A 71188-nucleotide genomic window follows, 5' to 3' on the forward strand; every position below is an offset into this window, starting at 1 on the left:
TTGGAATTCCTATTAAATCCTTGCTTGTAATATGGAAACTTAGGGATATGTACTTGTCCCTTTTCAACAGAGTATTGAATTTATCCACGCATAAAATTATATTTTTGGCTTTTAATGTCATGATTTGAGCCAAATAATATTCAAATTAATGTTAAGAAGTAGACAGAGTCATGTCATTTTGGTTAAGGGGCAAAAGGTGAAGAAAAAAGATTCAACAAACACATGAAACACTGGTCCAGTCTTAAAAGAAATATAGGGATTCCTTTGTAAAATGTAATATTGTGACGCAAACTACAGTCTATGGACGCAAATGAAAATAACAGGTGGACTGTCCCTTTAAGGCGGGGGATGATGACGTAGAGACGTTAGCTAAGCTAACCGCTGCTGTTACCGAGGCAGCGGCGGAGCTCGTGGGTGGCGGGTTGTCGTGCAGATGCTACAGAAACATCAATAAAGTCTCTTTTAAGCAGGTTTTTCGCAGCGAGGTGAAGATGTCCTGGTTCAAAGCCGTGTCCTACAGCGGGGACGATGTCTTCGACGAGACGGGAGACGACCTCGACCTCCAGTCGAAAGAGTGGACCTCCAACATGAAGAAACGCGTCAGGGTAACGTTACAGCTGCTCCTCCAGATGTTCCCACTTTACCTCACATACTCAGTCTGTTTAGTATAAACAGCTACAGTCAGTGTCAGTGTGTCCTCTCATGCATCTCCTCTAACTGTTCCGGGCAGGACGGGTTTGTGGACGGAGCTGACGCCGCAGAGGACGCCTTTCTTCAGGTCGGATTCAACGAGGGCTTCAGGGAAGGAGCCGCTCAGACTGTGGCTGTGGGCCGCCTCAAGGGTATAGTGAGGTAAACAATCACGTAGTTGTCTCACTTATCAGTTGTCATACAACCAGGACCGAGGCCAGAGATATTATAACCTTTGAGCTTTACCAATCAGACAATTGAAAAACCTGGAAGAAATTCAGTGTGCTGCCAGTGGGGAAATATTAAAAGCTGGGAGGAGCATATGATAGGTTGAGTAACGATGACTATGATAACTTGATTTATGCCAAAGGGAAATTGCAGCATCCAGAATGAGAATAAAGCAGGAAAATGATAAATATAACAGTTACAGTCTACATTCAATATGATTATTCAATAAACTAAAGATGGACTCATACCTTTACTCTGCCATAATACACTACATGTGTATTGTGTGAGTCAGACAGATACATGCTCAACTGCACAAACCTTAACAGATCACATTAATCTGATGGTGTGATAAATGTCTAAACGTCTATATTAATACGGAGTAGACTGGTTTGAGTCTGAGTCCTAAGATGTTCTTCAGAAAGGGAATAAGAGATAACACACAATTCACTGAAATAATGAGGTAATATTTATACCTGATTGGACATCATATTGCTATGATTTAACACTTTTTTTAACCAGAAGAACTTATTCTACCAAACTTGGATATAAACCAAAAAAAACACTGAAACTATGGGTCTATTGACTCTTTTCAGTTGAAAAAAATGACACTAGTCTTGTGGATATCAAACCTGAGTTTCTTCACTGACATTAAACTTTAGCTTTTTTCATTCAATATCTTACTTTACAAAACGCATATTCAATGTTCAGTCCTGTTTTTGGAACTTGTTCCAAAAACATACCCAGCCATCAAAAGAACAGGCTGACATTTAGCTTTAATCTGCTCTTTTCCAAGCAGAAACACAACACATATTAAACCAGTTTAGATTTTTTACTGTTTCAAGCCTGTTGACAAAGTAGAGACTGACGTTTTACTCTTTTTTTGTGTGTGATATTTTCCCACTATGATTTCAGCCTTGTTCTTGCACAGAAACATCATGAGCCTCTTTTGTACCGACCATTATTGAAGTATCTTTTCTGTCCAGCAGTTGCCAGTCCCAGTCACTTCTCTGTGCCATTGTGACTGACACTGTTGCCTCTTTGTGTGTCTCATCACAGTGCTGTGTGGTGCTGGTGCCAGATCGAGCATCCGGAAACCCCTGTCCCAGCCAGTGTCACTGAGCTTTTGCAGCAGGTGACACGGCATGAGGACAAAATCACAGAAGGCATCAAGATGACTTTAGAAAATCCTCCTCCCAGCGTGAGCAGCGTTTCCGAGAGCATGGAGGACCTGGATGTGAAGCAGGCAGATCAGGGCTGTGGTGGAGGGGGATGTGATGGAGGGGGATGTGGTGGAGGGGGATGTGGTGGAGAGGGATGTGATGGAGGGGGATGTGAAGAGAAAGGCTGCTGCAGGAAAGGAGAAAAAATGGACCTGGATGTTTCTCACATGCCACAAAAACCCCGTTCAGTGTCCACTGACTGCTCCTCCAGCTCTGATGAAGGTCTAGAGCTCCTCCTGCAGCGCTGCATGGCCTTAGTGTTAGAGCTCGGACTGCCACAGGAGCTGATCAATCACATACAGGAGCTGAAGAATGTGTAGTGATTGAAGGTCAGGGACCAAAATCACAGTAAAAGGTGGACAATACTTGAATGGGCACATAAACAATGAAACAAACAGATTTCATGAGTACATTTCACAGTGTATATAATGTAAAATATGATTTTTACATCTGTATATTTTGAAAATAAAAAGATTTGATATATTTTACTGCACTCCCTTTCACTCCTGTCCCTTATTTTTTCATCACTGAAAAAAACAAAACATTTATTGATGACCATACATATGTTTCAGACAATGAAGAATTTCAATGAATTAGTCCTAACAATCAAGTACCGGTAAATGTTACAGTGTCTTGTTACTTAGGCTTGTGTCTTTTCTCATTATGAACATTTTTTATCATCAGAATTTAACAAGAAACCCCACAGATTCGTTTACCTAATATGTCCTCCCTTAAAATATATTACATTTACAATCATAAGAAGCTTGAAATAGTATCTGTTTTTTTTTTATCATTATTATTATTGCTTGATAAAAGAGTTAAAGCAGAAGTAAGCGATCCGGTCGTTTTGGCTAATGCTGCGTTCCAGGTAGGCTTTTGAAACCGTAAATTACAGCTTCAAGTCACAACTTACGACTTTGTAGCGTTTCAGGCAACCCACTTGTGTTTTTCCGACCTGTTTTACCTGTGAAAGTGCACTATAACGGCCACTCGTAACTTCCGACCCGTGAACTCGTACCAGATCGAACTGGTACGACTTCACAGGTCGGAAAAACACGAGTTACGAGTTTCCTTGAACGCACCATAACAGTCCTCGTCCCTCCGTCACCACATTCACGGCGTCCCTTGGCTGCACACACAGCCCTGCATGCCGTTCTCTCTCCTCATTGGATAAAAACTGTAGGATACGATAAATGTTTTCTCCTCGGCTCAGAGCAGAGCAGAGTGACTGAGAGACCCGTGTTTCGGTCCAAACACTCTATGTAAGTGATTGCTGTCGGAAGATATAACTATTTAAGACTTATATTAACACAAATATATCACTTACTTCTGCTTTAAATCACTGGTTTGTCTATGAACGCCAGAAACAAACCGACCTCAAACAATCTACAGTATGTTTCCCAGTTTCCGAGCAGCACTTGAACGCAGCAAAACTAGCGGCGCACATGAGTATGACGTCATGCGCTCGGACCAAACCGTGACCCCGCTGCTGTGGCTGCGCTGCTAAGGGTTCGTACCAGCAGATGTTTCGTAGAAAACACAGTAAAATTCACGCTTTAAAAATAAATAAATAAATAAAACGTGTCGCGTTAAACGACAGCGGTCTAGTCATAACAAAAGGTGAACCACTGTGACAGCTGTGTTTCTCATGAGCGGCGGTCAACCTGAAGCAGCAGCGCATGTTTGTGTTTTAAGTTTACCGCAGCTAGCTGGCTAGCAGCTAACTTCAGCTTGTCTTTCCAGCTAACCAAAAGTGAAACAGGAAGAGGAGCTACATGAGGGAAAGCTCGGGGAGGCCGTCAACATTAAAACTCAACCGAGGTATGTTTTTCGACAAAACCAGAGGTTAATATGACAGTGACACGTGAATGCGGTGTGTGAAATGTGCTCTTACCTCCTGGTGTTGACACTGACAATGGGGTGTAGCCATGATTTGTAATAGAAACAGACTCATCACGAAGTGCGCGACTCAAATGGCTTTAGCCACGGTTCCACTTCAAAATATTTAAGTCGTCACATGTTGAATTTCTACAGATGTTGTTAAAGTCTGTTTTCACATTGATGGTGGTCGTCATATTTTATGTCTCTACCTAATATTGTGTTAACATGATGGTTACACACAGAGAATGAGTCACAAAAAAAACTGTGATAGCAAATGTTGTGAATATACTGTATCTCTCATATCATGTGTTAGAATATTTGTTTGTGTAGAGGTGTCATGTTTGGTCACACTTACCAAAATACAATGTGTCATTTGATATTGAATAATTGTAATGGCGACTAAAGTAGAAATGATTTGTTGATAAACTGGTTAATGAGTCGGTCATTAGAAAATGTATTAATTTACTACTTTGATAAGTGATTGTGATTTATTTTGGTGACATCAATGTCAAATCTTGTAAAAAAAAATCTGTCTTTCAGTTTCAGACAGTGTGGTGTCAAAATAAATACAGTTGAAGTCACTTTGACCATTTTATTTCTTATTATCTCAGATATTGCAGACAAATTCTCTAATTAGTTGAAAAATAATCATCAGGTTAATAAGTAGTTTTAAAAAAAACTTGACCAGGTCACACAATATGCTGTCACACCACTGTCATCACACCAGTATTTGAATCATTAATTTAATAGTGATGCATGTTTTTGCTTTTAGGTATCAACCTTATTTCCACATGTGAACATGGTTGCTTCCTGGCTTTAGCAGCAGCTTGACCCTCCTCATCATGGCCTCCTGAAATCCTCAGGCTTCGGCGACTCGTCAGGTCGCTCGCAGTTGTTCTGGATCAAAGCCGCCGTTCAGCCTACAACCTGTCTGACTCCCCGTGCGGGAGGGAGCGAGCAGATGGGGAACTGCTGCTGTCACACTGAGAGTCCCTGTGGCAGTGCGGAGGAAAGAAGTGGCTTACTTGATGATGATGTTAAAACCACGGTGCCCACAGGGGGCAACAGTGGTCCTGATGGAGACGATGCTGTGAGGTGAGACAACTCTTCCCTTTTCTTTCTTTTTTTAAATTTGAAGACACACTGTTGTTTGGTTACATAATGTTTACATACACAAACATCAGGGGAAAATCCAGCATGGTGTTTAAAAGTGGGTAGGAATTCACTATGTTGAACTCAACTTCCTGTGTGATTCAGAGTTGATGTGCACTGACTGTCATGGTTCACAATCTCGATCTCGATCAGTGTGGCTTTTTTTTTTTTTAATTATCAGACTGACATATTTAGAGCAGCAGATAACAACAAGTGTTGCATCTGACTCGGTAAAGAAAGTGAAGAACAGGTTCAACAACATTCAAATGTTTCTCAAGGAAGTGAAGCGTTTTGACTTCTGTTTTTGGAGATAATGGATTTTAAACAAACATTTTGACTCGAGCAAATGTTTCATCGTCGTGGGCAGAAGGTAAACAAATGAGATGACAGAAATACCCTTGAAACTCTTAACTGGTGCTGTAATAACTTTTAGGTTTCCCCCTTAGGACTTGCGTAGGTTTTGTATTATGAGACCAAATTACAGAGTGACATACACTATAGCGCACTGGGGACTTCCAGAGATGTGAGAGGGTTTCAGAGTGGGACAGTTGTTTTGGCAGTTCATGCTCTAGCGGTTGGTGTAAAGAGCTACAGATGACTGTTTTAATTATGGGTCTTTCACTTCCCTCCACCCACAATACAAAAGAACATCTTGAAACATTTTGCTGGAAAATCTTATCTATAGTCACAAATCTAATCAGGGTATGTGGGTTCCTCGATTTTACTCATTACTTTCATTTGATTTATGCTTTAAAGGGTGTTTTGTTGTGTTATCTCACATTGCTCAGGAAAACACCTGATGCAGACAATATGAAGGAGGAAGAGAAGGCTGAGGCTGTGTTTAAGAAGCAGAGTCCTGAGAATGGAGAGTCAGAGCCCAATAACACTCAGGAGAATGGACCCTTGAAGAAGGAGAGCATTCACGCAACAGAGCCTTCTGCCCGCAAAGAGACGGAGCTCAGAGAACAAAATGAAGATATGAAGCCGCCTCAAGACGACAGTGGACAAGCTGAAGATCTGCAGTGCACTTTACAACCCCAGCAGAAAACTTGCACTGGCGATGAATGGGAGGTTTTTCCAGAAACAAACGAGCCACCGAAAGAAGAAGCTCCAGCGCCTGAGCCGGAGGAAATCCCAGATGGCATCTCGAAAAAAGTCGAGTCAGTCTGCCCTGAAGAAGAGCCTTCCCCGACTGAGACGACCACAACGACAGAGCTCGCTGACGACGATGAGGAAGAGGCGGTCTCCAAGGTTACGTCTGACGAAGCTGAAACTGAGCCGTCGGGGGAGATCTCTCCAAATAATCCAGTGCTGTCAGTGCCAAACTCTCAGGTGGAAGAAGCAGCTTGTCAGGTGTTTCCCGGCCCAGTGGACGGTCAGGAGATCAACAAAGAGGCTCCAACAAGCTGGTAAGGCACATGACAAGACACCTTCAATATGAAACTGAATGAGAAATATTTAACAAAGACACTGGAACATTGAATTAAGATATTAAGAAACAATCTTTTCACATGTCATCTCCCTTTATTGTTGTATATATAATTTCTTTTAAATGTCAACAAAATGCCAGAAAATAATGATGAAAATGGCAGTTAAAATGTCCTATATACCACAGTGATCTGTACAAGACTATAAATGTCTTATATTTTATGACCAAATCCAAAAATGTTCAGTAAATTGTCATTTGAAACAAAGAAAATAATCAAATTGTCATATTTGAGAAGATAGACACAGCAAATATTTCACATTTTTATCAAAAAATGTTGAAAAGGATCATGTGATTATCAATTTATCATGAAAAAAGCTGCTTTTGTCGATCAGCAGAAACAAAATAGAGTAACCGTTGATGCCTGAGTCAAGATAATTAAAAGTCGAGAAAAGCCGATGGTGAATTACAAAACAACAAAATTAGGTTTATTTTCCTCCAGCATTTACAGTAAATCTTCTGTAAACAACTCAAATACAACAGTAGTGGAAGTAGTTTCTCTGAGCTGGTGGCCGTGACCTGTTGACAGTTGCAAACTCTGATGAGGTACGTTCTTGTTGCCTCATTTTGAAAAACTCACAGGCCAAAAAACATCAGGAACCACTCAACCAGAAAACAATTATCAAGTTCAGTTATTTATGTGGTGGTGGAGTAATGTCTTGGCTATTATTGTATTTTCACTATTTCTACCAGATGTGTGAGTCAGACTGGCCAACATACAATAATAACAAATGCTGAGATCTTTTCTTCTTCTTCCTCCTCCTCTTTTCGAGGAGCTTTTCTCTACGAGGGTCACCATCTCTATCATCATTACCAAGGACACTGCTGCAAAATCAGGTTATAAAGAAATATGTCTTCATGGCAGCACGGCAGGATTTACAGGATTGCAAGTTGATTTGTCAAATATTTGATACTATGGGGTAAAAAAACAAACAGATAATCTCATCTGATCACTTCTATAAAATGTTTATTAGGCAAACAGTGAGCAAGTAGCTGCACTTTGCAGACTTTTTTCCCTTTTTTTCTCATGTCCAAAAAGGAGTGGGCTGAAGTTAAAAACCTATGTGGTCCCACCCCCTCTCCATTACTCAACCAAAATCAATTAATCTTCTGGCTTCCTTTACATGCTCTGCCAATTAATAATATAACTAATGCAATATATCAATAGATGTTCCATCCATTCATTAAAATTCTTTAAGAAGTAAGTTTTGGCAATAATATTCCCAGTATGTAGTAAGCCAAGGAGGACAAAACAAAAACAGTAAACTGACTACATGAATATACACTAAGCAAGCAGGTATATAAATGTAACAAAAAATAAAAATAAATGTAACAATACATGGTAATATAAAAACAAACCACACCCTGTGAATCTCTGTCACAGCAGTAGCCATTGTTAAAAACCAAGTGGAGGAGATGGCTCAATACATGTGATCGTTTACTTGCACTTTCCGATTAATCATTTATTGTAACTATATTGTAGTTACCCCGTTGTGAAGCACATTTAGTCTGCCTTGTGCATATAATGCGCTGTATAAATAAAGGTTGAATTTGAATTTGAATTTGAGTTTTATCCCGTGTCCAGTGCAGGGACAGAGGAGTCAGACAATGGGAGTTCTTCAGTGTCCGAGCAGGCTTCTCCTGAAGACAGAAACAGCCATGATGTCTCCGCGTCTTCTCCTGGACCCGAGCCCACAGGACTGAGCCACAGTGGTGAGGACAGAGACGCCGCCAACTCTGTCACGGAGCCAGAAGCCACTCCTCTGGCAGACGCCAGTGCGAGGTCAGCGAGTTCAGAGTTTGTGATATCAAAAACAAGGCACTTGTTTACATAGACTGTTTGTACTTGTGTGTGTTCGATTTTGTCATTGTGACCACGAGGGGGCGCAGCGACACCACAGCTCACTGTCTTGTTCAAGTCACTGTCAGACTTGTTTTGGATTACATACCTTCTTCACCTTCTTATTTAGTTTACTTACAATATTTGTACAATCTGACATTATCCACAAAGTATGAAATATAGGTTATACATGTATTAATGTGAGTTTAAGAGTAGATGGAAAAATATTGATTGTGTGTTGGAAGCTGGAAAAAGTAACAGAAATGTGTCCCTGTCCACATCAAACAGATCAAAGATCGATCAGAATACAACACCGGATGCCAAGAGTTCAGCTTCAAGCCAGGAAGAGGAAAACATCAAACAGGATCATGAAGAGGAACCGGTGCCCAAAGTGCAGGATGAAGACGGAGACGTTCCCAAAGTTGAGGAGGAGGATGTGACGAAGGAGGAGGCCGAGGCCGAGGCCCAGGCCGCGAACCACGATGCTGAGATCCAGGAGGTCAGTGAGGAAGAGGAGCAGCTGGGAGGCAGCGTCGCCACGGAGACAGTCCCTGTGACGGAAAGGGAACTGGGCAACAGGTCAGTAGAGAGGACTCTTGGCTTTTTTAATCTCAGCATCACACATGATGTAATACCCACTGTATCAGTGGAAACACAGAGTCAGAAAATGTGACTGTGATTCGGGCTGTAAAAGAGGATGTAGAAGTGGGACACAACACAGGAAGTGTTTGTTTAAAACTGCGTGACAGCGTAGACTCTATTCATCTTCAGCCATGACAGATTTTACATTACATTCCCAGAGACCCTGCTGAAAACAAGTGGCCACAGTCGTCACTAAGACCACACAGTTCTACAGAGAGGAGAAAATGAAACATAAGATAATAATAATAATAATAATACTGGAGATCAAAGAAATAAGGATTGTGCTACATTATTTAACATGGGACAGATCTATGCAGTACATAAAAGGCTTAAGGAGGGGTAAAGCACTTAGAATGATGGGAAATAAAATCTAAATAAACTACCAAGTGTATGTTTTGATGACACTTTGAGTTGTGTGTGTGCACTGCAAAACCCTTTTTAGATAAATATACAATAGCTTTAATAGAAGTTTTGTTTTGTGTTTCTTTTTCTTCTTCAGTGAAGAAGACCTGTACAGAGGAGCTGAGGAGCTGTCCGTGACCCCAGGTAATAACCCAGGACCACCGCCTGCGTCTGTGTCAAACTACACATTAGTGCATCCAGTTCGCACAGCTACATAATTTAACTGCATTGAGGATTGCAAACAACACTACAGTTGTGTCTTCGTGCAGAACCTTGACAGTCGTCCTTTTGTTTTCGTCCTCTGTCTCCTGCTCAGTTTTAAAGGTGGAGGACAGATGCAGCTTGGCCCCAGCGGTGGACATTCTGTCCTACAGCGAGAGAGAGTGGAAAGGAAACACTGCCAAAAGTGCTCTCATTAGAAAGGTTGTTGCCTGTAGCTCTTGGGAAAGACGTGTTTCAGATTAAAGCCAGTTGTTGTTTTTGACTTTTTTATCTTTTTTTTTCACATTAATGGCTGAGAGACTTCCTGTGGTGTCTCCGTGTGCTGCTGCAGGGTTATAAAGAGATGTCCCAGAGGTTCGGCGGCGTGAGGAGGGTGAGGGGAGACAACTACTGTGCACTGAGAGCCACGCTGTTCCAGGTGCTGTCCCACAGCACTCGGCTGCCTGCGTGGCTGCAGCAGGACGACGACATAACTGTGGTAAACGCTCACTTTGAAGCCATTATATCAGTCGAGCCGTGGTTAATGCCTGCATTCCCGCGATTGTTGCCGGAATGAGGAGAACAACAAAAACACTCCTCGCTCCAGCTCGGGAGGGTTTATGGATTACTCCAAGGTGCTAACCTCGTAAACAGATGAACAGCCAAAATTAGCTTTTTTCTTCTTTATTTGTTTTTTAACAAGTGAAACAGGATATAAACAGACACTGTAGAGTAACTAAAAATGAGGCGAATCAAATGGGTGTTATTTTCATTTTGGTTTCATTAAAGGTATAGTTAAACATTTTGCCAAATTGGCCCATTGCCATAATCCCTGTATAGTCATAGCAGTAGGTTCGTTACCTTTAATTGTCAGTGCAAGCTATTTTTAGAACGGCGGAGCAGCTCTGTCTCGTAACGTTCCGTTATTATCTCATAGCGTGGTGAATGTGCAGGTCACAACTTCTCCACCAGAGCGTTTTGGAGTTGTTGGATTCTGTATTTGATGAGTTTGATGAAGGAAACCAAGAAATCCCATTAGCCTCCGTAGCGTAGCTCTGAGCAGCTCGCGGCTCTGCTCCGCTGTTCTAAAAATAGCTTGCACCGACAATTAAAGGTAACGAACCTACTGCTATGAATATAGGGATTATGGCAATGGGCCAATTTGCCAAAATGTTGAACTATCCCTTTAAGTTCGAGATTTGTCCGAAATTTTCATCTTGTAATTATCAGGTATTAATACACTTACCGTATTTTACTTTTACTTATGTACAAATGAAGAAAATAAACCTTAAAGTGAAAGTCAAAATTTCCAACAGATGTCATCAATAATGCATCAATAATATTAACCATACTGTATCTAACCCTAACCCTATGGCTGTCAGCTGATAGGGAGCTGGAAGTTGACACTTAATCACCTTTGACTGTTAAAACACGGAGAAGAAGATGTGAAAGAAGTTTGTATTCCTGAGACTAACTCAACTAAAATCTGTTTTAATAACAACACCGATTCATCCGCTGTTAATTCAGCTGATTTGTACACGTCACCGTGGTGAATCCTCTGTGTTTACAGCTGCTGAAGCAACTGGAGACCCAGGAAGGCCTGATAAGCCAGTGGACATTTCCTGGAGAGCGCCTGCAGGGAGACGGGACAGGAGATGTTGCCCAGCGGCTCAAAGGCTACATGGAGCTCCTACGCAACAAGGTAGTGGCTGCAGATCCGCTCGCACACACACGTAAACGATGAGAAAGTATTTTAAAGACACAGCACGAGTAAACCACAGCCCTATTTTTATGCCATCCGTGGACACTGAGGGTATTGATATTCATCCACAGGGCTTTTGGATGTGATTGCTACCATATGTAAAAGGAGGTAATTTTCTCAATGCTGAGCGGCTCCTTCCCTCAAGGCTTTTTTTTTTCCCTGCGTGTCATTAACACAGCCTTGTTATGCTCTAAAGGATTTGGGGGGGATAGACGGACCCTCAACCTCAAAGAGACACTTAAACTGTTAAAACCACAGTGCCTCTTTACTGCGACTGTATGTAGCCCCCGGCAGAATTTATAGTCGGCCTCCACCGCTCAGAGCTCGTGGTGTTTACTGCGCACACTTTAAAAAAAAAAAAAAGAGTTGGACCTCGGTCTGTTTATGAGAGCGAGCTGTGTGCTGGTTCTGTGCCGGCGGACACTATGGATCACATATAGTCGCACTTGGAACAGACACAGTGTCAGGTTATTCTGGTCTGTGGTTTGTTTTCTGTGCATATGTCGGGAGAGAGTGAAAAAAAAACAGGCTCACAATACAGTAAAGTAAACATTAGCTCATGTTTGAGGCAGTTTATGTCACTGAAGGAACTAAAGTCAGAAAATGAAACTTTTACATTCACTTTCGTGACCACGGCAAATGAAAGACACTGAAGATTCACAGTCAGATACACCAGTGTATGTTTCAAATGGGGCTCAATCCAATGATCAAGTTTTTGCTCTTGATTATTTTGTCATATTCTCAGTTGATGAATTAATACTTTAGTCCTAGTCCCAGACCCCAAAGTTGCAGCCTTTTCCTTTTTTCACCAAACCACATTCAGTTTACCATGACAGGAATGCATGCAACGTTTATGAAGCTTGAACTAAGCAAATGTTTTGCTTTTTTTTTGCATAAAACAAATTGTAGCAGCTCTGGTTAATGACGGGGACTGGAGAGGTTGACTCAGGCATCAGTCAGATCTTAAATTTGCTGTAACATCAAACAAGGAGGAGATGAGATATAAATGAGAAACTTTAACTACATCGTGTGAAGCATTTTTCTTCAATATTGCCCCCCAAAAATGAATAAATAACCGAAATAGTTGAAGAATTATCTGTTTTAGCTTCACATTCATGCTTCAAAGACCATTTGTGATTGAAATGAGGCCACGGCCTCCTGTTGTGCCACACACTGTGCAGACACCACCAGGCCTGCAGTTTCTAAATATCCTTCATTACTGAGCAAAACAGCAGATTTCTATTTATCTACTCATTTAATTCAATCAAAATGTAACAGTTTAGGAAGAAATTGAAGTAGCAAACTGCAAATCCTCCCACTCTAAAGCTGTAACCAGTGATTGTTTGGTCTTTGTACTTCATAAATGACTTTACTGAATAAATGTTCATCAAAATAAGTGATTGGTTTGATTGATTATCCCCAGTGGCAGGTAGCCGTGGACTGTCCCTGTGCCGAGGAGCGGCAGCAGCTGTGTGAGCGGGTGTTCCAGGGCGGCGAGGAGGAGCTGGGGCTGCTGGAGGCGCTGAAGCTGCTGATGCTGAACCGAGCGGTGGAGCTGCACGGCTGCATGCAGGGCGGAGGAGACGTCCCGCTCTTCTGCTGGCTGCTGTTCGCGCGGGACTCGTCCGTCTGCCCGCGCTCCTTCCTCTCCAACCACCTCAGCCACGTGGGCCTCAGCGCCGGGCTGGAGCAGGTGAGAGACGCCAGGCCAGGGCGGTCTTTTTATGTGTTTACCACACAAAAGTTACTGTTCCTTACTGACAGTAAAATGCACCGTTACTTAGTCCCATCACAAAATAAAATACACCCATTTAAGTGTACGTTGTATACACATTTTTTTCAGTCCATCAACTAGTCGGAAAAAATCTGTTCATCTGGAACTAACCAACTCCTTGTGCGGAGGGATACTGAGTGAGTTGGTTAGTTCCAGATAAATGCGAGGTTAGGGGTTAGAGAGGGAAGTCCAAGTAAATTGACATTATTTGAGCATTTCATAAAAAGGGAACGCAATATTTACTTTGCCTGGTAATGAGTTACTTTTATAATGTACTAATTCAGTTACCAACTTAGTTACTTTTTGAGGAATGCGACTAGTAACTGTAACTAATAACTTTTTCAAAGACTGCTCAAACACAGACCCAGGGATTTTAAAAAGCTGTATTTTAACAATTTGGAGCATGGTGCAAGTGCATTTCCAATGTGTCCATGTCTTTTTTTTTTTACTTTTAACAGTGGAAAAAACAGTCGCTGCACCAGGCACATGGTGCAGAGGCTGGTCTGAGTCTTTTAATTAGTCATAGGAGTGTTTTGGCCGTATTATCCAATAACCCAATCACAGTGCCATCTCCTGTTCCCTGTTAAAGCCAGGCACACTCGCTCGCTCTCTGGCGTATCGCTGTTATAATGGTGAGTTAGATTCTATTTGTGGTCAGTTGATCACAGGTTGTCACTGACCAGCGAGCTCAGTCCTGACACACACACCAGCAGCAGCAGCAGCAGCAGCAGCAGCAGCAGCAGCAGCAGCAGCTCTGTGCTCACTCAGGGGCAAAGCACTGAAGTGTGACTGGCACAAGTCACAGTTAGAAATATTTTCTGTTATATGATTGTTAGTTATAAAGTGTGGTGGATATATTTAGGCGATGAATGGAAACACTGAAGCCTTTCTGCAGAGTCTCGTGCAGGAGACAAACATTCAATATGATTTTAATAATGACACGTCACAAAGAAAAAACATCTTGGTGCACTTTGAGCTCACTCTGTGCACGACAGGCAAGTCTGTGCACTTATTTTCATATTTCTCTCCTGACAATGTGACAGAGAAATACTGCACCACTGACTTGAGAGCAGGTTTTTGCAACAATGCACTCAACCACACATCATTTTATTTCAACATTTTGGCAAATTGGCCCATTGCCATAATCTCTACAGTCATAGCAGTAGGTTTGTTACCTTTAATTTTCGGTGCAAGCTATTTTTAGAACGGCGGAGCAGAGCCGTGAGCTGCGCTACAGAGGCTCATGGGATTTCTTGGTTTCCCTCATCGAACTCATCAAATACACAATCCAACAACTCCAAAACGCTCTTGTGGACAAGTTGTGACCTGCACACTCATCACGCTGTGAGATAATAACAGAACGTTACGAGACAGAGTTGTTTTCGAGGTAAATGCAGACACTGCTTGCCAAAAATCTGCCCCCGACGGCATCAGCTGTTTTCCATGAATTTACCTACAGTAGTAAACAACTCTGTCTCCTAACGTTCCGTTATTATCTCATAGCGTGGTGAATGTGCAGGTCACAACTTGCCCACCAGAGTGTTTTGGAGTTGTTGGATTATGTAATTGATGAGTTTGATGAGGGAAACCAAGAAATTCCATTAGCCAATTTGCCAAAATGTTGAACTATCCCTTTAACTTTCTGTGAGACAGGAAACATTTTGTGGTTAAACTAGCTGCTGGGATTTTCTCACCCTTTTGATTTCAGCAATTATACAACAGACCGTTGTCACGCCTCGTAACAAACAAACACAACTTCTTAAAATTTGATCTGTCGAGATCTGACACGCAGCATTCTCCTGAATGGTGAAACATGCCGCCACTTGAGCTGTTTTTTTGTTTTTGCCAGGCGATCTCTCTACATGGTGAGCCCTCGGGGTGAGGAGGCTCCCGGAGGTGACAAGCTACTGAGTGATTTAATTGTTATTTTCATTCTTTTCATTCAGGCTTTTGCAGGCTTTCGCAGGTTTCCTTAACAAACATCCATCCGCGAGTATCATATGTTTGCGCATTGTGCCGTTGGAGGAAGTCCGGCTTTCCTTGTAACCGTGCAATTATCTCGCTGCTTTGCGCAGGTGGAGATGTTCCTGCTGGGCTACGCCTTGCAGTGCACCATTGAAGTTTACAGACTGTACAAAGCTGACACGGAGGAGTTTGTCACCTACTACCCGGACGACCACAAAGGCGACTGGCCGTCCGTGTGCCTCGTCACGGAGGACGACCGCCACTACAACGTACCAGTCGTACAAGCTGCAGAACTACACAAGGAGCTCGACTCAAGCTGATCGTCGCTGCAGAGAAATCTCCTGCCATACAAACAAAACACGCCTCAGGTTCATCAAGATGAATAGATCTACACCAATTAAAGGAACAGTTTGACATTTTGGGAGAAACACTAATTATTTTTCTTGCATTTAGAGTTGGATGAGAGGATGGTTGGTGGGAGACTTGTCCTCACTGGGACGTCCAACACATGAGATTTAATGTGTTAATAATTCAGCTTTTGACAAGGTTAGCTGTTTCCCTCTGTTTGCAGACTTTAAGCTGATGAGCTGCAGGTTGTTGTCCCCTTTATATTTCGGATATCAGTCCTCTCAGCTGACTCTCTGCAAGAGAGCCAATGAGTGCATTTCCCAAAATGCCACATTGTTTCTTAAAAAATATGCTGATTTTGAGACCCTGTACAAGTTGTGGTTTACACACTTTTGTACACACTGTACTGTAAACACAGTTTTCTATGAGTATATGTACATATAGGGACATCTAATATCTCCATTACCTATGAATTAGTTTCCAGGGTGTCATTTTGATTTGAGCCCAAATTTTCAGCGCTACCTTGTTTATGTTTCACTTTTTTCTCAACAACTAAAATTCTAAACACAACAGAGCTGCAACAGCTTAAAAAATCATTAGATGGTTTATACACTGGAAATTTGGGCACTTTGATTAATTTATTATGTTTCATTATGTCAGAAAAAAGAGCATTTTAAATGACGTCTGATAAGTAGAACGACTGAATTATGATGAATTAGTCTAGGAAGAGTTTGATGATTTATCAAAGTTATTTGGAAGATTAATCGCTGCCTCTGTGTTAGAGGTGCGATTTGTGATGATCTGTGTGTTTGCCTTGCAGGTGTGTGTGTGTGTGTCCAACTCATGTGTAACATGTTGCCTTTAACCAAGCTGTTCTGAAGGGAGGGAAAAAAAAAATGTGCCAATGTTGCTGCAAAAAAAAAAAATTCTGGCAACAGTCCAAAACCACCAGCCACAGGATTCAGTAGAAAAGGCTTGGTCCTCCATGTTGCCTTAGAAAAAAATGCACAATAAGAATGAATGTTGGTTATTAGTGATCAGAGGCATTTTGCCCTTATTTCAGAGCAGGTGGGGAGTTAATAGTAAAACACTGATTATGCCAATTTGCAGGAATGTTCTTGCACTGTCAGATTTTCAGATGGCATTTAAATAAAATCGAAATACAATTTTCGTAAAAGCAATTTTGTCTCTACGACTGAGATCTTACGACAACCTGATCAGTTCATGAATTATGATCTGATACAACTTCTGATGTATCGGACAAAATGACTTTACTTCCCTTTGGCATTCCACCATTTGTTTAAACTATACAATTGATTACCAGTAATTGATTTTATAACGATTTCTTAGTGCATCGCTTACAAGGAGCAAAACGACAGTGGCGCGAGAGACCATAAACATAAGTACTTTCTCACTGAAGTAACACATACTGCAGATACAGCTGATGGTTTATCATGCACATGTAGCTACAGTAAATGCAGCCGAACACCACGTTTTGACAATAATGTTCACTTTCAGAGGAGTTGGCGTTGTGGAGATAACTTCACAATCCACCAGTTCCCCAAGCTTCATCTTTCAGAGTGAGCACACTTCAATCAACACCTCTATGACACAGCCTGTACTAAACTGATTCACTGTGGGACTGTCGTGTTAGACTGCATTAGTTTCAACTTCAGCTCCTTTCTACAATATGTGTTTTAATTAGGATCACAAGTAAAGGAAAAGAATATACCAGTACACTGAGGCCAGTGCCAGCAAAGCAAGAGTTAATAATAAAGCAATTTATTTGCCAAATAAGAATGCCTATACAGTATATACAGTACATACGACAGTCTGAATACTACCAGGAAAATGCTTGGCAAAACAAAAGTAGATCGACTCCCAGACTGCATGGAAAGTGAACAATCATAACTGTATTTTGTAACACACGCAATGATATAACGAGGGATTCCTGACCCCTCTGGGCAATTAAATATACACATTGCATTACCTATATAAAACAACAATAATCTGTACACCATTGTATGTAAAATACGATTGCACAACCCAACAAGTCCCACAACATGTCTATATTTGAATTCAAGCAAGGCCTTGCTGCTTAATCTTGATAAAATAACATAAAATAATGGAACTCTGTATTTTGGCAACTCCACTACCACTCGACAGACGTTTCATTCTCGCTGCTGAGGAGGAAGAGTTCTCCCGTGTCGATTTTTCCCTTGTTTACCAGTAAACACATGAAAGTGGTTAATACACCCGCTAATGTGATGATGCAAAACTATGAGAACTGTTGAAAAGGTCGGAAGACGAAGGTATTTACGCTGATGGATGAACACTTGGGAGGTGCATGGCTTTCTTTACAGTGTGCATTTTTAATGAAGTGTAGGTCGACGTGGAGAAGACCCCGTCACGCTGACTGAAAAGTTCAAGTTCTGTGGGGAGAACCTCTGAAACCAAACCATAACCAGGTCCTCTCTGCTCTCCAGCACTGTAACACTCAGCGGTCTCCTCTTCAGCAAAGGTCCACGTGGAGGTCGGCTTTACCTTCCCCTGCCGTCAAAGAGTTCACTCCTGCTCCTCCTCCTCCTCCTGGAGCTCCTCGATGGAGTCCATCTGAGTCCTGGTGCACACCTCGCTCATCGGGGCCGAGTCCTCGCCCTCCACCACCAGCTCGTTGGACATCTCGTTGTTTTTCTGAGGGGACGGCAGATAAAGGAATGAAAAACACATTCTCTTAGGCTCTCTGAGGTAACGGGGGAAGTGGAACTGCCAAAAAAATAAACAATAGTACCGTTTAGAGCGGTTTAAACCATTGTTGTGCTAATCTTACTCTTGGTAAGCTGCAAAATAGAAGAACATAACAACTGGGTGAGTAACCCTATCCTCACGTGCAGATCTGAGTATTTAGGAGCACATAGATCCTCCTGAACCTGTTGACCTCATTACGGTCATGAAGGGACACAGGAAAGGACTCAAACCTCAATATATAGAAATTAGGGGAAAAATCAAATTGGAAAGTTAATAATATATATTCAGAGAGAGGATTCAGACAGTTTTGCAGTAGTCAGTCAAATACTGGACTTTCTAAAGCCCTAAATAGAACATATCATGTAGCACTGTATCTTTCCTTACTTTATGGGTATTATAAATCAGGCACAATGAATAAGTAAAAGGTTTGATGAGAATATCAATGAGATATCGGCCTGGTAAATATACAGCTTAAAGCAGAAAGAGTGGGAAAAGGGAAACAGCTAGCCTGGGGCTCTGAACCTCTAAAGCTTGCTAATCTGCTTGTTGAGTCTTGTTTGTTTAATCTGTACAAAAAACTGTGTCAAACCGCACTTTGTGGTTTTACGTGAGGACGACAGATAACCAACCGAAACCGCGTCGGGCCAAGAAAGAGTCAGTCACATAATCCCCTATAGTAGAAGCACAGCTTGTCATTTTTCCAGTTCAGTTACAAGATATCACATGTTAATCAGCCCTGGTATCGTGCAACGTTCGTGTGCGGCGGTTGCATGCATGTCTGTCAACTCAAAACTAGTTCCCTGTCATTATAATTAACGTACGTCGTTAATACTAAAAACTGAAAAACAAATGATAGAGCTCCATATTGAATGGACATGAATGAAACCCATATTGACCTTAATTCTCAGGAAGAACCTTATTTGCTAAACTATATATTACTTATTTAAATAATGAATCATCATTGGACACAGTTAAACAAGCTGGAGGCTGTTGACACACATGTCAGGAAACTGCATCAACCTGGTTAACTGGAATCTAGGCTCTACTGAGAAAACTTAATAAAAGAGTGACAGCTGCTTGGACTGCATAGACCTCTTCTTCATCGTAACTGTGTGATAATCTGGATGAATAGGATGTAGCAAGGCCATCTGTTTGATTATTGGCCCACGACTAGAAAAGCCTTTCACATGAAATGAATTGAGAAACAGTTTCCTGAGACACAATCAGCAAGACACAAACTGACAGTACAGGAAGTAGAAGAAAGTGACAACTCTGCTCTGAGTGCCGCGTGAGGCCACATTCTCTTTTAAACCACTACAATACAAACTTCATTGATAAGGACGAACTTGTATTCACACACAAAGATATTGACAAGCTGTGTAGATAAAACGCTGCACGAATTGAGAGGCTTCAGAGATCTTTTCCTTTGTTTGTGTTCATGGTTGAATCACTTTGGATGATGATGTAATCCCTGACGACCGAACGGGTTGATCATAAGTGAGAGACACACCTGGCTCAAGTGGCTGCTGATGAGATGTGCGGAATTAGAAAACACATTAGAAGGTGGGTGCTATCCAGTGTGAGGTGACCTCAACCCAGGTGTTCTCACCTGTTGTCGATAAACATAGCACGCTGCTATGGCAACCATTGTCGACTCCCCTATGAAACCGGCCAGGAGGGATCCAACCCCGAGCGTGGCCCCGTGAACCCTGAAATAAACAATTACAGTGAGTTTTCAGTCGTCGCTGCCTTTCATGCAGATTATTTTACAGCTTTAGAGGTGTAGAGGAGTTCGTTTTCTAATCTTCCTCCTGCTTGGTGCTAAAAATAGGACATACACACGTACATTTTACCAGAAAACTGCACAATACTGTAACAATAACAGTACGCCTGAGTCACGGTGCTGACCTTTGTGACCCTGACAATGTTCTCTGAAGTGTTGACTTACCCCATATAAGGCAGCACAACTAGACTGGTGATGAGGACAATGATGCGGAGAACTGAGCTCGGGGCCAGCACAAAGGTCTTTTTCAGGGTCATGAGCCATCCAGTCAAATGAGCCCGAACAGTCACTGCAAACACACACACACAAAGTGGAAACATCACCCCACTGGTCCGAAGCTACGCCCCGGTGGGTTAAAGCCACAGCAGGAAGGAAAATGCAGCTGGACACTGATGCTGAAAAACATCAAATCGAGTGTCTTACCTGGCAAGGGAAAAAAGGAGAAAATTCGGAGCGGGACCACACACAGCTCAGCGAAAGTATACTTCACTCCAATGACATCAACTAGGATCTTCTCTGATACATGTGGACTCCAAAACACCACAAAGCAAAGCTGGACACAAAATGAGCAAAAGCAAATTAATTTTTGCGTTCGCTGCACCACAATAGAGTCGCCCAGCACGCCTCATTAGATTTCATTAGTTCATTAACTCAAGGGGTTTCGGATTGAATGTAGGCCTTTGAAGCTCACATAAAACAAGCGAGCGAGCAAACACATGACAGACAATGTAATTGTTTCTAGAAGCAGTTGCCGAGGCACGTGCAAAAATTACCAAAGCGTCTCTGAGCTATTACTGTGTGATCCGCAGTGTTAAACAGAAGTATAAACCTGTCTGATCTGAACATGAATACATCCATTTGTTGTATAATTGTATACAGATCATTTCCCTCCACTCCAAACTTGGGACAAGCATCAATGGCCCTTGAGACCCATAAAAGGTGCCTTTCTGGGCCTGCTCTGACTGACTACATTGCACTGACTACCCTGCTGGCTGCTGGCTACTGCTGGATGTTTTTGATAGATGCCGTCTCGAATTTTTCTGCAAATTTATTCCACAAGTGTTTGTTTGAGGACACTGACTGACTCATTGCATTGCCGTGTCAGATGCTTGCAACACACTCATCTGCAAAAAGGCAAAGTTATCATAATAGCCTCTGGACTTTCCAGTTGTCTGCGCCCACTTGTACTTCCTTCTTGTTCGTCTGAAAACAGAGCTGATTTCATTCTTGCCTTTTCAGGCAGATTACATGTTACATTCAGGCAAGACATTGTGGTGAACCTCTTCTCCATCCTCCTGTCTGCCCAAACATGAGAAGTCATTTCAGGATTACGTGACAATGGCAAACAAAAGAGTCCGTCTTTCCACTGGTGTACCACAAGGATCTGTGCTTGGTCCCCTTCTCTTTCCATTTCATACCACCTACAGTAGTTCTTCTTACCATTCTTATGCTGATGATACCTTACTCCATCTGTCAAATTGTTATCTGGAAAATTTACTTCTGACTGTCACCTTTAATCTCTTTAACAGGCTAAACTCCAGCTGATTTCAGCCAGTCCTTCTGTTCAGCAACACATTAATATCAAGCCCAGCTCCACCTCACTCTTTCCAGCAAGTCTACAATAAGTCATGTCTGACGATGCATCTGTCACTGAGTCAAGTCAGATCAGGCATTATCCGTTCAACACTGGTCATTTCCCGTCTTGATGTCTGTGACAACCTTCTGGCAGGGCGGCCAGCATGCACAATAAAACATCTGCAAATGCTCTGGCATGCACCAGCACATCTGGTCTTCAACTATCCAAAAGCAGTTTATGTCACTCCATGCTTCATCACTCTCCTCTGTCTTGCTTTTTGCTACTCACATTAATGTCACATCACAACTGTTTAGCCTCGAGCACAGTAGGCCTACCAAACATGCTTGACTCTACAATTTCGGTTTATGGATCTTCTTGTTCTGAGATGTAAAACAACTAGTAATCCCAGAATTTTTGGTTGAGGTGGTGGAGTGAATGATCACTTCATTCAATCAGCTTTATCATTTCCTCCAGTTCTGTCTTTGTAATTTGCTTCTTACTCAACTGACATGCTCTGTATATCTCTCTCCATGCACCTGCAACCTCGAGATAAAGTGTCCACAGAATGAGTCACTGTAAATGTACATTCATTTTATGCTGCTGCTAATGCCGAGTCAGAATTTATTCTAAGAGAAAAGAGACAGAGGAGAAAAGATATATAAAAGATTGAGTAAATCCATAAACATTTCATCCTCTCACTGTTTTAAGACTCAGATAACAGAAAATGGTTGATTGCACAAAACCCTTTGATGTGGTTTTATGAGTTTTGATCCTCTCAACCAAAATATACCTAGGGATTACTGTACTTGTCACTGATGACTTCATTTGGCCTTACCTAACCACCTTATGATTTTAGCAAGATGCAGACAGATAACAACTAATTTGTGTGGCTCAGGCGACAGCGCCGTCTCCCCTGACTCAGCTGTGGCTTCTCTAAACAAGGTGAGACTTCCACACTCACTGTCTCCTCGACAAAATCTGTTTTCATGCTATGAAATTATTTGTCACGGAACATTACTCATTTCCCTTCTTGAATACACTATGTCTTCCTCTTGCTGTTTCTCGTTCTGTTGTCTTTCCTTCATCTGTAATCAGGACAAGTCCTGGCATGTGGGCCGTCAGCCTGTGTTCTCACCAGCGCTACAGGCCATACCTATCTTCCTGTTGTTCTGAGCTGTGCACACACCCTCACATACATGTTTACAGCGCTGGGATTCCACATCTGGTGTGCCATTCTCCTCCTCCTCCTCCTCCTAAAAAAAAGACCCAACCTTGGCCACACACTTCCTGTTTTTCTTATTTGAGCTGTTAAGACGACTAACTGGGGGAAAGGCTCCCTTTTGCTGCACAGAAATTCACTTTGAATCGTTCAACAATGAGTGCAAGGCAGACACGATCAGAGACTGTATTGTTGTGCGTTCCTCTACATCTGTGGGCAGTGGATTTTTCAAATACTGCTGAGAAACATAAACACGGCATTGTGCGTAACGTGACTGACTGCACCACTAATTATTACAGTTAAATAAATAACAGTAAAGTACACCTGCGAGGGGCTTCAGGAATGTGTTAACCGATATGTTTTATGTGAATGCCTATTTTATTAAGCCCTTAAAGCTTTGGGTTGGACTGTCGGAGTGAGGAACAAAAGCCCCTCAGCCTCTTCACAAATTCCACCCTAATGTGTCTCCCTCTCTGTGCAACCTGAAACCACGACAGGACAGCTAAGGAAAAGTACATTCAGTACAACTTGCAACCAAGCTGTTAACCCCCATCACTTTGAGCATTAGTGTACAGCTGTACCAGCATAATGAACTTGTCTTCAACATGAGACCTCTTTTTTTTCTTTTTTTTTTTAGTCCCTAAATTTATCCCTGAGAAAACACTCCAGTGTAAAAGAGGGTTTTGTGGTAAAGCTCTGACCGACATTGCCTTTTGCAATAACTGTCAAATTTGTTTACGCATAGCAGTAGACCGGTTATGTCAGTTTTACAGCTGAGCCTTGACCGACATACCAGTTATCTGTGTACAGCAAGATTAGAAAAGTGGAAACATAACGTGAATATAGCATGACACAAATTATGCTAAATTGCATAATTGCATTTAGAGGTTAACATGTCTAACTCGGGATCTGAGGTTTTGCAAGGCACCGTGGTCAGACAGCTGACACCTACTGTAGGTAAAAGGTCAGGTCTCAATGAAGGACATTTATGTTGTAAACAATGCTTGGGAGGGACTGACTCATGAAAACTGAGACTGTAACTTTATACTACATGTATCAAGTGTCAATGTGGGTCTACACATCACATCTAGTCATCAGAAATACCTGCAAAGAAACTGTGTGGTTATTCATTATTTCTAATGCACAAAACATCTGAAAGTAGTGAAAATGCTTGAAACTATTTTGCAGATCCGTCTTTTTTTCCTGACTAAAAAAACATGTAGAATATCCTGCACATTCTCACAAACAGAAGCTAGAACCAGAAATGATTTAGCAGTTGAGCTTAATAATATATAAAAACATGATAAATCCATCAAAAAATCTATCGCAGATTCATAGTGTGCCGATTGATTTTCTTGCCACAGCTTTGCACTGCAGCCAGAGGTTTAGGAATGTCTCCACACACCACAACACCGACGCCACAAAAACAAACCGTCAACCACACCTTCTTTCTGAATCTGTTCATCTGTTATTCTGAGAACATTACCAGTAAAATTATGTGACTACGAAAAATAAAATATAAACACCCTCTTCCTCATCTTACCGTGAGTGATAGGGCCAGACAGCAGAATGTAAACTTTTTAATATGGGTCTTGGTGACGGGACTGCTGGCGTTCATCTTGTTGCTGGGATTGTTCTGTTGGTGGGAAAAAAGGGGCATTAGTGGCAGTAAACTGTTACCACCGCGACACAAACACACACGCAGAGGGGAAGTGTGGTTTACCTTGTCAAAGGCAGGGTACACGGCTCTCAGTTCGGTCAACCAACCGTAGGGCATGTGACCCACGGGGTATGTGGCTGTGAGCACAGCCACGGCCTGCAATGACAGAGATTCACCCGCTATAAGTCATCCGCAGCACGCCGCCACGTTTTAAACGCTGAAAATAACCACACGCGCCACACACGGCTAAATTAATGACAGGTGTCTAACAATAGACGGACATGAAAGCCCACGGTCCCGTCTCTTCACTTTCCCAGCAGTGTGCGGTTTTTCACAAGTTTACGATTGGATAACAGCCTTGAGCTTGTTATTGTGCCCCCGAACAACAACGGCCAGTGTCAGGCTTTAACGCAGGAACAGTAGGGCCATGTCGGAATGTTTTCACTCAGTGTAATCATGCCCTGAGTTTCACATGAACATGGTGAATCACCCAAACCACTGGCAGCCAGTGTTGTCAATGATTTCCAGTTCATTCTGGTAAACAGCTATGCATTGTCTCTAGTAGTTAGGGTCTCTGTAAGCCAGAAAGCTCCAGAGGGAGTTTGTTAGCGTCTGGCATTTCATCTGCAATAACTTGAGGGGAAAATTGGTCCACTGGCTTCTCTTAGCTGTAAAATCCCTCTTTATGACCTCTTATATCCAACAATAGTCTGTAATACTGGTACAAGTAGCGGTATTAAATAATATGACAGCTTAAATGTGAAAAATAAAACTTTAGTTTGTAATCCAAAATGAAAGTTGGTCGTCATACTGACAGAGAGGACAATGTTTTCAAAAGCAACAGCCTAGATAGGTTTTGGCAGATTAAATCCCTGATACACCCACCTCTGTGGCCTCATGGGTCCCCTTGAGGTCACGAGACACAAAGAGGTTGACGATGGGTCGACTGATGCGCTGAGTGGCCAGGATGAGGGCCAGGGGCCACCAGAAGCTCAGCATCTTCTTGATGGTGGCATCGCCCTGCAGGGACCAGGACAAACACAGTAAATCTGTCCTTTTCCCCCTTTTTTGTCATTTCAGTTTTAACAATTTAACAGAAAAAAGGCAGCACTTACCCCCACATCGAGTCCACTGGAGTCTGGGATGGTGTCGTGAATGTTACAGTAGTAACCCAGACCGACGATGCTAAAACGGACCAAGGCACCCATATAGAGGGAGAGGATCGGGATGAGTAACGGCTCCACGCACTCCAGGTTACTGTGGAGGAGAATGGCCACGAACACAATCTGCAGGGAAGAAGGAACAGAGCTAATTAAACACTAAAAGGACAGATTCCCTCTATATATAAATAAAATACCACCAAATGGATCTTGTTACCTGGGCCACAACATCGGAGATCGAGGCTGAGCCTACTATGACGCTGTACTTGTGCTTGAGGAGTATCCCTGCATGAATCCACGCCTTCAGACAGAACAATGGACAAAGATGTTCAACCCGGGACACCAAGAATTCAGCAACAAACAAAAGCTCTATTTGGGTTTATTTCCTCAGCTGGGAGTCAGGCTGGATGTCTAGCTTTTGAAACCAGCCTCACCAGAGGATTATAAACCATCTATTGCTGGGGTCAGATGTGTGTAAATCCATCGCTTGCATGATGAAATGTCTGAACACTTATGCAGAAATAATCCTGGCGTACTCCACACTCACCATCGCATCCAACAAAGGGAATGCAGCCAGGTATAAGAAAGCCTTTCTCGTCTTGTTCCCCACAGTGTCATCCACGTGGTGGAGCTTATTAATGATGTAGTACCCTAAATCTGTGTAAGCTACAGAAAAAAGAAGAGCAAACCACAGGTAAGCAGAGGATATTTTCATTCAGGGATTGTGCAAGACCTTTCAGCGAGGACGGGCGGGGGTTAGCTACAATAACAAAACTTTGGGTTTGCCACAAGCTGCCAAAAAATTCACTTTTACAGGATGTGGTATAGGCCCAGTGTGTCATCATAAGCGCACAAACAACCACGTAAACACACACCTATCAGGATGTGCAGGGTGAACGCGATGGCTCCGGCCGCCACCATGCAGAACACAGCCTTCCTCCGGTCCCTCTTGCTGTTGACAAACACCAAACCCACATTCTTGAAGTCACTCATGGGCCCGGTGAAGAACTTCATCAGGGAGTAGGCCAGGCCGTAGCTGGCCAGCATTTGCACTGCATCCTTTTTGACTGTGGCTATGCCCCTGTTGAGGGCCTGAGGAAGGTGTCAGAGGGAGAGGTGTTAGAGGAAGGACACTGAACTTTAGCTCTCCGTTTACATCATTTCTGCATTAAAAAACAATAAAATGCTTACATGAGCTTTACAGGGATAATAAAAGTAGACCTTTGGCTAGAGCAGAATAGTGATATCATCATAATGTCTGGATAGGAAACACCCACTACACTTTATCCAAGAAATATTTCTCTGTCCATTTTACCCTAAGAACTACTACAGCTGCCCTTTCCCTTTTAGGACTGTGTGCTATTTATACTAGCTAACAGAGCCATTACATAAGCTTAATCCTGACATTTCCAAGCCTCAATGTGTTTTTTTCCCCTTTCTCTTTCTGTCTTTTTTTTTTTTACTCTCACACTATCTGACCAGTGTCCCATGGGTGAGGACAGAGGCCAGACCAGTCCTGAGAAAAAGCAGGAAACGTTCAGACGGGAAAATTAGATTATTATTTTTTTTATCTGTGTGTGAATCGAGCTCCGCCATCACCATCATCTCCACAACAACACAGGCCCGGGTTGAGCTTTACTGATTAATCAGATGACAGGCAGGTGACAAGTGACAGTGAACGCCGCAGGAGCGTTTTTTAGTGACAGAAGTGACGACGTTTCTTTTTATAACATCTCAGGATAAACACGGGCCTTCGCCAGAGAGAAAGAGGAAGACAGAGAGAGAGAGAGGAGAGAGGGTCCACACGTCTCTCCTCTTCCTACATAATGCATGGAAAATAAAAAATAAAAAAGCCTGAATGGATATCTTCACATCACCTCCCAGTGTATCCGCTAAGCTAGCTGTAACGTTTAACAGTTAGCTACAAGCCGGTCATCTTCAAACCAACAAACAAGCCCCCATACACCGGAGGGAGAGGGGGTAGGGGGAGGGGGTGTCGGTGTTTTCCGGAGCCTAAAACACAGATGCTCCGGTTGACATACGGAAAATAAACACGCAAAAAAAAAAAAATGTTAAAAATAAAAAACCGTTAGCCGCGGCTAGCCGAGGCAGAGCCGCGGTGCTGCGTTCAGGGGTTAACGTTATTTCACCGTTACTGTTATTGACCGAGAGCGCAGAGACGTTACCTGTTCCCCGAGGTCGATGGCAACATTGGTGATGGCCAGAGGCACCAGGAAGCGGATGAGGGGCCAGTAAGGACTGAGGGATGGAAACTCCACCATAGTACAAGCCGGGCTGACAGAGCGAGGGGCATCTGCCTCGGTCTTGATTGATTGAGAAAAAAAAAATCAAAGACGTTGCCGGCTGGGGAAGGCGATCACAGCTCCGGGGTTTCTAGAAGAAGGAGACGGAGAAGGAGACGGAGAGGAGGAGACGGGGAGGCTGAGGCTGAGGCTGTCGGACCGGGGCAGCGGCGGCAGGAGCCCGGGGGGCGCTGCTCCTGTGTCGGCGGGCAGCGGCGGAGCGTCACGGTGCGGCGGCTGCTGCTGCTGCTTCGGTGCTGCTGAGCGGAGGCGAAGGTCAACGGAAATTTCAGACGGGCGCATCTTCCCCGCAAATCATGGTGGAGGGGTGGAGGGGTGGAGGGAGGGAGGGAGAGGCGAGGTGACAGGAAAAGAAAAAAAAAACAGCGCCGAATTCAAGCGTGGAGGCGTCCTGCGTTATCGTCGTCGGGAGAGATTTAAGGGGAAGGCGATGATAATCCCGGACCGGTTAGATTAGTTTTCTAGCTCCGCATTTCACTGCGCCTGTGCTGTGCTAAAGCGGTCTGGTTGGTGTCGACCCTCCCCGAGCCTCGAGCCCACTGCTGCTGCCCCGCACGTGGGCCTGGCATCCCGGCCGTGACATCATCACCGAGTCCAAACCTGGTTTTTATTTTGACTGCGTATACACACACAACACAACACAACAGGGGCTACATAATGTGTGTTTACAGTAACGCAGCACAAAAGCGCATAGAAACACTATTACTCTGATCTGGCATCTGGTCATTTGACTGGTCATATGAAATAAACACACATTATCTCATTGTTATTACCTACTGTAGCTTACATGCAGACAAATATTTGGAAAATGTGAATGGAGTTTGGTACAGTCTTATCCAATTAAACACTGGCAGCTGGATATACATGGCAAACAGACACTCCTTAAAAAATAATAATGTGCCTTTACGCAGCTAAACAGACTAGTTTGGTCCCATATGGGTTTTTATCTTTGCGCTGTGCCCTTCCTCTCAGGAAAGTAATTATAGGAAGGATGAACAGATGAGCTGTGATATGGCAAAAGCTGGAGAAATACAGACCCCTAGTGGGGGGGGAAGAGAAAGATCAGTTCTAAGATAAATTATTTTTAGTGTAAATACATGAAATCTAAAAAAAAAAAAAAAAAAAAAAAAATTTAATGGCCATAAGTATTTACAGTGCAAAATAAAACGTGGTAAAACGACCCTAATTCTATTTATGTATCTTCCCTAATTCTGTGATTTGTGGTCATAAAGCGTAATAGAAAAAACGTGGTTTTGTTCATCTGCATCACAAGACCTGTCTTAAAGTGTGCATGTGTGATGACTGGACAATCAAGAAAAGCCACATGACCCCTTAAATGTGCTTATCTTACCTTATATAGAAGTAATTCATATCAGCTGATACTTAGCCTACTGTTACTATTGTATATTTTATATGGCTCATATACCACTTGAGTGTTACTGAATTACCATGCCCAACTTAAATCTAGAAATTCCTATGTAACCCATAATCAATCAGGCTAGCACATTGAAAACAAGCTGTTTTAATGGTCAAAAACTCATCGTGCATTATGAAGAGTTTGGTTTTGCAGACAAAACTGCAAACAGTGCCTATGTAAATATATGTACTGCAATGTGTATATGTAACATAAGTAAATACATGTATTTCACAATGTTCACAGTTTTTGTTTTTTAATAAGGATCAGAGAAAAAAACTAAACTAATATTAATCAAGGTCTTATTTTCTAGGGTTTTTGAAGGTTGGGGTTAATAGGCTCATGTCACAATCAAACGTTAATATGAACATCTTGGTGCAAGTTTTTTTTTTAACGTGGTCTGTTTATGGTTAACGTGAACTACTGGAGTGTGCTACTGTTGTTTTGTCTAACTTATGAGTAAAAACCTGTCTGGGCAACATTCAGTGAAAACACAGTTGTTTGTGCTGCTGCCTGGTGCCTGAGGCAGGTTTTGTAGTGATTTTAACCGTTGACGCAGCATTTTAGCAGCTGACACGTGAGTCTTTGGCAGCTGTAACTAATCTCAGATGTTTACTAAGGAGCCTGTACCTGCTCATTGTGGGTTAAATCCATAAGCGGTATAATTATTTTATAATGTCAGGATTGTTTCATAATTCCTGCTGCTCACTCTTCGCAGGCCTTTTTTTCAAAGTAAATTATTGACATTTTGACTCTGACAGCAGGTTTTTGAGTAAACAACCCAGGAGGAGTGTGTTTAGTGGAGCTCAGGTTCACAGTGTGAATAGGTTTGGGTGTCAGGTTGTGTTGGAAGAGACAGGACTAAAAACTAGTAAATATCTCTATGAGGTGGAGGGCCATAAGATCTTCTGGCCCTGGCAAGAATATATTCATTTGGTTATCAATTCTCCATGACTTGGAAAACAGTGTTTACAAGTTTCCCAGATTATTAAACCTCTTGCAACATTTATTTTATTGTGTGGTTTGGAGATATTGGACTTTTCCCTGTGAAGGAAACCAAATATTTATGAGTTCGCATTAGCGGAGGACTAAATGGTTTTTCAGGGCAGCAGATGTCTCTTATCCCACTACTATAAACACCTATTTGCTTTCAAGGTTTATTATAATTATATTGTTTTGGGGTTTCCACAAAGCTCTGACTCCAGGAAGTCTGTGCTGTGGGCATGTTTTCCTGGATTTACAGGGCATTTCATGACATGCTGACATATGTTGGGAGATAAGGAATTTAGATGCAGGAACCAGTCATAAACTTTGGAAAACCGGTTTGCAGCAAAAACACACTGAATATATTTGGGTTTAAGATGTTTTTTGATTTCCTAAAGAATGAGATGCAAAAAAAACAAGGTACAGTATGTGGGTAGGTGTAGGTTTCAAACCACTGGGGGTTTTCAGATAAAAATGTGCCCTCTAGTGGTCAATTAGGGGCTTAGCAGATTTTCTTGCAAGATTGCCTTGAAACACATATCTGCTCATTTATAGCAATGTTTATTCACGTGTGCTGTCTCTTTTAGATAAACCAGCAAATAAAACTGATTAATGGACACTATCAAAAGACATTTAATTCTGCAAAGATGTCACCTATAGTGATTTATTGGGGTAACTTAACCCTAACCCAATAGATAGCACTCTAAAGGACTTTGAGGTGTACAATAATATCAGTTTTGACACCCACATCATGTCTCTTACAGTAAATAAACTGCTCCCTATGTAAATATGAGACTTTGTTTAACTGATACTGACCTGTACAATGGTATGCAAAACCTCTGTCACTGTTATTTGATCAGCACCGTAAAGCATGTAAACACGGAGGGGCTCTGCAGTTACAATCCAGTTGTGGCTCAGGTACACGCTATTTAAAAGAAATGTATATACTGACTATAAATATTATGGTCTTGGAATTTGTATGGGTACAGAAAATTTATTCTGATGAAATCAGATCAAATCTGATGAAATTATGAAATCAAATTGAGACATTTCTACTTTTGACCAAGCTCTCTGACTTTCGTGCAGGAAAGGTCATTTTAACACTAGAAGTGCCAGAATTCCAAACCTACTAGAACAGCCACAAGCGGTCAAAATGACCTTTTGATACAAAACTCTGTCATCTCTCACAATAAATACCCAGTTTGAAAAATTAATTCATTTATTGTGTTATTATATCTTTTTTTAAACAACATAACATCAATATATATATTTCAATAACTTATATACACTTATACATTCATCAATATTTATATCATATCAGGAATTCAAAGACTTGGAACAAGATAACAATTTAGAAAAACTAAATAAATAGGCCTTCTAACAACAAAAGTAGTAAGTGATTTTGAATCATTTTATTTGAACATTTTTAACACAAAAAAAATCGAAAAAGCTAGCTTTTAAACATGTATAACACAAAATAGGCCTATAACACATTTATAACACAAAATAGGCCTAAACAGGCCTATTTATGCGTCACAGTCAGCGCAGGTGATCTCCCTTTTGCTCACGCAGTTTCCGCACACGGGTTTGTGGCATTTGGAGCAGGTGTCTTGCGTCTTGTTCTGGTTGCAGCTTCTCTTTATCTGGCACTGCCTCCGTTTTGGGAACTTTGGTTGCACCTGCTGCTGCTGCTGCTGCTGCTGCTGCTTCGCTGCCTTCCCCTCCATAAATTCCGCCCTCAACTCCTCTGCCAGCAGCAGCAGGAACTTCCTCCGCGGGATTCTACTGCTGGTGCACTCCTTGAAAAGGACGTGGGCATTGATCCCTGCCAGGTCGAGGATGTTGTAGAAGACCGCCACTGGCCATCTCCGTGTGCCACCTTTGACAGAGTATCCCCGTGCCATTTGGTCCAGGACGTCCACGCCGTACTTTGTGCTGTTGTAGTACGTCACAGACTCTGGCTTTGCCTTCGGCCCATCAGTGATACCCACGGTTGTGTGCACGGTGCTGAGAATGCACACATTCTTCCTTGGCTTCCCCTGGTATACTGTGAGCGTCGCATCCGCACATTTCAGCACCTTTGAACTGAACAGCTCCGCTTGCTGTTTCACGGAGGGGGGCAACTCGCGCTTGGTTTTCCCCATGGTTCCAACAAGGCTGGTCTTCTTAGCCTGTAAGGTGGTGGCCAGTTTGAGGGAAGTGAAGAAGTTGTCTGTTGTGACATTCCTTCCCTTCCCAAGGAATGGCTCCGCCAGCCTCAGGACCACACTCTCTCCCACGAGCTGATCTCTGCTCCGAGTGTCATCCTTTCCCAGATACGGAGCCCCATTCAGCATGTATTTGCTGTCGACATCAGCAGCCAGCCAAAATTTAATGCCGAATTTATCGGGCTTGTTCCCCATATACTGGATGAATTTGCACCGGGCCTTGGTGGGGAACAGCTGCTCGTCGATGGTGATGTTGGCACCGGGCTTGTAGCAGGCTATGCTGTTTTCCACAAACTTGCTCCAGGTGGCTGATATCAGGGCAAATCTGTCATCCTGTAGCCTCACACGTCGGGTCTCCTTTTTATCAAAGCGCAGGAATCGCATGATTTCTCTAAAGCGATTCCTGGCCATGGTGTCCTTGAAAAATGTAAACCCCCATTTCTCCGACCACAGGCTGTCCAGCTCCATGTTTTTTGCACCCTGCGCTCCACGGACGTATAGCAGGGCTATGAAGGCTTTCAGTTCAGCCACTGTCAGGTCCCATGAGCTGTCACCAAGATGCCGATGCGCTTCAGCCACAGTGCAGTCTCTGATATGCTTCAGCATGCCCACATCAAAGACACACAAAAAAGCAGTGACCGCATCCTCAATATTGCGCTTGGCGTGCGCTGTGGGGCCAGCAGCTTCAGTGAGGACATTCTGACTCTGCCTTCTCCCTGGATGTTCAGATGGCTGAAGGACTGTCCATACAGTACCATCCTTCCCCATTTCCACAGCGGCCTGAGATGACTCCATCCGCGGGCTGAACACAGGTTCAGCGGCCTCCGGCCGAGATGACTCCATCAGTGGGATGAACACAGTGAGCTCAGCGGCCTCCGGCCGAGATGACTCCGGGCTGAACACAGTGGGCTCAGGGGCAGGCACTGATTCAGGAAGGCCTATAACAACAAAAACACCAATAATAATAGCTAATAGCCTAATAATAATCGAATAATAGGCCAGTGGAGAAGGCAACGCGCGGCGGAGCATTACGCAGTACACACTGGAGCCATTACGCAGCGGACATAATCTTACAGTGGGGTCATTACGTGGGGCAGCACAGGACAAAGCTAAGTGGGACATTACGTAGCACAGTCGGTGATCAGGACAGGACATCGGAGCTCACCTGATACACCAGCTGTGAACTGAACATCTGGATCCATCTCCGATGACACCCGACTCCTTTTCCGCGGCAGGGGCTCTGACTCACTCTCTGAGGATGAACCATTTTCATTCATCCAGGAAAGGTCGCTGTCACTTTCCACCTCGGACAGTTCCCCTCCATCAGAATCATCGCTGTCCAAGTTCTGAAGCATCTCCAAGGCCGAGGCAGCCGTCATACTCCTCTTCTCCCGTTTATTTATTGTTGACATGTCTGAATTATGGTCTGAAGTCTCCTTATCACTCCAATGTTGATAAACACAACCGGCACTTGGCATAAACAATGGCCGTTGCTGAGCAACCAAAATTGCAACATTAACCGCGGGAAAATACGTGCGGTCAGAATGACCGGTCATGGCCGAAATAGGTAAAAGTGACCATAAGTTATTTTCCTTTTGCGTGATTTATTAAAAAAACATTTAAAATTAAAATACATACACTTTTAGGAAAAGTCAGGTACCAGCAGGATTGTATGTTTTTAATCATCAAAGTTATTACACATATAAATGTCAAAACGGTCAAATTGACCGCTGTGGCCGTTCTAGTGTTAATACAAAGTCTCTGTGTTAGGGTCCCTGGGCCTGTGCCCAGTATGTCCATTTGATAATCCGCCCAGGGCTCAGCCTGGAAATCTATAGATGAGCAAACATGGGCAAAATTACAACCAGCTGTCACACATCGATTATGCAGGGAGCCACAACTCTTCAACTATAAGAAAACATTCAACAGAGAAGAATAGTAAGAACAGCTGAAAGCATAAGATTACTCAAGGCAATCACAGCTGTCACGGTCATGAACAACAACACACACTCTATAAAATACCAGGAATTAAACACACTTTTACTGCTGCACAGCACACGTCCTCTGTAGGGTGGGTAACGTCGGTTTCACTGAGACCACATTTTTTAATTAATGTAACTTCTAATGGATCATATAATCGTAAAAATCCTTCACTGCAGCAGGTCCCAGTGAGTGGAAATGTTTGACCTCTGACCTTTCAGAGTATCATTAAGGTAGAAGTCAGAAGTTTCCATCTGATTCACACATTCACTTCATGTAGGCTACACCATGGCTTGAGGTCTCAAGTACAGTTCAGCTCCCAATATAATAGTATCCCCTTCGCTTCTTCAGTCCACCTGCACGTCACTGCAGCAGGATGAGAAGTGAAAACACAGGAGGTCAGCCAAAAAACAGGGTTACTCCGGATGCCAACTAACACGAGCTGTGTGTGTGTGTGTGTGTGTGTGTGCGTGTGTGTGCAGCTGTCCCCAAACAACACAGAGTCTCATGCTAGAGGCCAGGGCACAGCGGTATCTAACAGCAGTATCCTAACGTGCTCACCGCAACAATGTTAACAGCAACAATGTTAACAGCAATGTTTACACTGATGTCAGATGAGTTTGAAATTAAATGAATGTCACTAGTTTTGCTGTTATTTGATCAACCAACCAAAATAAGTGAGTAAAGTTTTACTTAAACTGCATTTTAAAGGTACATTCACAAAGAGTTTCACAGACATTTGTTTCACACACATGAATTGAGTGAGAAATTAAAATGTAAAATGAGCACAATGAGAGACAAGCCACTCTTACAAAAGGGCTTGCCTCTGTTTTAAAAGCTGTTTAAGAATTTTGAAAATCTGAACAGATTGGAGAAGATGATGCATGAGGACTGAGACTAAAGATCGCCTTTTGTTTTGCAGTTTTGAATGGGGGAAGAGATCTATAGAAGAAGTGGAAGCGATGTCACTGGAGGTAAGATCATACCATGTTTTATATATGATATCAATATGAAGATATTATAGGAAGCCAATGAGGGGTTCCAACAATGGGAGATCATAGGTTTGTTGTAGCTTGATGGAAACAATTGCGATAATCTAGATGAAAGTGTGTAAAGTGTGAGGTAACAGTTTGAGATCCATATAGAAGAAAGGACTGCGTGTGGCAACATGATGGTCGAAAGTAAAACTAAAGCTGACACCGTTATTCTTGGTGGTGTATTTGATATTTGGTTGGGTAGGCAATCACGCAGGGAGGAGAGTTGATTCATGTTTGACAGAAAAATCTGTGTTTCATTGGCATAACAATGATCTGACATGACTTTAAAGTGGCTTAACAAATTGTGTCAATGCAGCAGAGTCTGTACACATAAGGATGTCACTGGTCACTCTTTGTAAAGCAGTCTCAGCACTATACTTAACGAAAGCGGAATTCAAATGTGTCACAATTTAGATACACTGGTGTATACACTTTGCCAAGATATTCAAATGAAGAACAGATTTAGCATCAATCAAAGCAGCGAGACCTGAGTTGTCACTGTATGTCAGACATGAGCTGAAAGATGGCAGATGTTCGTCAAACAGCTAACCAGTCAAACTCTTCACATTCTTCTAGGTTTGTGGAAACTGAATGCCTCAGGTTTTATTTTTTTGGTTTTTTTTCCCTCTTCTGGTGGTCAAAGGTCAAGGTCACGGTCACGGTGACCCCACACAACATGGTTCTTGTCTTGTGAGATCTCACTCATGCCTTGAGTGAATTTCACAATACAAGCAGTGCCCACTTTAACCGTGACCTGTATCTCTCCTCAGACCTCACCTGAATCACAACTAGGTTCTCCACAACCAACCAATAACTCACATCCTCGTGCTGCAGGTGTGGTTTTGTTTTTTAGTAGAACTGCCTTGCCGTACTGGATGACCCAGTTTTCTCTGAACAGCAGAGAAATTCATAGAAAGGATCCAACCTCACACACGTGAATGAAACAACACTGAGCAGACTTGTGCTGTTCAGTCAGTGGAACCACAGGCTGGATTTTGTTCCTGTTCCCACAGTATGAACTGTAGAGGACTAAATGTGCTCCAACACAGAACACACTGAAGTTTAGACAATGTGAATCTTTACTGAGTTACATCATGAGGGTGCAGATGCTGCCTGTTGCACAAGATTTTTATTGATTATAAATCAAGGAAATAAGAATCACAAATCATATCACAGAAATCATGAACTGCAGATGATGAGATCCCAGCCCATGAATGTGACGACATTTAGACCCACGAGTGCTCTAAATTATTACACAGCTCAGCATAAGCTATTGTATAACACCCTAGTTTTTATAGCACTTTTTTATTTGCAATTATATCATTTACAAAACATATAAAGACAGACAATCCACACATACACAATCCCATACCCTACCCCATCCCTCACCAGACCGCGCAGAATATGAATACATACAATAGAAAGCAGTTCAATACATATACCATACATTCAGCCAATGAAACCTTCGATTTGAGGGATTGTTTTCATCAAAGGCCCCCATATATTGAGAAAAAGTTCTGGTTTTCCCCTATCACTGTACATAATTCTCTCAGGTGTGCAATATGATAGAATTTCATTCCATCATTGTTTCAGAGATGGTGAAGTTGTTGATTTCCAATTTGTTAAAATACATTTTTTTGCGGCTGTCGTTGACAACAGAATAAGCCTTTTCTGATGCAGTGCGAAGCCACAAAGTCTTTATATATACACAGCACTTTTGAAACATTTCTATTCATTTTTTTCCTTATGACTATTATTACCAACTACAGTACTATTTGTTCCTCCTTGCATGTGTTTGTGCATGTGTTTAATATAGGTGGATCTGGAGACAGCCACTGCAGAGGCACTACTTTATCTGGTGTTTACTTTGTGTGCGATATTTGTCCTTAAGTGACAAGACACAATCAGAAAACCTCACTGGGGAGTGGCTGAAATCAAAATGACAGCAAAGTATAGATCAGCCCATGAGTAGTGAGCACTATAATAATGTAATAAGCACTGAGTAATCGTGGGTCAGAACCTCAGCATGTTGATGTGCATCAGTGCCAGTCCCATCCCGCCACAAGATGGGATGTTTCTCTTTTCGACTGCACTGTGGATAAGAGGGTTAGAGGTGGCAGTGAGGGTGTGGTGAGACAGATAAGCTATCGTGTGTTGCCAAGCTGGAGCAGGGATGGAAATATGTATAGGAGCATGCTGCACAATATATGAGATACATTATCTACGTTGATATATAGCTAAACTATAATTTTCTTGCTGCACCTGCACAGTGTGTATGTTTTAAGGGCGTAATAAAAGCAGTAAATGGCTTGGCTGCAGTCCTGCACATAGAGGGTGGAGAATGAATTCAGCACTTAACTCTAGTGGCTTTTTTTTTTTTTACTAGACATTGACAGGGAACTTCTGCACACACAACCAGTCAAATCAAGTCTTCAGTGAAAATGCTTAACTATCATTGTGTTACCATAAACACACTGCAGGTTAGGCTGCATGCCGCTATGTCAATAACTGTCCGTTGTCACTGTCAATAATTAATGACACAATTAGCTGTGGAGCAGTCCGACAGATCTGCCATGCGCTCTCATTGCTGAATGCTTAGCTGGCAACCTCCTGCTACCGACTAAGCTGAACAACTATTGATTTTCTGCCTCGTGCCAAGACATCATGCTGAATCGTGTCCTGGCCGTGTGCGAAAGAAGCACACTGATGATTATTCTTTTCTTTTGTGTCTCTGCTGATGTGTTAGTCTTTGTATGAATGGATTAAGGGCAGCTGTGTTCGCATGTTTGTCAAACTCTGCCACATGGCCGATGAAAACTTCTGCAGAAAACCATCAGTGGCAGAAGAAGTGTTGAGATCCTTTATCAATAGATTATTTGAATTACGTGGTAATCTGCTGATTATTTCCATGATTAATGAACTGAATGTTTGGTTTGTAAATAAAATAGTGCAGAATACCGTCGTCAGTTACTAAAGGTTCAAAGTGATACTTTCACAATGCTTCATTTTGATGAACCATTGTCAAAAAATCATAATAAATTAAATATGAATGGGAATCTATTGCATTTATTCAAAAGAAAACTGATTTTTAAGAAGAAACCATAAAATGTTTGCATTTTTTTTGCATGAAAAGAGACAATAAGTTGAAAACTATTTTGATAAATAGTTGGCAACTAATTGTTCTCTCAGTCGACTAACAACTGTTTTGGCTGTACTTGTATACTATATTGTATTGTATACTATACTTGTATATTTATATATTTATTTACAGCATCATATTTGAAAATCACTTCTTATGCCTTGTAGGCCACAATCAATAAGTAATAGTGGCCAAAACTATGAAAAATAGCAGACTCTTCAAACTTGTAACACACATTGTAACACGTAGACCTACTGTAGACGAGTTATAAAGAAAACACTGACACTAGCACCATAGGGTGTGTACAGGGAGAGTGTGCTGCTGAACTCACTGTACATGTGAAGCCACAGAAGTCAGGACGTTGGGTTAGTGGTCAGAAAATAGGGAACTTCAGAGTCAAAAGATACACCAGTTGGTCTCGAAACTGTGACACTCGACCTCCTGACTGATTCAACAGTCACGTGTCTTACTGGATGTCGAAGGAAAGTGTTTGATGCAGCAAATGTATCTACCGGTATGCATCTTCAAGATTCTATGGCTAGATCAATGTGCTTCTTTCTCTAATTTTTGGTATGAAATTAGTTTTTCTTTCTCTTCAAACTCAACATATAACTGTACAGCACACTATGATTGGCAGATGTACAGTAGTGGAGACGTCTCCTCAGCAAACTGTGATGGGCAGTTAAACAAATGAGTTATAAAATAATTGAACGATCCACCCTTCGTTCCTTCATTCGAGAAGCAATCAATATTGATCGACTGTCGCTTTCTCTTACACTGTACTTGTTGGCTAAACAGTGGAGCACACAGAGATAACCAAACATCGTTCCCAGTCGGATATAATTCTTGCAAGACATGACAAATCCATTTAACCTTTCACTTCCATCCACCACTTCTCTTTTTCCCTTCTTTCATTTCTTCATTCATCCATTCATTCACATTTGCCTACTCACATGCACAATTGCTGCGCTTTATAATTCACTATGAATGACCCTGAAGAAGGAAAAATGATGCATAAAGAAACTTTTCTTGTCTTGAATTGCATTCAAATGTTGGTGCAGTAGTGGACTATTCTAACACTGAATTACCAGCAGAGTTATTGAATGTATATATCGATCAAAATACCTGTAAAATACATGTAAACAGCCGTTTATATTGACATGGAGGTGTCATGTATGTAAATATCTCGTTTTATGATTAACACTGATGTCCTTAAGCCAAACCCAGTGAAAATATCTGCCCTCTTTACAGACTGTGTCAATCAGAGGTGGAGGAACCACTTTGTCTGAGGGGGAAAAAAGAAAATCAAACCTGAGCACCTTCAGCCTCCACTTATCAGAGGAAGTGATGCCAGATCCGGTCTCAGAGTTTCCCAGTGTGTCTCCAGGCGCTCTGAAGCACAGTAACATAAGAAACATCCAGAGCTGATAAACACAATGACCACAACACATGAACCTTGTGGTTATGATCACTATCCTCGACACAGCATCCCACGGCCAGGAAAGGAGAGAGGGGAGGGAGAGGATGGAGAAACGAGCACAGAGGACATGAGAGAGGCTGGAATTTCACTTTGGGGATTTTCTTCACTTCCTCAGGAGTTATGTTGATAACAAGAGAAACTATGGTCAGATTTATAGCTGCTCTTTCTCTCCTTCTGTGGCTCATATAGTCTTTGCTCTCCCCCATTTGCCAACTCAGCTATTGATTTATTTCTTTGCTCTGCAGCCCCAGGACATGGGCACTTATGTACCCATTACCATTAGAAACCACAAAGCCCAGTGAGCTGCAGGCTTAATTTCACTAAGTCTTAAAAATTAATAAAATAAAAACATTGAAACACAGTTTTGAACGAGGAATATAATTGTGCATCACCTTAAGGTCACATATCCATATGGAACAGGTTAATTTTCTTCCAACAGGCTGCAGCAAATTACACCAAAATAATCCCAAATCCAAAACAGCACCTAAACAACACAACATTAGTGTTGTTATAGACAAAAATGTATAAAATTCAAAGAAAAAATATTTCAGACACCAAAATAAATTTGGACTGAATAAATAGTTATTTCAAAAAATATGCAATCAAGTTATTGTCAATGAGTTATACTGTGTATTAAACTAGCTATAAATTGACCAGTCATTTTGCTGTTTTGATTATACAATTTTGAATATTTAATTTAAATTTAAATATGACTCTCTTTTTTAAAACACAATCAAAGTGTTAACCTGTCCTTTAACTCCCAATTATTTTCTATATGCGTTGAATTGTCTGACAAAGCCATAAACTGATCATTTTAAACCAATTACCTTAGAAAAGAACTGCATTGGCTCGTACATTGCTATTGAAAACTTTTTAATTTTTCATCCTGCTGATTATAAATAGCACAGCCTACTTTGTCAAAAGGCTGCAGGCTGTTAACATTTGTCATTTAATGCTTCTCCAGAACTATGTTTTAATGAAGTGACCCAGTAACCCCAATAAACAGCTCCACTAACCCACTGCACAGCACAGCACCGTGATGTCACACTGAGCCACTTCAAGCCTCTTGCAACTTCGGTGTAATTTCAGTTAATTATCTCTCACTTCATGTTTTTTTTCTTTTTTGTTTGTTTTTCTTTTTGGTGTATGTTCACCTTCATGATGTGAGTGTGACCCTGCATCACCCAGTTGTTCTCTACCCCTCCTTTCTCCTCCAGCAGAGGGCGCCCTAAGCCCGCTCTATCACCTGCCCCCTCCCTGCTCCAGCAGAGGAGCTATAACTCCATCTAAAAACTGCGGTACCATCTGATTCCTTTAATTGCTTCCTTCCTGTAGTTAATTGGTGCCAATCTGTCCAGGCTCCAACCCAGGCTGCATCTTACATGCACCAAGTGCTCGACTGTTTCTTTTGTGCAGGTCAACTTCTGGCTCGATTACATTACACACTAGGACTACACAGTGTGTAGTAGGCTACACACTGTAGTGTGTGTGTGTGTGTGTGTGTGTGTGTGTGTGTGTGTGTGTGTGTGTGTGTGTGTGTGTGTGTGTGTGTGTGTGTGTGCTTGTTGAAATCACCTGTTTCAGCCAATACAGAGCTGTCAGACCCTGTGGACAGATTGAGGTAAACTGCTGCACCTGTGAGCCTTTCATTAGTTTAACACAAATTGTGCAAACCTGGCAACCTGTGCAGTTTCTGCAGAATGACTCACAATTTAGAATAAACACAGAGATGGTGGTTTAAATTGAAAAAAAATAAATTAATAAAATAAATAAAAAAAAACAGATGTAAATTTATACAGTTTTTGATTGCAATTTCGATTGATGCATTAACTGTCTCAAGAGTGTCAGACTGAACCGTTTTGGCGTCAACTTTAGTTTGTTTATCTTTCTATTCGGCGGGAAAGTAGTAAAATAACACAACCCAATTATCTGTCACTACTACTTACGTTAGTGTTTTTCACCACTCTCCAGTCAATGGCAGCTACTCTACTACGGTATAACCCCTCCCACTCCCAGAGAAAATAGACCCCAGCGTTTAGGACAGAAATAAAGCGGTTTGTGACCGAGTATCCATGTGAATGCACGTCCTCACGTGTACGTTGATCGACGTGGGGTGCGGGTGTTTTTCTCGCTGACAAAAGCGGGGGTTCATTTCGGGGTGTGTTTCTAGGCCCGGCGAGTTGTTTCGCGCGAAAATTAGCGGAAGGATATGGTGGAGGAGGGCGCGGGGGGGCGGAGTACTGCGGCGGGTTTTTATTGCTGAGCGGAGCTCTCAGCTGTGATTCTCACGCTGCACATGACAGACTTCGCATCGTCCTCATCGGGTCGCTGGTGCAGCCGCTCAACTCTACATGCACGGTCCCCCAGCAGCCTCACAGACACCGCAGCTCAAGGATTTAATGTTACTTTCGCACTGGAATAACTTTCCTGCTCTTTTTCGCGCATTTTGGGTCGTTTCCCCTTCGTCTTCTTTGGCCGCCAGTTTTAAGTCTACAAGGTAAGACAGGGGGTGGGTTTGTGGAGCGAACACGTCACATTTCCACAGCAGTTTAGTAAATATATTTATAATAGTTGCGAGAATGTAGGTTTCTTTCTTTTCTTTTCTTTTTTAAATCTCCATCTTGCGTGTAATTCACCAGCAGCTTCCCCAGTGAGGCACCTGCTGCTGCAGAGCTGGTGCATGCATGCAAAGCGTGCACACAGACTCGATGTTTTGGAGTGATGACCATGTGATGTTGCTTACACTTAATGCTGCAGACAGGATCTGTGCCAAGTAGCCGCTGTCTGTTTTGAACCTGCAGACCTCTACAAACAACACCCACTAATCGCTCTCTCCTCTTCCACGCAGCTCCGCTATACGGACACACACGCCGGACACAACATGCCGCTGAATTCAAGTTTAGCGAGTAAAAACTATGACTACGACTACGACTCTCTGCAACCGTATTTCTACTATGACAACGAGGAGGAGGATTTCTACCCTCAGCAGCTTCAGCCTCCGGCACCGAGCGAGGACATCTGGAAGAAATTTGAACTGCTGCCGACCCCTCCCCTCTCCCCGAGCCGCCGGCCGTCCCTGTCAAGCCTCTTCCCCTCCACGGCGGATCAGCTGGAGATGGTGACCGAGTTCCTGGGCGACGATGTGGTCAACCAGAGCATCATCTGCGACGCCGACTACTCCCAGACCTTCCTCAAGTCTATCATCATCCAGGACTGCATGTGGAGCGGCTTCTCCGCGGCGGCCAAGCTGGAGAAGGTGGTCTCCGAGAGGCTCGCCTCCCTGCACGCCGCCAGGAAAGAGTCGTCGTCGTCATCGTCGTCGTCGGCGGCCGTTGACAGCTCGGAGCCCGCCGGTGCTACGCCGTGGAGGATGAACAGCAGCTACCTGCAAGACCTCAGCACAGCCGCGTCGGAGTGCATTGATCCATCGGTGGTTTTCCCGTATCCCATTGCAGAGACGCCCAAACAGAGCGTGGGGACGCCGCCTAGTAAGGATTTGAGGCTGGACACGCCACCAAACAGCGGCAGCAGCAGTTGTAGTGACTCAGGTGAGTTGTGATCCACGCACCGGTCCATGCAATTATGGAATATACTGTATCTCCTCTCTCTGAAGAGTGTGGAGGGTTGTGCATCCAATGGAGCTCCATGGCAGCCAATGTTGTGATAATTAGAGGGAGCAGTTGATGTTTTAATTCCTGTGATTAGCAGTTGGGTTTCCAGCAGGGCGGTATAGACATGCAGACATGTCATGTTGTTGGATTGGCTTTAGTCTGTGGCTGCATGTTCAGCAATCAACTGATGTGGAAGGGGAGTGGGGAGTGGGCTGCAGAGATTGTACCCCCTGCATCACTAACTGTGCCACTGCATTTAAAGTCAATGATTACAGCTTTGATGATGGAGCAGAGTGTGACTGTTGTTGTTTTTTTTTTGCTGTTACAGAAGATGAGGATGGAGATGAAGATGAGGAGGAGGAGGAGGAGGAGGAGGAGGAGGAGGAGGACCAGGAGGAAGAGGAGGAGATCGATGTGGTCACGGTGGAGAAGAGGCATGCGGTGAAGCGGTGCGACCCCAGCCCGCTGGAGACCAGGCACCCCAGCCCACTCGTGCTGAAGAGGTGCCACGTCTCCACCCACCAGCATAATTATGCCGCCCATCCATCCACGAGGCAGCACGAGCAGCCGGCTGTCAAGAGGCTGAAGCTGGAGAGCAGCAGCAGCAGCAGCGGAGGTGGAGGCGGCCACAGCAGGGTCCTCAAGCAGATCAGCAGCAACCGCAAGTGTTTGAGCCCCCGGACGTCGGACACGGAGGACTATGACAAAAGAAGGACTCATAATGTATTGGAGCGCCAGAGGAGGAACGAGCTCAAGTTGAGCTTCTTCGCCCTGCGGGACGAGATCCCCGAAGTGGCCAACAACGAGAAGGCAGCCAAAGTGGTGATCCTGAAGAAGGCTACAGAGTGCATCTACAGCATGCAGACGGACGAACAGAGACTCCTCTCAGTCAAAGAGCAGCTGAGGAGGAAAAGCGAACTTTTAAAGCAGAGACTCGCGCTGCTGCAGGGTTCTCGTGCTTAAAGTTTGAAACAAGACTTTTTTGGCCTTTTGTTTTTTATGCAAGTTCAAGACTTAGGGTGTACAGTTGTTGTGCATGCAAATGCAAAACGGATTAAGTTGTTTGGAATCTTGTTTGATTTCAATGTTAAAACTGCCTCAATAGAAGTTATGGGTGGATTAAATATTTAAAAGTTTATTTTTATTAATAAAATATTAAAAATTGGGCTATCCCGTTGGGTTCCCAAACTAAAATATAAATTTTTATGTTTTGTATATAATTAATATTTCCTAAGAAAATGTATTTTTGGATCTCAATTGTCTGGTTGTTCAGACCCAGTGTTTGGTTTTTTCCATTATGTTCATAGATTCTTTTTGAAATATAAAAAAATGTTTCTTCTTGAATTTGTGTCCTTGTTCTTGCAATGCAAAACACTCACACCTTCCATCACAGCTGTCACTATGAGTAGACATGAATAATATGGGCTGGGGGTACATGTTGGTGCTGGGGCATGGGTTCAACAACACAGACAGGAGACTAATTCATTACATAATGAGTCCTATTTTGACTCTGACATGAGCTCATGTTTATGTTTAATGATGCTCCGATGAAAACTAGTGTCTCCCACTGACTGCTAGGGGCAGAATAGGAAGCGCTTTAGGGGCTAAATGAACTAATCCTCACCTGATGATGGGATTTTGAGCATTCCCTGTGCACAACATACTAACATATACTAAAATATGCTAAGCTCAGAATGTGATCCCCACTTTACAAGCATGTTAACTGCTTCTGTTGCTCTTTAACCCTAGCTTGTTAATGAAGGCATTTCATCATAACTGATGCTAAAGTAAACAACCTCAACTCGAGAATGCTCCAGGATCTGTTCTGTGGACAGAGAGAGGAGGGACTTCAACTCTTCAACCGAGACGTGTCTTTGCTTTCAGCTGGAGCACAAACACAACCCATACAGAGCTGATAACTCACGTGACTCTCCTGTTGAATGTTGAGAACTACAGGAAACGAGTGAAATTCCCTATATGGTTAAACACACTTTGGCAGTGAGGAGATTTGAGATTTAACAGATAACAACAGTAGCTGATGTATGAATGTAAAACAGGTTGGTCTACAGTAGCAGCTGCATTCAACCAGTGCAGGTTAGTTGTTTGTGCAGACCTCAGACACAGCTACAGTATCTGTGATGTGATAATGGAAAAACAAAAAAATTATTAGAGTCAGTTAAAACTTATATTATTTTGAGGGTAAGGAAACTATTATTGCCAAACAAGCTTGGCCATTTAAACTAGTTCTGACCAAGCTATCACTACATGTCACGTCTCAGATAGAGATTCAACACATATGCATGGGTGCAAAACAAAACAGGTAGGTATAAAGTTGCAAAAACAATCATTTATTCAGAAACGTTTAATGTACAGACTGTTTACATGGTCCAAATGTGCATTATTGAGCAGTCACTGCCATTTTTAATGAATGTAACATATATAACGGTTCAAAGTCAAAATCAAATTGTGGGAATGTTATTGGGGAAAAAATAAGCAATAATAGCAAATAAAAACACAAAAGAACAGTATATTAACCACCCAGATGAGCCCCACATATATTCATGGCTCCTTATTGACAGTTATACGGTGCATAATCACAATATATCTCTATTATAATTGATTTCTTTACCGATTTTTCGACCGGCTTTCCAGTCTGGCCGTGACGTCACGCGCCGTATCCCGAGCGCTCCCCTCAGCGCGTGGTCCTCCTGGTCGCGAGCACATGGAATGAGGTCGAGATTTAGACGCGCGACTGATCATCAGAAAAAAGGAATAAAAAAGAATAAAGCCGCAACGGAACCGGCCAGAACAAGTCGGTAAGAGCTCTTTCCACGTTTCCTGTCGACTGCATTCACCGTGTTTTATCTAATTCTTTTATTAGACACATAAACAGACCTGATGATATCATAAAGTAAATCTCTTTATCTCCCAATCTGCCTGATGAAAACTTCATTTATGAGCAGGGATAGTGAGTGTGGCAGTGAAAACGACTTTGCAGAGGGTTTAATCTGGTGTGAATGTGCATATGGTGATACAACCTGTCTGAAACTATTGTTCTCAGGACAAGTGTTATTTTCGTCTGCCTTCTCTATTGTCTGTCCAACTGTGGTGCAGAGTTTAGAGCTGGAGATGTGTTTAAAGCACATCTTGTGTCAGGCTTTTGTTGCTTCCGCTCATCCCACAGACAGATGCTTACTTTTTATTCATTACTAAAGCTCATATTGTGTACTTTTACAAGCCTTTATTCTCTGTGGAGGACAAAGTCTGCTGCAGCTTTAGGCATTGTTTTATCTCTGCTGTCAGGGTGATAATGCAGTTGTTTGGATCCCAACAAAAGATAATAAAAGGCATCTGCGATAGCATCAGGTGATACTCGGCTGGATTTATAGACTGTTTTATGTGTGCTAGTTTGTGTGCAACAAAGGAAAGCGATATCTCATAACCACATATTTTTTTATTATTTTCCTGGACTGTTGTGTGCTTATAAAATCAGTGTTTAGCAAAGATGGTGGAGCAGCATATCTGAGACCTGAGTTATTGCCACACCAGCTCCATACAAAAGGAAGGTAGAACTGATGTGGAGTCATTGTGTGGACTTTCTGGGTGGGCAGGGCAGTCTGTGTACTGAAAAGGGAAAGTGTGCTGTGACTGGCTGACCTGGGTTCAAGCCTCCCTCACAATGTGCATCCATGCATGCTGGAGTTTTGTCCAGTAAAACATGAAATCCCTGTCCAGGGGAAGTGCTCTTATGTAATTTTGGAAACAAAGTTTGTGAGTTTTGCTTCAGGGATCAATACTTGGCAAACACAGGAGACATTTGGGTGAGAAGGGATTTTTTTCCACCTGTTGTGGTTACAAATAGGGGCCATTTAAAACCGCTTTTCTGTGGCAGCGCTCCAACAAGTTGACAGGACCACGTTTTAACCCTGACGTCTCAACCCTGGCATCTTTTCACCTGCAAATCACAGCCTCATAAATCATGCTGACTGCATGTCGGCACCTTTAATGTGTTACTTTTTATTGGAGTGCCAGAGATAAGTGTTAGTTTGTCTTAGAAGTCAAGCGAGACGTTCTTGGAAGATACTCTCATCTAACCATGTGGATAAGAAAAAAAGAATCACTGTTGAAAATAATTTTTAAACTCCTCCCATGTTACAAGTCTTGCAGCAACCATTTTTATCTGGATCATGAAACACAGTTACGACTTGGAAAGTGTTTTGCAACATACAGTGAACATAATTTATTCTCATTTACATGGTTTTAGGGTTTCATTAGGCTTATGCGACATAATGTGACGATAAATCCCACTGATGATTGAGTTGACAAGCTGCATCAGTATTTTCTAGAGCTCAAGGTGACACGAGTTCAAAACACAAAGACGTTCAAGGAACAGTGATGTAAAGCTGAGAGAACCCCTTGCCTTTAAGAAGCTGGAAAATACATGAATTGGCATTAAAGGTGCTGTGTTTTGCTGCTACATAGCTAAAGTCAACATTAACTAATGTTTACTTGCCTCGTGTTGCGAGTTCAGAGTCAAACTTCACTCCTTTACACACCATTAAGTTTCATTGCGTCCTGGAGGTAAGAGCCAGGTCTCCCAACAGAGGAATTATTCTTCTGTAGCTTATGAAGACAGAGTTTACACAATTAATATATAAATATGAGATACAGCGACAAGAAATGCATCAGATTACACTCTTATAAGAGAGATAGTTTAGAGTTTTTGGACTTCTCCACACCTTCGTGTGAATATTTTGGAGGAGTCTCAGTAAAGTCACATCCAAGGATCTTTTCTGCTCTTAAACTGAAGGAAGGATTATTTTCTGCATTGCTGTGATTACATCAGCTCTTAGCTTGTCTGATGCTTCGAATCTTGTGGGGCCTTTTCCTCCTCGCTGGAGCTGTTTTTCAGTAAAAAGTTGTGTATATGTTAGAGCGTATCTTAGAGATCTGTGTGTTTTCCAGGCAAAACTCGGTCCGAGCCAAACTCCGCTGCCTTTTGCCACAATGACTGCACACATACTTTTCAGATACTTTAGAGGCCCAGGAATACATGGAGGTCTGCTGTTATGTAATCTGTGTTTTTCAGGGTTGTGGAGCTGGAATAGATTAAAGCTGTTGATACACCCTAAGACAAAACTGTAGTCGTTTGCCAGTTAGACTTTTCTCTCTGGCTGCGTCTCATTTTACAACATCATTACTATTGGATGACATCACTTTCCTCTTTCGGAGTATTGCTGCCTCATTTGCACATTTGCATTCTCCGTTTCTGCCTGAGAGCTGTCACTGTGTTTTTATTTGCGGTGACGCTGTGTTCGGCTGCCAGCGTCTTGCCTGCACAGTGTTTTCAGTGTTAGACTTTTTTACCATGTGGGAGTGTTTGGAGTGCGTTGCTGAGAAATGTGACACGTGTGCGTGTTTGGATTTGGCACCAAATACTTCACATCAAACCTCACTCTGTGTAAGGAAATGCAAACTTTTAATACTGAAGCTTTTTGTGCTTATTTCCTATTTTTTCTAAAAGGTGTTAAACCTCTTTTGTAAATATGTGTGAAATTAGCTTGTAGCTTCACATCGTCTCCCGTGGCAACAGTTGTCAAGTTGCGTGATTGGCCAATGAATTGATTCAAAATTAATTTCTCTCCTTTTCTAATGAACTCAACAGTGTTTCTCACTTCATTCAACAAGGGGAGGAACCATTGTGCTCTGACGCTTTTATTCCTTGTAGTAGATGGGGAGTTTTATCTCAGCTTTTCAAAGACATGGTGGAAAATATGGTGTTTAAAGGGATAGTTCAACATTTTGGCAAATCGGCCCATTGCTATAATCACTACTGTATAGTGTTAGGAGTAGGTTTGTTACCTTTAATTGCAAGCTATTTTTAGAACGGCGGAGCAGAGCCGTGAGCTGCTCAGAGCTACACTACGGAGGCTAATGGGATTTATTGGTTTCCCTCATCAAACTCATCAAATACACAATCCAAGAACTCCAAAACGCTCTCGTTGACAAGTTGTGACCTGCACATTCACCACGCTATGAGGTAATAACGAAACGTTACGAGACGGAGTTGTTTTCCAGGCAAATGCAGAGACTGCTTTCCGATGTGCAAATTGAAAATGTGAATGTCAGTCAAATGTCAATCAAGACGAGAGCTAGCGTTAGGTGTCTTGAATGGGTCAAATTAGCAGACTGACAGTAACACAGACGAACACACACACACCATGGAGATATGTACAGATCTCTCTCCATATTATATGCCTTTCCTAGGTTTGTTAGAATTTCATCATATTTTACATTGTAGGGTAGTGTAAGGTCATGCTTTATATAACTGTGCTGTTTCAGGCTATGTACTTCAGATCAGTGTCTGACTTAAATGTTCATTTTTGGCTGATGTGCTGTGCGGAGCCTCAGACAGAGACCATTTGGAGCAGTGCTGAGAGGTGCTCACAGCAATGTCTGGATGTTATGTAACAGTATTGGTCCCTCTGGTGAATGATGTCATTCGCTAAGCCCATACGCTTTTGAAATATACATTTTGATAAAAAAAAAGAAAGAAAGTTGAGGAAAACTAGTTGCACAGAATTAGAGATTCAGAGCTCCAGTTCATAACTCTGTTTTAAAAATATTTCTTTTTCTTAACCAGCTGAGTGGAAGGGGTCCAGATTTCCAGCGTATAGCAACAACACTGTTTGTTGTCATCCCTCTCAAAGGTATAAAGTTTAGTCTCGACCACATCGGTGTCATGACAGCTCTTTCTCTCTTGGCACTAAAATCAGCGCTTCAAGCTGCCGGTCCACCTACATCCAGATGGAGCTCTGATGGAAAGAAAAGCTGCTCAGCACTGTAGCCGGTCAGCCTCTTTCATTCTCCTTGCATGCAGAGGACATCAGTGTATAGGAAAGTGCAGGGAGCATTGTCATGCACTATGTTGTAATGACTATCCTCATCAAAGCAGGACGCACTGGCAGGATTAGACCTAGTGCTCCCAGAGGAGTTTCCCCTCTGTGTGATGTTCACAGACCGCCACACTGGGAGAGGGCAGGTCTCTCTCTGCACGAGATCCTGCTGGAGGAGAGGAACACTGCAGCAGCACAGACAGCAGGAGATACAGTTTATAGTGAAGGGAATTCGAATGTTGACGTAATTAGTTTTGGTGTGTAACTGTAACGGCATTCATTCCCATGATCCACATGACACACATAGAGTTTATAACACAAAGTATCTGTGGAATATCTTCTCAAGTGGGAGGTTTTGAATTAATCTGTGGGACTTCCTCAGGAAAATGTTCACAATTTCCTGCCATTTCATACATTAAATTCTTAATTAATAATACAAATAATTATGAATTTCACCTCTCTGTACTATCAGAGGTCAAACTATTTTAGTTTTACAAATTAGTTCATTAACGCTGCCTGGCTTGGCGCCAGTGTTTTGATTGATCACCCTGGCTGCATAGTTGTGACCTGCATACCGAGAATACCAGAAATGTGACATGTGAACAGTGATCTAAGTTGGCATTTGGGGACTGAGCATCTACCAGTGGACTTAATGTACTGCAGTGAGCATGAATGTTGAAGTGTTGAGTTTAAAAGGCCCATACAGTGTTGGAAGGACACGCTGCACATGTTAAAGAGGAGCGACCCTCAGCAGAGAAACCATTCAAGGTTTCGCCGATCAGTGTTCGTGCACATTAACATCTCAACACTGGAAAAGGGAATTAAAGACCCAGAATTTCAATCAGTGGCACTGCACTGATGATGTCCAGCCTTGAGTTATTCCACTGGCACTAAAGGAAGTGGATGTCATTTGACCTCCACTGAACAGAACTCAGTGTTCCTGATTTTTAAAGCTGAATAACCCTGCAGAAAAAAAGAAAATCCTACCGTGATGTACTGCCGGAGAAACTTTTTCTATCATGAATATTTGTGCGGCATCTGAAAAGACTTGTGCCAATAATTCATTTTTTGGCTTTTTTAAAGAGCACCCTTTATTCTACCCTCATTTTGGGCAGAAATAATGTTCAAGCTCATACATTGCTCAAACTTGTCTCCATAACGACTTGCTCTTTCCATCAACAGATACTGTCTTCCACTTCTACCTCTCAATATTTCTATGAAAGTTTCATCAGGTTTCATGATAGCATCTCTCCACACTGGCCTAAATGAACACGTTCCTGCTTTATGTTTTTATCAAACAAGACGAATCCACCTCTCTCCACTTGAGAAGAACTGGTTGATTCACTGTCAGTGTGGACCTCCACAAACCTTCTTCTTTGCATGAAAACACTCCTCTTCAGTCTCTGATTTCACCTGGACCTAGTTGAAGACAAGTGTTGATGGGTTTCTGAACAGGATGAAGACAAAAGTTACTTGATCTTCAGCCCCATCATGAGTTTCCCCTGTGGTTTCTCTTGTTGCTTTAAAGGGATAAATAATAATTTTCCACTGCCCCATATATTATGTGGCTGCCTCTCTGAAGCTTAAGTGCTTATATTAATAGTATAATAGGCATCTTTAAATTTTTGCACTATTATATCAAATGGAAAGAATCAGCATGCAGCGTTTCATTAGTATAATTCAGCGAATGAGTTCCATCCCTTGACATCTCTGCTCCTCTGCTCGCTTCCAAGTAACCCGGCACAGTTTATGCCACCGAATGACAGACTGCTATAAACACACTGAGGAGGTCGGAGTGAACCATCAATCACAGGAGAGAGGAAACGCGATGCTCGGCTGCTGTCAAACAGTCCTCCTGTGCAGCTCGACAGGTAGACGTTGGCGCTGAGTGTGGCACTTGTTTGGAAGATCACATCAAACATTCACACACACACACACACACAGTAGCGAGGAGGGCAACATCAAGGAGGAGGGTGGTAAACCCTGTTCCACTTCCCAGGTTCTCCGGGTGAGATGAGTCACACTCGGCAAACAATGTGTTTGATTTTTTGCTGTCAGTTTACCTCAGGCGTGGAGGGAGAGAACAGACACAAACTGTTTGACTGACCTACATACTGTGTTTATGTGTCCTGCCACTGTGCGAGTGGAGGGACCCGTGTTTGAAAGGAAACATGCCCACACTTTTAATAAACGGGTTTTTTAAGGCTCCTTTGTCGAGCCGACGGGTCAGGAGGAGCAGTGCGAGACGGATCGACACCTTTTGTTTGCCTGCAGCAGTGAGAGGTGAAGCCCACATGCGTTGCGATGATGCGAACTCGATGCAAACACGATGAGTGATCCGACGTGTTTCCATAAGCCCTTTTCACACGTGGAAGCTGAAAATGCCGGTGGCTTTGTTGGATTCCAACAGGTTCTGTAATGACTTTTTCCCAGTGGGATGAATGCGAGGCATCACGAGATGATTATCAGTGCAGAAAATAAGTGGAAAACTCCATGTTGGATCATAATGTTACACACATTTTTTTTTTTTTGTCAGATTTCTCTGATCCGAAACTGTTCACAATACACAAACTGGAATGAATAATGAATATAATACAGTATAATCCATAATTTTCTCTTTTTTTTCAACTTTATTTTGTATGGACTCATCATCATTGTTTAGAGCTGAGCTACAGTTTCGTAAGTTGTAAAGAAAGAGCAGAGCCAAAAGAGAGACTTTAAAGTGGGATTAACATCAGGGATCAGACGTCAGAGCCAGAAGAGTGGGAACAAGAATGAACAAGTTGGGAGCAGCTTCACAGGTTGATTTAAGTCAACAAAGAAATCATAAGACAGGGAAGGATTATTTTACTAAGACTCTATGTAGCAACTCCCAATACAAGCATCATTAACAATTCACACACATCGACACATCCAAACGTCGCTCTTTATTATGGTTTACAGATGATAAAACTTAGTGTCAAATGATTTTCGACTACGATTCGGCGTCTGTGGGACAGATGTTTCACTAGCGCAAAACAAAACAAGACCTCCTCCCCAAACAGAAGACAAATTAGATATTTATTAGAGTGAATATAATAATTCTGCTGCCTGCTCGCATAAACTGACAAGATGTTTGTTTCTGTTCTTGTGCTGACGTTCATTTAAGTCTCACTTGCGCACACGCTGTCGCCTGTCTAAAGCATTTTACTGGATATTCACACTCTAAGCAGTTGGCATGAAGCTGAAAATGTGCTTCATTTCCTTTTTTATATAATTATTTGCCTCATGCTACAAGGGTGGGAAAAAAAATGAATGAATGAGGACATTTCCGAGACTGATCTGACATGTGAAGAGCATCCTGTGCAACCTAAAGCTCATTCACAGGATTTCATGCTTCATTAAAATCAATTTGATTTCCTTTTATGCATCAAAAATTGCGGCACGGCAAACGGAAAAGTTACATTCTCAACACATTTGCTGTGAATGAAGTGTCCCTTCCTCCCCATCAGTTACAGACAAGAAGCAAGACAGGATCACATGCAGTTTAATGATCATCAAAGCACCGTTGATAAAATATTAATGGTGTCTTGTCAGTGCCAGCTCTCTCCATCACTCGCTCATCGGGGGTTGGAGGTCAGACCGCTGTCTGTCTGATGGGAGAGTTCATTAGGCTGATTAAAAGTCCTGCTGAAGAGTTACTGTAGTTTAACTCCTGTGGTGGCGTTCGCTAAATGAGGGTGGGGGTTGGTTATTTCAGTGTAGAGGTGAGATCAGCAGCAGGTTGTTTCCCAGTAGGTGGGAATGGCTTTCTCTCTCTGTGTCTTTCTCCTGTTGTTATTGTTGTTGTGTTATTTAAAGCAGCTGGTGAGCAAGTGTGAAAGGCGTCAGGCTCCAGGAGAAGCCACCGGAGACGCGGCCACGGCTGTCGTACAGTGAGTGTAAGTGTCACAGTTCATCCTCTGACACCTGGTCCTCGCTTGAACGAGGCCTGCTCAGACAGCGTCGGCTTGTCACTCACTCTCACCGCACCTACACACCGGCGAGAGTGATGTGTTTTCTCTTCTCTTGACAGGTAGCATTACATTAAGATAGAGGTAAGAGGAAGACGCCGGAGCTTTGTTTTTTGCAGGGTGCTTTAAAGGGATAGTTCACCCAAAATTCAAATTTCACTCATTATGCCTTCTCGGAGTTACGGGGGGGTCCGCGCAGCAGTATTTGTCCATATAATGGTTGTGAATGGGGCTCACTTTTCTTCGTCCAAAAAGACACACCAAAAAACATCCAAATACCTCCATAGTGCTCGTCTGTAATGTCCCTCTTGTATTGAAACCCCGACATGAGAAATTGTTCCGAAAAAAATTAAATAAGTCTATATTTTAAGCTTGTTTGTAGCGGAAGCTCCCAGTGTCTCAGTTCACTGCTCTGCCTGTGTCTGTGCAAATCTCGCGTGATTTGCACTGACCGGTGGAACAATTTCTCATGTCGGGGCTTCAAGACAAGAGGGACATTACAGACGAGCAGCATGGAGGTATTTGGATGTTTTTTGGTGTGTCTTTTTGGACGTAGAAAAGTGAGCACCACAAATACACCACAAATACTGCTGCGCGGACCACTCCGTAACTCTGAGAAGGCACGGAGGACTCTGAAAATTCTCCCAGCCCTTAGTCGACATGAGGGTGAGTAGATAATGAGTGAAATTTGAATTTTGGGTGAACTATCCCTTTAATAGTTTCTGATTAGATGAGCGCATTTATTGGATTTTGAGGTATTGGGAGTGTGTCGGCTTCACACTTCAGAGAGCTCAGCCTTCCTTCTCCTCCACTTGGGTCCGATGGGGAGTCTCGGGCGCGCTGATCCCCTCCCTTTTGATGTGCACACTGTCCGTCCCTGGGGTGGTTTTGATTGCCTCTTTACTCCCCCTCCTATGTAAGTCAATAGGAGCCAGCCTGCCATCTGGGGGAATTGATACCTCTGCTGAATCATACTATTAAAGTGCTCCTCCATCTTTCTTTCCACTGTCTCCGCTCGCACCCTCTCACCCCTCCCAAACTCTTTTTATTTTTTTTCTGAGGGGACAGGTCTTATCTTACTTCCTAGAGATGGGGCCAATTGGGGCTAAGGCCGTGTTCAGACTGAAAATAGCAGCGCGTAACAAAATCGGACGGGGTGGGTGCTGCTACAGGTGCTGGTGGGGAGAAATATGAACGAGTGTATGACTCAGGGTTTTAATTTGGGGAGTTATGATGAGGAAAAACGGTATAAATACAACATTTGCATAGCAAGTATTCCCTCAGACATGTCAGCGATTGGTGCATTGTGGGAAAAGTTACATCAGGTCCAAAGTTTAGGACAGACACCAGCGTGTCTTTTTCCTTGAACCCAGTGAACCCACACTGCCCCCCTTGCTTACACAGTGGTCTCACTGGATGCAAAAACAAAACGGACAGCCAGAGAATTCGCAGCAGCCTTTTTTGTCGAACAGGAGAAATATCAGCTGTTACTTGTGTGTTTCAGTCTCCGTTAACATTTCAAAAGTCATTTTATTCAAAGTCCATGTCAGTGTGATTCGGCTGATTTCTGATCAACAGCTGAGTAAGGTCAGATCATGCTGAAGTCATCTGGTCTCAGCACTAAAACAGTTCCTAAAGCAAATGTTTATGTATTGGTGGGATTAACGGCTGCTCGTAAATTACGTCCCTGCTCCTCCCTGTGTCACTTTTTCCAGTTATTCTTTGGGGGACAGTTGTGAAAACATCGATAGTGACAACTGAGGAACAGAAGCAGCAGTGGGCCGACACCTCCAGCCTCTAATGGAGATGCAGTGTGAGGAGGAGGAGGAGAGTTTGTACCACTGCTGACTTGTCACTGGGAGCCCAGCAGGCTCATCCTGGGCCTGATTAATGGAGCTGTCTGCTGGGCCTCGCAGGGGGAAGAGCGGGGCTGTTTTCACATTCAAACCGAAAGCCCCCGTTTGTCTGCCCACAACAGATGGGCCCCCCGGGGCCCCTGGCTCGTTTGCACCACCCCTGCCTTATGTGCCCAGCATCCTTCATCTTCATCAGTGAACAGGTTCTTGAGCGGAGTCACCTGACCTATAGGTGACCTCTGTCCACCTTCACAAAGTTACCAGATACTGTAAAAACAGCAGCTCAGCGCCGCTGTTCCCACATGAAGACAGTGGGATGTTCAGACTCCTCGCTGTGCCGGAGAAAACACATCAGTCTGCTGTCCCATCAGGCTCTTGTGCATCTATATTATACCCATAACACCCTCGTTTCTCCACAGTAATAAGCTGTGTGTGTAAAGTACAACATTTTGTTTCATATATGAGTGTATTTTCTAAAAAGTTGCGGCCATTGTGTGTCTTTATTTGACTGAGGACTGAAGGAGTTGACAGGGAATGAGAGAAGATAATGATGAGGGTCTCTGTATTCTGCTACAGGTGCTTTAGTACATGCAGGGGCTTTTGAAGGAGAGTAATTACACATAACTCTATGTGAGACAGTATTTAGTCATGTTGCCGTTGGTTGATCAGTTTCCCATGTAAGCTCTTAACATAGATAAGGATTTTGTCCCCTCAGACCTGAATAGAAGAATAATTGTCAGATCAGTTGCAGGGAGGAGTTTCTACGTTGAACTGTTACTGACCTTGAAGTGACTCATCAACATTAAACACAGTTTCTCTATCAGGGTATTAAAGAAAATCTCTCCCTCATTCATTCAGACTCAGTTTTACAGGAACTTATTTGTCATCCCAATGTCTCTGGATTATACATTTCATAATGTGGGCACATTATGAAATGTATAATCCAGAGACGTCACTTTTAGCTCATCTTGAGACATTGGACAAAATTAGGGTTAGAAACTAAAGAGTTATTTCTATTTATTTTCTATATATTTGGTCATAGAAAAAAGTAAAATAAATAACCGTATAAAAAAAAGTCCAGATCACATGTTAATATATTCACATTACTTGTGTCCCATCAACTGTCCAAAACTCAAATAAATTTTCTATTCTACAAGTTTAAGAAAATGTATTTATATATGTAAGATGAGGAGGACAAAGAGTTCATTGACTAGTTGTTTTAGCTCCGCTGACAGTTATTAGCCTAAGCTTTGCAGAGTTTGTGTTGTCGTCATACGGTGTAAAGCTGTTCCCACCATATATAGATACCATATAGATGTATGGATATATAATAATCCAGAGGATTAGGTTTCAGCAGCCTCCCCCGGCAGTAACAGCTTAGGGTCGCCAAAACTCTTAGTTGGACGTGAGCAGCAAGTGGTCGCTCCGAACACTTTGAAAGTATAAGAGAAACAGCCAATTAAACATTTTCTGGTTCCAACCATTCAGCTACGAATCACAGTTTCCAGTGCTTTCCTGTGCCAGATTTTTTTATTATTATGTTTTTTTTTTTGTTTGAATAAAATTAAGCACTTGTACTTGTAAATCTAATCAGCAGGTTCTGCCAAATGAGCCAAATGCAGCACCAGACTGACAATTGCCTCGTCCCAGCAGCGCCTGTGCTCTGCCATGTCTCATGAGCCTTTCATTCACACAGCAGATTGTCTTTGTTTATCTCAGATTTGTGATAAATTCTACATGGATGACTTGTGCGGTTTCGAAAACTCCCGGTTAATTGTTACAAATGTACAAGTCGAGTCTTTTGTGTAACCTTCAGATTGGAGAGAAGTGAACATGTCTCATCCTTGTGTCTCCTCTGTGGTGACATTGGACATTGTTTCCTTTTCCTGCTGATGGCTGTTGTTCTTTTCACTATCAGGGAGAAGCAGGACGGGACTTTTTCAGTTGCTGCTGATTCACCACAGATTAGATTGCCGCCCCAGAGTGTAAGATTGGCTGTTCTCACTCTAACATCACATGAACTGCTCATAGTTATGGGTTATAATGCAGGCCATTATATGTGACTGTTTACACCATAGGACATCAATTAAAGAACCTTTGATTTCTTGTAACTCATAACTAATCGGGAGGAAGTTAGCAGTTAGCAGTCGGGTGTCACTTGGAAACATGGGAGTATGACTCACTCGGATGCCCTCACCCAGTTATGTTGACAGTTTGCCAAGTTGATATTAAGTTAAATAAGCTAACAATGAGAGAACAAAGTGTGGACTTCCTGGATCTATGGTTCCCTCCACATCAAGACATCCTGAGTCATTACTTTGCAATGTAGCTCCAAGGCTTAGCTAAGTTTGCACTTAGTCATACCGTAAAGTAAATGTCACTTTCCAGATATAATCTTACCCTGTGCCCCGGTTCATTCATTAGATGCTTACATAAATACTGAGTGATGCTAATGCAAAAGTATGTGAGAGCAGTTTGTTTAAATGCTATGCCGTTTACACGCTAATCTTGCTACCTGTCAATGGTGTTTACTATTGTGAAAGATTATTACTGAGAATCCCAGCATTGTGTTCGCTGCTGCAGTTATTAACCGTATTATTGATTTAGCTTTTTTATTTCATCCCTATAATGTCCAATGTATTTTTACCCCTTATTTTCTATTGTATGGCTATCTTTATCTAAAGCATTTGTAACTGATTTGATCAAACCCTGACAGCTGACATTTGTCCCTTCATCAGTAATAATGGCTCTCTCCCAGTGATTATTTTCCCTGGAAGCTGAACTCTTGCTCCTCCGTCTGACCCGGGCACCTTTACGACCAAGAGGGAGGGGGTAAAACAGATGCTTCATTTGGGGGAATTAGCAATGTAAACTGATTATGGATTAAGAATAAGAGAGTGAAGTCGGTCCTGCTCTCCGCAGCTCAATGTTCATTTGTCTTTGTCCTCACAGTCCTGCCTCCCCTTTTTTCCTGCAGCAGCAGCACACACCTTTTTTTTTTTCTTTTCTTGAGCCAGATTTCTTTACTGCCTGGTGATCAGGCCGCAAAATGTCAAAAGGGCAGTTTTAGTTGCTTTACATCCAGAAGGAAGCAGCTTAAAGGCTTGAAATCCATCAGATTTTCACACCTCTGACGGTGCCATTTGGCATCCACTAAATACAGGTGACCGGATTAATTCAGTCCACTAAGCCCCACCCCCCTCCTTAGTAACTGTTGCCATGGCCTCTGTTTTCTGTCTGTTAAAACCATAGAAAACAGGCACCCTCAAAAAATGTGTTAAAAATGCCACCATGTCTCCAAATTTGTTTAACATGGTGGCAAAATCTTCACCTACTGGATTATCTTAAGCAAGTTTTTATTTATTTATTATTTATATTTATGTATTCATTTATTTAGGTTGCATTTATTGCTGGGAACAGATTTTCCAAGGTGGTGGTTGGGGTGAATAGCGGCTACATAAGGCAGAGGACTGTCAGGACCAGGAACCAGAGTTCACATCCAGACTCCTGTATGTGGGTACGTTTAGGCAACAAGCGTAATGTGTCAAAGGTTGAAGAATTAAATAAACACAAAGTGTCTCAAGTCACTCACCTAATCTGTATTATACCAGACCACAATCCTTCTTTAACCCTTATCTGAGCGCTGTAACATGACAGCATGACAACCATGAAATGCAATTATGCTGCAGTCACTGATAGTTCTGCAAGATTGATTATTTTGATGGGGAAACAAAATACTTGTTCAGTATCAATACATGGTCAACTTGCCAAATACACACAACAGCTGTTTCTGCATAAAGTTAACACGGAAGCTGACTTAGCTAAACATGCTACACAACAATTGCCGAGCTTACGTAACGTAGAGCACAATTAATCCGCTCCTTGTGTTTTAAAAATGTACATCCCCCTCCATACTCCATACTCTGTATACGTGCTGACCACAGCCCTGCGTATACACCACCTCCACATCCGGATGGGTCGAATACACGACAGCGGCTTTTGTGCGTACTCATGCCTGTTAAGCCGTGATTGGTCGATAGCTATCTGGGGGAGGGGTTTATCAAACGATCAGTTAAGAAAAATAAATTTTAAAAAAGCCTGCTAGTGCACGCCTTTGTACAGCTCATTCTTTTGTGATGATGAATGGTATGCTCGCAGCTGATCAGATGGCTTGTTGTCTTTGTCCGTTCGTCAGTAATGCCCTCACATGGTATTCCAGCCCACCTCCGTTTAATCTCTTTGGGCCTGAGCCAACTCTAAATGCACAGATCGCCTCTTTTCACAGAGACAGCAGTGTCAGCAGGGCTGTGCTTCTCCACTGAGCCCCCCTCAGCAGACCCCCGGGTCCCTGTCTCCCATGCCCTGAAAAGGAGGTTGAACCTGTGGGACCAGCGCTGTAAAGCGGCCTGGTACTCATCAGCCGCTGGAGGTGTTTTGTCTAAAGCTTTTTTCATTCATTTACTCTGCTGTGTGAGTGTGCCTTTAACATTAAACAAGCAAGGGCCGACGTGTAAATATTTAGCCTTCCATGTTTGAGAGAGTTCAAAGGCGGCTCAGGAAATGAATGGGAGACTCGCTCCAAGTTCTGCAACCCAGATAAAAGAAGCTGAATTAAATGTCCATAAAGAAACTTTACGGCTAAACCTTACAGTTTCATTGTGGCGGGGGGCAGCAATTAATCACAGACGTGTCTTTAATGTAGGATAGAGGACATCAGAGCGTCCACTTTCTCATTCCCTTGAGTTTCCCCACTGCAGTTGTTGATTAATTTGGTGCCTCAGATTTAAGCCCCACTGTCCTGTATAGGGAGGGTAGTTATTGGTTATTACTCAAACTGACAAGCATGCTGGGATGTGTAGCCGTGGGTGTGAGTGCTGGGTCACAGGCCATGTCTGAGGGCCATGAAAGGTTATTTCAGGCACGAGCGGGTTGCTGGAAAACACAGACTAGTTCCTGCTGTCCAGACGGTCCGGTCAAAAAGGTCACAACGTTAGTAAAGCGTTGGATCTGTGTTAGATTGAGGGGGAATGTTACATAACTTAACTTCCGGATTTAATTTCCTTTTTTATCAAAAAAATCCCACGTAAAATGATGACTCTACAAAACATGTCACTCTATTTTCTCATGGGAAGTGTCATATACGTGCATTTCCTCTTCTGGAGGTCCGTTTATTATGTGTCACATCTGTATCTCCCAAGCACATACCTCGACTGTTTCTGTTTCTGTTACTGCTCCTTCGTCAGCATGCCGAGCTTCAGCTGCTGCCCCGCAGGCAACAAAGCCCACTTGAAATTCCTTGTGACATTTAGATAAATCAGACATATCTTCATTATCTGCAGCATCAGCTGGTTCACAGGTTGGTCAACCTGATGAACTGACACCATGGAAAAAATGTCAAAGCTGTCGAAGGAAAAGAATTGAACTTGTACTTCGTTCGTACAAAAATGTTCCCTAAAGTTTGAGTTCCTCATTAGGTAAATTCATGTTTCCCCCAAAATGAAACTGCCGTCAAAGCAAAGTATGAACATCATAATGACTGAGGAGTCTTGCGTCATTTCTCTGCATCTGTTGGCAGCCAAGAAGTGGAAAAGGGCAAAATCGAATTCATCCTGATTTTCTGGGAATGATAATAGTTTCATTCTTTACAGCAGGAAATAAACACTCGTCCATCAGAATGCTAATGTGAGGCCTGGTTGTTCCTTTATTGGATTTGTGGGGGATGTTTCTTAATGGCTGGAAGTGAAGATGAAAGAAGAATAAACAGGGTGAAATTCCACGAATGTCACTGAGAACAGCCGCTCTTATATCCCCACGGACGAGTGTGACAAGTTGTCTGTAGGGATCATATGCCTCTTCTAAGTATTTATGCTGTGTCATTCACAAATTTCACACTAATGTACTCTTTTTCAGAGGAAGTCAGTGAAACATTGTACACTGTGGACAATGCCAGGGGTTTATTGAGTTAGTTTTTGACCTAATGTGACCTCTAACTGACCAAAAACCCAACAATGAGTCTCTACAGTAATATTAGTGATAGAAAAGTAGTCCAATCCTGTCGAAGCAAACAAACATGGCTGCTTCACGTGCACTGTATTTTTTTAACTGTCACATGACCGGCTGCGGTCCACAACTGTATTTAATTCTCTCGTGAAAACCGGAAGCAGTTGCGGAAGTGCTGAAAAGTTTAGTCAGTTCATTGCGTAACACGTAGTGGAAACTATTCGGCCACAAATTTGTTAAGCTGTAAGTGATTTTACCGCAAATACAAAGACACCACATCGGCTTCACAAACTTCTCTTATCTGGTTTTCTTTTTAGTCTTTTACAAAAGTCGAAAAAAAAAAATAGAAAAGCAAACGATTGAAGTAAATATATTCTGTAATATAAATTTCCATTGTGAAATCAGAACAAAAGCACATTTTCCAGCCCCCTCCTCAGCTCCCTGGGTATCAGCACTTGATACTCAAAGGATAAATGTAGTCTGGGGTATCACCTCAAGTGTAACACTCACTGTTTCTCCACAAAGAATTGGAAAACATCACTTTGAACTTGCCTTCAAAGGACAGAGCAAACTAATATCCCAGAGTGCGCGTGCTTATTTTTGAATAATGTCAGCGCTGTCGAGGCGGCATGGAAATTAAATGTGGATCAGCAAAAAGATTTATGTTAGAAAGTCCTGAGCAAAAAAAAAAAAAAAACTAAAGCATTCATGCATTATTCATCTCCTGTTGTCTGCTCTGGAATATACCACCATGGTCACGATTTCACTCTCATTAGTCGCAGCTCATGTGACATCTTTTTATGAAGAGGAAGTTGCGAGCTGTAGCGCTCTGGAAATGAACATGGCGTGTTTCCCTGAAGACCCTGTAGCAGTTGTGTATATATATGTGTGCTGTATGTATGTGTATGTGTGTGTGGAGAATAATGTCAGATATAAGTGTCCTATTGTTTACACTGTCGTCGGTTCACGAGAATTATGGCTTGAAAATGAGTCACGCGAGCCAAGTTTGTGTCCCCCTTCTTTAATTTGCAGAGGTTTCATGAAGGACGATCTGTGTTTTATCTAAGGCCGTTTTAGCGTCGTAAGTCGTCCGGCGTGAATGCTCCTGTCTTAATCCTCTTTGTTCTCGTTCCTTTTGAGTCAGGGGGGGGGATGAAAAAAAAAAGGGGTGACCATTCATTCTGGATCTGCACCTGTTGAGTGGAGCGTACGTCTTTCCCATTTTACGTCTTGAATTTACAGCCCTCAGCTGGAGGGACGACCTTTCACTCGGCCTCTATGGGAGAGCCACAGCAGCTGTGATGACTTCACGGGCTCCTCGTCGTAAAAAGACATCGAGGAGAGGAAGCTCTCGCTGCACCTTGAACCTGATAGCTGCCTGATTTGACATAGTGCTGCCATCAGCTGTTAGTTTCTATCTGATTGAACTGTTTTTCAAAGAAATAAATAGGTGCATTCACTTCTCCTTGTGGTCTCATTTATATCCATTCATAGGACTCAAAGAGAGGCAGGAAGAGACCACTAAAATGCCCCCAGTTTTTCATATGTGTGGTCCTTGGCAGCAGAAAATGGACTTTTTTATGGGGTTAGCAGCTGTCTGAAGAGAAACATTAGCAACGCTGACTCATTACAAAGAGTGGCTGAAAAGTCGGAGCCAATTTATCTCTGGTTTGGCAGTGAAAGACGCATGTAGCACACTTATGAAGAGAAATCACCGCTTTGTAAACGGATGATTTTAGGAAGTGCCCCATTACGGAGACAGCTCCTCTCGCCTGCTGGCTTTCCTCTGGAGCAGCTGTCGGTCACCGTGTCACTGGGTAAATCTCTGAGATGCAGATTTCTTAAGAGCCAGGAGCTCTTGAGGAAGGCCCGGGGGTCTGAGCTCTGCATCAAACGGCGCTGAGTGACGAGGATCCCCACACGCATCTGGTGGCGGTTTCTCAAACATCTCAGCGTTTCGTACGTCACCTAAAATTTGTAAACAAGATGCTAATCGGCAGCTTGAGATTTCCGTCTTTGCTGTTTATGCACCGTCTTTTCTGCGACTGTGAGTCTTCAGATCTCACCCTGCTGGTGGTCCCTCAGACCCAGACCAATCCAGGTCAGACCTTTAACCTCCCTCCTGGATTGTCTCCGCTGACTTGTTGCTCTCACGTTTGTCAGCCCCTCCGGTCAAGAGGTTTTTGGGTAATGAGCTTGTTGTCGGTGAGAGATGTGTCAGAGATCATTGTCGGGGCAGCTGGCGAGCTGCTGTGCACATCGACTCTGCTGCACATTCCTGCTGGTTCACGTTACAGCCGAGATATGAAGCAGCTGGAGCTGGACGAGTTTAGTAACTGGTGACTCAAAGGGGCTGACGTTGCTTTCATTCAACTAGTTGGAGGCAGCTCATTGCAGATCTTATGTCCTGCCCAGTCCTCTGTGACCCAATATCCAGACATGTTGCTATACTGAGGTCTGGCTGAACTTTGAAATGAATGACTGAATGACTTTGGGGGCGGTCGGTTGTAAAATTGTAGACAAAATGTTTCAGTTTTCATGATCCTTTTAAAGACTTTTCACTCAAAGCAACATCCATTTATATATAGGCCTATATATACTGTATTTCCTCAATTATAAGCCAGTATTTAATTAAGAACCGTGTCTCTTATGAAGTTGTTTACGCAAGCAAATAAACGTCGGTCCCAAAAACAGGCTGGGGCAAAGAAAAAATCCGCCGCCTGGGTCAGTCGCCACCGGACTGCTGGCGCCTCGACAGACCAGAGGTGGACCAGAGGTGGACCGCAGCGCAGGCTGTGGAAATGCTCTCAAAGACGTATGTGGAATTGTCACACAGCTGCAACAGCGCAGCGAGCTAAAGCAGCCCAAAAGGAGGAGGAAGATGAAGATGAGCGACCTGACAATGAGCTTAATTGTTGCATATGGTTGCTAATGTGTAAAAAATTAAGAGAGCAAATGGAAGGAAAACTGAAAATAAGGGGGCTTCATATTAAAACATGAGTAAACATTCTCATAAAACACAGGGAATTAGAAATAAACCCCTCCCTCTTATAAAAGCCTACCTCCAATAAGGGTAAATAAAGGCCACGGTCACTACTTGAGGAAATACGGTATATGATTTTAATTGATGTCTATGATTAATTTGTCAGATGATGTGGTTATCATATCAGGACTTCAGCAGTGCACCGCAGTGACGGGTAGTTAACATTCAGTCTGAGTGGAGTGTGTTTCAGTCGCTGTTTCAGTCTTATTCCACTGTTTGACAGAGGCAGAAAAACATGTAAATGAGAAGAGCTTGTGTGGGTTTTTGACTGTTTTAAAACCCTGTAAAGTGGGAGACAGGGGAACAGATGAAACTGTTGTTTACAGTGATTCCACCTGCTTTCAATATACTTCCTCAATTTAAGACATACAGACCATAACATGAGCAAATCATTCTTAAATGGTCTTAAATCAAGAGAAGAAAGCATTAAGTGTTGAGGACAAGTCAGAAGTTCTAATTTGATGGTGATGATAAAATATTGCGTAACTGAGGTAGGATGTGTAATAATGGAGATGAGAGCATCTTAAGATGATTTTGTCTTTATTTGCGATCATCTCTTCTTTTCATGGCACATTATTCTTTACATTTCTTATCAAATGAATTTCACCCTTTTAAAATATGTAATATATCTGATTAGATTTGTTAACGGATGGTGACTCCAGCCTGTGTCGCTCCTGCTACTGAGGAATCCTGCTGGTATCATGGCATTAAAAGAGTCTCTATGGACGGCAGCCAGCCACTTCCCCGTGTGACCTATTGTAGACTGAGACTGTTCCTTCGGGCGTCGCTGTTCAAGTGACTGACCTGGTTTAATCAACATCAGAAGAAATGGGATTTCCCTCAGCAAACCAAAGTCACTGCGGGAAATGTCACACAAGCTGTCCTGCGTGCCTCAGTGTTTCAGCAGCAGACTTTTGGTTGCTACTTATCACATATAAATAGCAGTGATGCATAAAGGAAAGTGCACAGAGTACCATCAGGTTGGGCTATGAGCGTGCAGCCCCCATGCTTGTCCATAAGAGCGGCTGCGTACTTTTAAAAGGGGACATGTGACTGACTTCATGTGGCACCTCTTCTCCGTGCCAGTTTTAGCCATGCCGCCCTCGGATACCAAATCTCCACAAATAGGGGTGAGATCACGTGAGGAGGCAGCGGGGCACGGTGCCAGTTGGATCATGTTGGTTATAACCTCGCCCACATTCCTTTTAATACCCTGTCAGCCCCCTGGAAATACATTTTCACTGACACGTGGCGTTCCCGCTTTTTACAGCCACTCAGCTGCCCAAGAAGCCAGCCCTCTGTGTGAACCATATAATGCCCTTATATTGCACACGGGACAATGATGAAGGAACCAAATATGTCAGCAGGGGAAAAAGAAAAGTCACAAAGCAGTGACTTCCTGTGCTACTGTATTTGATTGCTTTACATGCACTGGATTGTATAATACCTCGTTTTTTTTATTTTTTATTATTCAAACAAGACGCCACCTATTTACTCAGCAGGAGGGGCGCGGCATGTTAAAACAACTGTATAATCTGTGATTTGACAAGGAGTGTGGAAAGAGCGACGCACAACACAAAGTGGAGGTAGAGGTGTTTGAAGTAAGTGGGCGTGTTGAAGAGGCAGAGTGACGAAGGAAAGATGCTATTAAGTTGCACTATGGGAAATGTAGGAGGCAGTTTTGCACCATGACCTATACTGGAGATGATAAGTGAGGATATAATGTTGCATCTAATGCTTTAAATGTTGTATTGGCAACACACATTTATTTAAGTGCTCTTATGTATAATTGAGTAATAGTCATTTATACTTCACTGATCAGGTTGTTAAACTTCCATTGTTGTAGATAGATACCCAACAACTGAGGGGTTTTCTTAGGGGGAGCCCACTGATCATATCAGCCTCCAGCAGTGTGTAACCAAACCCTGCTTTTAAATTGCACATCAGCATTCACCAGGATGCTTCTTAATCCTGACTTAAGTCTGATGGACATTAGGTTTGTTTCTTTGAGAGAGTGTTTATGTGCAGCTGATATATTTGGAGGGCAGTCTTTGAAGAAGCTTGTTTGCTTAAACGTCCCCACAGGACATGTAATGTATTCAATTACCACTGTGGCAAACACATTTTCCACTTGCAAGCAAACAAGGTGACATCCTCCGGTGCCGTTTGAACTTTCTAACAACCTACTCAAACGTGAGGCGACTCAACACCTTCGTCATATGATATGTTTTGCATTCCTGACTGACTTTCCCCCAACGGGCGTACACATACGACTTGAGCTGCAGTGACAGGAAGTGGAGGAGGATTTCAGCAGTAACAGAAATTCCAGTTAAAAAACCAGACCTGTCCATTAAGGTGCCTCTTCTTCGAAATGTTTTGCCCCCGGGCTACAGTACATGACTGGTTTGCTACTGTAAACCGTCACGTGGGTCGCAGCCTGAGCGGCTGATAAAACAAGCAGATTATCACCAGGTTCATCAGTGTTTACTTTAGTTGTAGTCTCAGAGTGTGGGACATCCCAGAGGGATGCAGGGGATATTTACAATAATTCACTATAATGGGTTCATGCAGCTGTGAGAACTTGCTGTGAATGACTCGGTCGCCTCAGGTTAACTCAGGTCAGGTACATCTTGTGTCACTGAGGGAAAAAACGCACTAAATTCTTGTTCGTTAAGGTGAAGATAGTTAGATTTTGAAAGTTTTGAAGAAAAGTTCATTTGGTGCATGCTCATTTTAGATGATATACTATGTAGTGCTGTGGAAATGTGTTACATTATATATAAAGAGGTTATATAATGTAAATATAAATATAATGTTTCCGTTATTTAGACTACCACGGATATAAATTTATAAACATGATGCAGCTACGGTGATGAGGTGTAACAAACTGTGGGAAAATATATAGTAGGCTATATACTGTATATGTGTGTGTGTGTATAGTGGATTCAGAAAGTATTCAGACCCCCTTCAATTTTTCAGCATTTGTTATGTTGCAGCTTTATGTTAAAGTCAATAAAATTATTTTTTTCCCCTCATCAATCTACACTCAGTTTCTCACAGCCAGGGAGTCCTTTAGGTGGTCAGACTTTCATGTGTCTTACATTGAGGAGAGGCTTTCATCAGGCCACTCTGCCTATAGCCCAGATTGGTGGAGGGCTGCAGTCTCTCCCATCTTCTCACAGGATCTCTGGAGCTCAGCCAGAGTGACCTTTGGGTTCTTGGTTACCTTTCTGACCAAGCCTCTTCTCCACCAACTGCTCAGTTTGGCTGGACGGCCAGCTCCAGGAAGAGTCCTGGTTGACCCACACTTCTTCCAGATCATGGAGGCCACTGTGCCTTTTAGAAACAATAAGTGAAGCAGCTATTTTGGAGCCTTGCCCAGATCTGTGCCTTGCTAGAAATTAAGTATCTGAGCTCTTGGGGCAGTTCCTGCGACCTCATGGATCTCACTTTGCTCTGATATGCAAATGAGCTGTAAGGTCTTATTTAGACAGGTGGGTGCTTCCAAATCATGTCCAAACTATTTAATTCAACACAGCTGGACTCAAATGAAGGTGTAGAACCCTCTCAAAGATGATCAAACGAAATGGACGGCACCTGAATGACCTACATGAGTGTCACAGCAAAGGGTCTGAATACTATGTTCATGTGATACTTCATTTTTTCTTCTTTAATTTGCAAATATTTTTTATAATTCTGGGTTTTGATATCATTATGGGGTGCTGAGTGTAGACTGATGAGGAACAAAATGAATTGTATTGGTTTTAACATTAAGCTGCAACATAACAAATGGCAAATACTTCCCATATGCACTGTATACCGTATGTGGGTGTAAAAAGAAAAGGATTTTTTCCAAAAGTTAAAAGTGAAACTGCGCAACTTGGAAGAGAGGAACTAAAACTTAATAATGTCTTCCTCATACAAAGGATAAGTTGAATTCATAAGTAATGAAGTCCCACATCTGTGTGTTGGTCCTGTATGACCAGTAGCTTCTGGTGCTTATATTAAATATACAGTATAGACACACGGCAGCTCATCTAATCTGCTTGTGTTGATTTAATTTACATTTTTACTGCACTTACTATTATCCCATAATCTGTTTGGCACAGTTTTGTGATGAGGTGATCGTCCAGTAAAGGTCATACTTATATATTTTGAGCTCTGCTTATTTACTTATTCACTTCCCTTTATGACACAATAATTTGTAGATGTCTGCTTTTTGTTTATTCTTGTCTGTAACCTTTTAATCGGATAAACTGTCATTGGGTAAACTGTTAAAAAAAAAAAAGGCATGAGTCTCATGTTTTGTCTTCTCTTATCTGAATTTCACAGTAAACCTATAACTAATACACTCCCAACTCATAATGAAAGGAGTGGCTCATTTGCAGAGCTGAAAAAAATGTACTTGATAACTTGCACTGTGAAACGAAAGTTTGGTCAACAGTCATATCAAGACCCTGTACTTGTCCCTCTCTCTCTCTCTCTCTCTTTCTTTCTCTCTTTTTGCAGGCTGGGTGGGGGTTGGGGGGTGGGGAGGTGTTGCAGACCCCTTGTGCAGCCTGCGCTCGTAGAGGACTGAAGACACTGATCTGAATGGAGAGGATGCAAAGGTGGAAGCAGGCAGTGTTGGATTCAGTTTCACTGCATCTCAATGGAGGGTGCACACACACACACAAACACACACACACACACTACTAATACTATCTACTTCCCTCTTTCTCTGAGAGGACACAGATACACCCTGAATGGGCCCCTGTGGTCCTCCTTACTGTGGTCGGGAAGTACCTAAGGTTACAACTGTCATGTACTGTTTAAAGGGACAGTGCACATCACTGTCATTTGCCCTAAGCTGTGTTTTAGTGCTTTCCAGTCACTCTAACAAGGGGGTCATATATTTGAATGTTTGTGTTGTCACCTTAAATAGTGGGTGAGCAATTTGTCTGTGCAGAGTAGAGCACAGGTGGTGTTTCCTGTATTATATAACACATGACATTTTCTTGAGAGCTGAAGCAGACTCATGTTGACTTTGTCATTTCTTTAATATGCACACAGAGGCAGGGTAAACACTTTAATCTTTTTATCCACAAAGCCCTTACTGCACATTTACCACCATATATCATCTATACCATCCATGCTGGACTGGACCACTGGAACTTACCAAACCCGCTCAGCTGACTATCTTAACACTTCAAGTGTTCACTCTGAATCTGCTTTTAGTTTTTGTGCACCAACCACATGAAACCATCTTCAAAACATACTCATGATTGACACTCTCATTACTCCAGGACATTTTAAGACATTGCTCTCAAACCACCTCATTCCTGTGTGCATCTGCTCTACGGAGCACTGAATAGCTATTGTCTCCAAATGCTTTAAAGGGACATTGTGTAACTTCTCCTGTTATCAATTCACGAAAATCGATTATTTCGTTCACTGATGCTGCATTCACGTGCAGTCGGAGAGACGGCCGTCGGTACACAACAATACA

The 71188-nt window shown here is 42.6% G+C and overlaps 4 protein-coding genes across 6 annotated transcripts; 3 read left to right on the forward strand and 1 right to left on the reverse strand.

The window, feature by feature from the left end:
* Positions 1-385: 385 nt before the first annotated feature.
* Positions 386-2625, forward strand: otulina (OTU deubiquitinase with linear linkage specificity a). Its single transcript, XM_083995721.1, has 3 exons — positions 386-605; positions 731-852; positions 1975-2625. Exons 1-3 carry the CDS (start codon positions 492-494, stop codon positions 2456-2458), a joined length of 720 nt encoding a protein of 239 aa, XP_083851847.1. The 5' UTR covers positions 386-491; the 3' UTR covers positions 2459-2625.
* A 959-nt stretch (positions 2626-3584) lies between these two features.
* LOC311003833 (uncharacterized protein) lies at positions 3585-16766 on the forward strand. 3 transcript variants are annotated; one of them, XM_083995719.1, is made up of 12 exons: positions 3585-3647; positions 3882-3959; positions 4792-5114; positions 5960-6580; positions 8243-8440; positions 8786-9076; positions 9639-9685; positions 9858-9964; positions 10095-10241; positions 11313-11444; positions 12928-13197; positions 15354-16766. In XM_083995719.1, the coding sequence occupies exons 3-12, from the start codon at positions 4981-4983 to the stop codon at positions 15561-15563; spliced, it is 2157 nt and encodes a 718-aa protein (XP_083851845.1). In that variant the 5' UTR covers positions 3585-3647; positions 3882-3959; positions 4792-4980; the 3' UTR covers positions 15564-16766. The 3 variants fall into 3 exon arrangements, with proteins under 3 accessions (XP_083851845.1, XP_083851844.1, XP_083851846.1); XM_083995718.1 differs by having other exon boundaries at positions 3598-3959; XM_083995720.1 differs by having other exon boundaries at positions 3598-3959; positions 4843-5114.
* A 546-nt stretch (positions 16767-17312) lies between these two features.
* On the reverse strand, positions 17313-28622 carry ankha (ANKH inorganic pyrophosphate transport regulator a). Its single transcript, XM_083995404.1, has 12 exons — positions 27924-28622; positions 26613-26829; positions 26285-26403; positions 25955-26038; positions 25693-25863; positions 25463-25597; positions 24641-24733; positions 24461-24553; positions 20546-20675; positions 20288-20411; positions 19949-20048; positions 17313-18285 (listed from the first exon to the last, which is right to left on the reverse strand). Exons 1-12 carry the CDS (start codon positions 28017-28019, stop codon positions 18157-18159), a joined length of 1491 nt encoding a protein of 496 aa, XP_083851530.1. The 5' UTR covers positions 28020-28622; the 3' UTR covers positions 17313-18156.
* Positions 28623-42590: 13968 nt separating this feature from the next.
* Positions 42591-45251, forward strand: myca (MYC proto-oncogene, bHLH transcription factor a). The gene is made up of 3 exons (XM_083995864.1): positions 42591-42799; positions 43151-43850; positions 44242-45251. Exons 2-3 carry the CDS (start codon positions 43184-43186, stop codon positions 44874-44876), a joined length of 1302 nt encoding a protein of 433 aa, XP_083851990.1. The 5' UTR covers positions 42591-42799; positions 43151-43183; the 3' UTR covers positions 44877-45251.
* Positions 45252-71188: the final 25937 nt, after the last annotated feature.

Source organism: Trachurus trachurus (genome assembly GCF_905171665.1).
Source record: "Trachurus trachurus genome assembly, chromosome: 20".
Classification (NCBI taxonomy): domain Eukaryota; kingdom Metazoa; phylum Chordata; class Actinopteri; order Carangiformes; family Carangidae; genus Trachurus; species Trachurus trachurus.

What these genes read in the sequence shown, in the direction of transcription:
- otulina (XM_083995721.1), top strand. Translation starts at nt 492, where the DNA reads ATGTCCTGGTTCAAAGCCGTGTCCTACAGCGGGGACGATGTCTTCGAC. An exon ending in ACATGAAGAAACGCGTCAGG is followed by an intron (nt 606 to 730) that starts GTAACGTTACAG and finishes TGTTCCGGGCAG; the next exon opens with GACGGGTTTGTGGACGGAGC. An exon ending in CGCCTCAAGGGTATAGTGAG is followed by an intron (nt 853 to 1,974) that starts GTAAACAATCAC and finishes GTCTCATCACAG; the next exon opens with TGCTGTGTGGTGCTGGTGCC.
- LOC311003833 (XM_083995719.1), top strand. Translation starts at nt 4,981, where the DNA reads ATGGGGAACTGCTGCTGTCACACTGAGAGTCCCTGTGGCAGTGCGGAG. An exon ending in GGAGCTGTCCGTGACCCCAG is followed by an intron (nt 9,686 to 9,857) that starts GTAATAACCCAG and finishes TCTCCTGCTCAG; the next exon opens with TTTTAAAGGTGGAGGACAGA. An exon ending in TGGAGCTCCTACGCAACAAG is followed by an intron (nt 11,445 to 12,927) that starts GTAGTGGCTGCA and finishes GATTATCCCCAG; the next exon opens with TGGCAGGTAGCCGTGGACTG.
- ankha (XM_083995404.1), bottom strand. Translation starts at nt 28,019, where the DNA reads ATGGTGGAGTTTCCATCCCTCAGTCCTTACTGGCCCCTCATCCGCTTC. An exon ending in CACCCTGCACATCCTGATAG is followed by an intron (nt 26,404 to 26,612) that starts GTGTGTGTTTAC and finishes TTTTTTCTGTAG; the next exon opens with CTTACACAGATTTAGGGTAC. An exon ending in TGTACCCTGCCTTTGACAAG is followed by an intron (nt 24,554 to 24,640) that starts GTAAACCACACT and finishes TCCCACCAACAG; the next exon opens with AACAATCCCAGCAACAAGAT.
- myca (XM_083995864.1), top strand. Translation starts at nt 43,184, where the DNA reads ATGCCGCTGAATTCAAGTTTAGCGAGTAAAAACTATGACTACGACTAC. An exon ending in CAGCAGTTGTAGTGACTCAG is followed by an intron (nt 43,851 to 44,241) that starts GTGAGTTGTGAT and finishes TTGCTGTTACAG; the next exon opens with AAGATGAGGATGGAGATGAA.